We start from the raw sequence: 60,863 nt of genomic DNA, 5'->3' as shown, positions 1-60,863 counted from the left end.
GAAAGGATAGATACGCCCGTATTCTACGCACCAGAAGTATTGGAGTACCAACTGATCGATTTTAATTGTTTTGTTAGTTGGCTTTCATGTGCCAAAATTACTCGGGCTATGAGAGACACCGTAGTGGAGGACTCCGGAATTTCGACCACCTGGAGTTCTTTAACTTGTACTAACATTGCACAGCACACGAGCGCCTTGCTTTCCGCCTCCAGTGAAAAGTGGTCGCTGCAGCCGGGATGCGATCCCTCATCCTTGGGCACAACAGTCGAACGCCCTAACCACTGCACCACCATGGCTTAAAATTGAATTCTGTCAGCCGTAATCAGGTTCGACTAGAGTTTAATGAGCTAAACCATTACCTGCAACATCACTGAAAGGCCGACGCGTTGCACGCACGGCGGGCATACGTATGTTCAAGTACCGTGGCTGAAGGCGAGCGGCGCGTACCATGCATCGCACTACGGCCAACAGCGCCACCTACACCGGCTTGAAATGGAGGAGCGGCTTCCGTCCGCCGTTGGCGTCACCTCCCCCTTCTAGCCACCATAACTCCATGTAAACTCCCATAGACGGCAGCACAGCTTTCCCTCTAGGTAAGAGTAAGAAACTCTATGCCCCAACCGGCCCAGCTTGGCGACAGAAGCGCCATCGTATCGCGCTTACGTCACAGATCGGTGTTGGTCTATACGTCACATACACAAACCCACGTACCCTGTGTATTTTTTTTTTCCCCTTGAGAGAGGCGCAATGCAATGCAAAGGAATGTAGAGAGAGGGCAGATTCTGTGCGTTTGCAGTCTTTTGTTTGCTTTCTTCTATTTCTTCCGGTGGTTTGGCTGGGTGGCTGGTATTCGAAGCGACGCAGCGATATGGTGACCATAGCAGTGACTCGGAGTCGTGAATCTGCCTCCTCGCAGCAAGGAATGAAAACATACAAGAGTACCGACTGTATGCGGGGCCGCAAATATATTGAGTACCTGCGGCTGAGTTGTTTGCATACACGCGCGCCCACACACGAGTTGTGTAGTGGAGGAAAAGAAAACTGTTTAGACTGAGAGCAACTTCTAAGGGCGCGTTTACGTTTGGAATTAGGCTGTGAAATTATGCAAGATGTTGCATAGCTTATGGACAGACAATTTTCAGTCGCTATAGTTTTTTCACATATCGAGGAAAACGTAAGGTATAAAATCGACCTATTGAGCCTTGCGCTACTCTGTGGCCATGCGATTCGCCAAGAATATCTGGACGTATGCAGGTTGCAAAGAACTGCAGCGTGTTAGACGCTGTCAAACGCCCTCATTAATATCCACTGCAAGAGCTCATACTGCCACAGCAGTGGCATAGCAGTATGAGCATCTGCCTTACATGCGGGAGGTGCAGGGTTCAATGTAAAGTGCCACTGGATGTCCACCACATGATACAGTAGGTACAAGTGTTCCCCTGACCCCGTTTACAGTGTGTCTTCAGTAATTCTTATGTGAATACATGTGCCTCACCGCAACCTCAAGGAGTTTATTACTGTGTAGTATAACCACTCCTGTTGAGTATTAGGAACTGATGCTATATGAATTCTTTGAGGCGATAAGAACAAGAAGTATGCTGAGCAGGCAGCTGCACTTGTGGCGCTCTATGCCCTTGGGCTGATTGACAGTGCTAAAATCAAGGGCAACACTGCAGGTATGCCAGTTGAATAAAGACTGAAACAAAGTTTTTTTGCAGAGTATGTATATTCTGTGGAAATAATTTGAAATACACAACAAGCTAGTTCAGACAGCTGCCAGTCTGGCAGTGACCAAAAAGAAAAACCTAAAACTCTCGTTTGCACATCCCTGCAACATTATGAAAGTTGGATCGGCAGTGGCAGGGATAAAACAAGGTACTATAATACGACATTGTGTATACAACAGATCTACAAAAATGAAAGCTCAAAAATGCAAGTTGTCAAGGCCTGACAAAAGCACAAAATCCACTATTCTTTCTTAGAATGAGTGTTCGCATTTGTCAGGACTTGATTTGCCCCAAAATGGCCCAAGAGGTTTGACTGGTACAACAGGCAAGTGAACACTGTCTAGTACAAAGACTCTTCATGCCACAAATAATGCCCTTAGTTGTCACTGGTAAAGAAACATCAGCAAATTGAAACTAAATGTGTCACACTGGTTTTGGCACAGTTCTTTCTTTAAGGGCAACAACTATTAGCGCTAACCGATAATCAAAATACACGGCTGCTATTGTGAAACTGGCAAGAACAAATTTTAGTACTGCACCTGCCATTCCAATACTTCACAGGTATAGTGACAATTTGTGGGGGCTCTGCAAGACTATACAATTTGCCTTCCATTACAAATGTACTATAATGCACTGCCACGGTTGGTTGCACCTTAAAAAAAAAAAAACTACCAGTAGGAGGGTAGGCTACACCAGCAGTGACGCATTCAGTGAGGAAATTAAGTACTACCTCCACTTCACAGCTCATCTATGCACTTATCAGAAGACAACTGTAAACATTGGTAGCTTAGTTTCTAAATAAAGGCTATGTATGGCTTACATGCAATAGAAATTTATATTCCTGAGCAATTTTCAAAATAGCCCTGCTTTCTACAGCGTGACATCTTGCATGCAAACGCCACCTTCTGCGTGCGATAGGATGCTTGCATTTAGAACTTTTCTATGCCATGCTTAAATACTGTTCTGTGAGAGCAAGGGTCTAGGCAGTCCAATGCACATTACTATTCTAGTTGTTTTCCTCGTCTTCTTTGTAGCAGGCTTCTGGAAGAACTTCATAAATATAAAGAATTAAAAAAAAAAAATTGCTGTCAAAAAGTATACATTGCACATCAATGACTTTATGCATAAATATCCATGAACACCATTCCTGCATGTGCACGAGTTTACAAGTACCTCCAACTACAGTTACATCTTCCGTGAAAGCTATACACAAAAGAGATTATTACTTGCTGGCATGGCCAAATGCAAGCACCACAGAAATTATCAGAAATTACTACTGCTAATTTCTTTCAGGAACCGGGGTTGATGAAGCAGTTCTGCTGGGCATGAAGGCAAATTATAGTTAAAACATAGTGCTGACAAAAAGTGCAGATGAAAAAATAAAGAGCACTTAACTAGAGCTAGCCTCATAGTAATGAACTATGCGTGCATAGTTCGTACTTTCATTATGTACTATTGCAGAAGTTTTGGAAATGGTCACATTACAGAGGTGCTATGCACAGTATTTTTTTAATGTATTGGATGTACACTTAGCAGCTTTTTCGAATAGAGTAGTTTTTTTTTAAAACGGTGCAATTAAAGAGAACATGTACTGAGCCAATGCCATGACTTGTTTGCTAATGTTTCAATGCTTGGGTAGCCAATTTTGCATCATTGTCCACTGCAACTGCTACACGATGCATTCCTGCTGGTGAAGAGTTCTGGTGCCAGCAGCATCAATCACATGCAGAATTATGCACAGTTTTGTGTACCTAACCTGCTATTCCTTATGGTGCTTTACATTAATTTACTGCTCAGAGAGCAACATGGCACAGTTCACAGTTGGTATTAAATGCCTTCTATAATCTCATCTACAAATTATTTATGGAGTTCGTAATGACCGCTATTACACATACGCTGAATGCTTTAAAATACTGTGCACAGCATCTGCTACTGCCAGTCTGAATTTTTTCTGTGGTGGTCACACATGCTCACTGCATGACATATGTTGGAGGCACTGTATAGCAACATAAAAATCAAGTTTACAAACACCATCTTGCCCCATTCAAGACAGCCATCGTCAAAAAGCAGAAGAGAAGTAACAACAATGCATGCATGTTTGTTCTGATCGAATCAGCACTAACTCTTTCTTATCCCCATCTTGGCTAGTACAAAACCACTATAGAGCTCGTTGTAATGATTCCAGGTATCGCTGTTTGCCACATGTAGAATTAAAAAAAAAAAAATGCACAACAAAATTTAACCGGTGGTAAAAGGAGATGGGTGCTGAATTTTGTTCCATTATATCGCTCTGCTTTTACACAGTAAGCCAGGTTTGTACCTGTTCTTTTTCTTTTGCCTGAAAAAATGCTGAGTTTATCTGAAATCGTGCTCTTTGGCTGTTCTAGATTTTTTCCAGAACTGCCAACTTTTAGCTACAAAACACAAATATCATGCTGCAGACTTTCCTGGATTCAGTACTTTTTGAGGCCATAGAAACAAGAAAAAATGCTCAACTGCTCATTTCAAGCAAGAAACCCTTGCCCTCACCAAGCTTAAAAAAATAAAATATTTAAACACTGCTGCTTTTAAAAGTACCTTGTTTGTATATGACTGCGTCAGTCATAATTGTAAAAGGAACAAAATGACAAATCAATGTAAAACTAAACAAGGATAATCCAAGCATAGGGCAGCCATTCAGACTTGTAGACTGGCAGTCCAGAGGCTGCTACGAGACACGCTGGTGCTGCAGCACAACACACTGAATGATGATCACACTGAATGTAGCCAGGAACGCGTCAGAACAGTTTTCAAGGGCTTTGTGGGCAATGATTCAAGGCCATTGAGTGTGTTGCTGTTTCCAGGATCTGACTCCATGTCTTCAAATGCCAGGTTAATCCCCATCAACAACTGCAAGGAAACAAAACAAAAGCAAGGCTGCAGCGATGGCAGAGGTTCTTTGTTTGCCGGTGTGGAGGAAAAAAAAAAAAGCCATTTTCGCAAGGGCAGATGGTAACACTGCCTGCCCTGCAGCAGAAATGCCAGGATATTAAATCCTAATTGAGGCTTTTTTGTACGTATCTGCACATATATACTGAAGGGATCGACAAATACTTGTATTAAGGCTCCCCATTTTTTTTAGTACACTTGTGTACAGGAGCACATACACATCGACAAATACTTGTATTAAGGCTCCCCATTTTTTTTAGTACACTTGTGTACAGGAACACATACACAAACGCCGCTATGCTACAGGAGTTGTTCTACTATTGTACTTTTCAAAGTGAAGACATGCTAATAACACACTTGGAAAAAAGAAATATTGATGCACGTAGAAACCTAGCTTTTGACGCAGGTGGTCGTGTGGTGAGATGTGCCAATAATACTGCAGTTCATTGTCAAATTTTGCTTCGTTGGTTTTATGCAACTTTTAGTGACAAATTAAAATTTCATTCTTCACTTAATATCAGTCCTGGTTCTATATATATATATATATGATTCCATCGTTCATAATCAGTACAAGGCAGCACCTTTCAACTCCAAACTACATAATGGCAAACACACTTCTTAATTTCATGCTTAGGAGAATAATCTATGGTAAATGAAGATGGTATGGTATTTATCAGTTCCTTCAGTCCTACATAATGCAGGGCTCAGTAACACTACATGTTTGAGACAGTAGATGGAGAGCAGGGGCGATGGCATTTTTGATATACAAAGGAACACTGCAAAATGCAGTACAGTAAAAGCTTGTTAATTCGAATTCAACAGAGCTGGGTAAAAGTTAAAATTATCCGATGTTTGAACTACCGAGCGGCTTCTAAAAAAAATGATGACCATTTGCACTGCGCTAGATTTGCTCTATTTACTCACGCAACGAACCCACTTGCACCCCACTTATAATCACTTTCCCCGCTGAGAATATGGGGAAAAAAAAAAAAGTTATAGTGCTTCATTCCATTTTACGCCATCGCAATTCACAGCGCATTTCTTGGCAGCGCGTCATATGCTGTGCAGCAATAACATCAGGTGTGTTTATCTTTTGTCATTGGGCTTAGCGATGGAGGCTGGGAAGGGTGGGAGCTTTGGCAGCGTACCAGCGGCTTTGAGGCTTGTTCGGTAATGCAATCCTGGTTTTCATCGCTTTATTATGCCGCGATTGGGGCGGGCGCCGTCCACCACTCGAAATCATTGGAACACGTGATAGCAGCAAATGCCGTTTGAAGTGAATGATATGCTATAAAAGCCTGTGCCGTGATCATGGCTGACCGCATGCTTTCATTGACAATTAATGGGTAGAACAATGGCGTCACGAAGGTGAGTGGTACCCAGTGTAGTTGGGATGCGCAACACCCCCCACTGCCAACCATCACTTCCTTTGTCCTCATCTTCATCGAGAGGGGGGTCAACAGTGTCGGGCGCATCAAAGCAGAGGCTTGAAAATGGCATGCACCTGCCGGCATGCTTTACGGTACGACATGGCAACGGCAGTGCCCCTTAAGGGGGGACCCGGGTCTTTGCAGCCGAAAATCGGTCAGAAAATCGGATTTTCAATCTTCTCGTTTTCGCGATTCTGAGATCTTTCCGCATATATCTCCGAAGTTTCGTTGAAAAATATCGCCTAATTTGCGTGTTACAGCGTTCCAAAGACGAGAATCTGCGCGTGTGGCCCTTTAAACTGAGGTTAAATCGCGCCGAATTTCGATCTCCCGCAGTTCGAGAAATACGCGATCCGCGGGCATAATCTTGGTGTCGTTCGAAAGATCGCGATTCGGGCCATTCCTATATCCCGGTTGGTGACCATGAGCGAGCCCACCGAAGCGGAAAACAAAGGAATAAAATTGTGTGAAACACGCCCTGCTATTGGACTCCCACCGCACGTGAGCAAAAGGCGAGCTTTGGTTGGCTGGCGGCGTCGACTGCTCGCGGTCCGGCGCCATTTTGAAAAGGTCTCTCCTTTAGGCCTAGTCGGCCTAGCGCCGTTCCCTCATCGTAAAGTAGCGAAAGGAGATAAGCGCGCCGGGGACGCTGCATCGCCGCATCTGGCTATCTGCAATCAATGACGAAGCGCCGACGCTCCGAGTCGAGTCCGCGATGGCCTGATAACGGCGTAGCATAGCCTGTCGTGCTCAGTGCGATAGCGAGGAGCGGCACGATCTGCCGCTTACGGAACCGTAAGGGCGTGAGGGTGCAGATAAGCAAGTGCAGCTTTCAACGCCGGGATAGATCGCCCTGTGACTGTGAGGCAGTGCCGCGACCAGCCGCAGCGGCAGTCGCGAAGCAGCGTCCCGCGACACGCGGAACATAGAGAAGATTGCGCGGAATCCCAAATCTTGTCGAAATAAACTTTCGTCTGAATGCTACGCGGTGCAAGACGAGCAACGGTCGCTTATCACTAGTTGCAGGCCAACTGCGTTTGCAGCATGAACGTGAGAATGGCGATCGCGCGCCAGAACTTGGCACCAACTTTTGCGGAGGTCACGATGCAAACGCACTCGTCTTGGTGGCGGCCTTCCGACCGTGCGTTCCGTTCGCCAGAAATTTCATTCTTTGCGGGTGAATTATATCGATGGGAAATGATGCATTGGCATCAGGAGCTAGTCAGAACCAACTTTAATGAGTTACTGTTAGCTTTGGTGCTTCAAAAATTTATCAACACGTTTTTCCTCAATTTCGCAAAATCAAAATATTGAGGACGGTACATGTTTGGAGGTGCGATATCTCTGGTTCTACTCATGATATTGCTATAATTCTTTTCGCACCAGAAAGGTAAACTCATGTACAGTGCAAAAATATAAATGAATTTGTGGTATTTAATGAGGAAAGTTTTTAAAAATTTCATGTTTTCTGGGGTGTCAAGGTGGCTTTTTGGTCTCTGAACTTTGACAAGGTGTAACTTTGGTTAAAATGGAACTAGGACATTCAATCTTGATTTTTGCATTCTGTGTGTTCTAAATTTATTTGATACGTCAGTTTTTATTATAGCTCCCGTAGTTTTACTGACAGCTCACCTCCAAACAAAGAACATAAAGTGCTCAATATCTTCAGAACTAAATGGCTTACATAAAATTAATGTGCATATTTGAAATCAGCACAAAAAGCTGCATAAATGGTGCAACTTTCATCAAGGTCTACCAGTAAATAAAAAATATTGTCTTAAGAGCAGGGTCCCCCCTCACAAGCAACGCAGGCTGCTTAGCAGCCTGCGTTGCTTGTGAGGCTTCACCGCACAAAGCGCTGAATGGCACTTGACAAGCGCACTTGTGCCCCCAAATTAAAACAGAGCACGGGCCTGTGGAAGAAGTGCTCTCCTTCATCTGGGCTGCTGATGATGTGAACACCAAAAGCGTCAAACTGAACATCTGGGTGACCTACACGCACCCAAGCTATACATATGCCCATCTGCTTGCAGGGCGTGCTGCAAAAAGAAATTTTGTTTGGTTGCGAGCTCACTTTTGCTCTGGAGGCAGGCACTAGTAAATTTTGGGAGCAGCGGTAGAACCACAATGGAAGTGCATAAGGAAACCTTTACAGCCATTCGAAATATTGTGCAACTGCGACAGGCTGGCTAGCTACAGAGCGGTCAGTGACTGCCCTTTTGCCCTGGACTAGTGCAGAGGGTAGCAGACACACGGGAGAGGAGGGAGCTGCCATAAATAATTGATACAACTCCATCTTCCATATTAACCCTCTAATGGACACCTTTTTTCTAAAGTAGCACAAAAATGGTTATTTTTTTATTCAGGGAATGGTATCTTGCTTGGCGTAAAATAAAAGCACCATAAGAAATGTTTTTCGTCCATGTAGCGATATTTATAAGCCTGTCTGTGTTCTGTAGAAATATGCCTATTTCAAGGTACCTAAGACAGCAAACAGAAAGAGCTTCCAAAACAATAACTATAAACATTATGAAACATTTGTCAAGCTGACAGTGCCCCTCGAATCTTTCTATTCAAGGCTTTTGCAAGAGTGCCAGTTGCTCAAAGCACGGAACTGCATGCAATGCTTCCTTGCACCAGGTGCACATTTCCTTGTACAAGCAGCATTTTACAGTGCCATATTGATTCTTGCTTTTTATCTTTCACCTTTTGTTTTGCTGCTAACAAATGGGGTCCTTTGCTATGGTCGTCCTTGCTTGAGCAACAAAACAAATTATACTCTTCAGTGTCGCTTGAGTCGGTCGCATCACCATTCTCACGCTCTGCCATTTTCTGTTGTGTAGCAACAAGCTCCTCTGTTCAGTTGGTGGTGGAAACCAGCAAAAAGAGGACGCGTTAACAAGGAAGAGTGCACAAGGACACAAGGGTGAACACGTTTTTACCTTCAAGTATGCATCAACTGGCCCAAAAAGCTACGCTTCTTGAATTCCTCTGTTCAGGCCCAGAAAAAACATTCAGCCCTTCCATGATGCTGTCTCGCTACAATCAGAAAAAATGCTTTAGATGAGGCCTACTCATCTTAACCTTAACCGAAGAGCTAGACTCATCATGAGCCAAAAACGACAGTCTGCTTATGACAAGCCTGGCTTGTCCTAGCCCTCTAGGGGGTTGATCCCGCATACTATCGGGTGACTTTGTGAAAGGTGACATCACAGTCTCTGCCAAGGTTTACCGCACTCACATATGGAGCAAAGCAATAAAAACAGGGATGTGGGAATATTGAAATTTTCGAATACGAATCTAATACAAATATTGAAAAAAATGCCTTCAAACAAAAAAATCTCAGATCAGTAAAAAAAAAAAAGAGGAATTTTAAAAAATTGCAAACATTCATCTTGTTTATTTCAGAATTCATGTGGCATTTGTTAATATAAAAAAAATTTCACAGAAGTGTATACCCTACCAAAAAACTCCAGTATATGTTTTATACAGGACTCCGCACACCATTTTTTTTTGTACAGGAAGGACCTGCATTAAACTGAGTGGAGCTGTCATATCACTGCTGAATTCAGTAAATTCTCATTAATACAGCCTTTACGAGACCACAAAAAATTTCTGAATTAGCCGAAACCTCAAATGGACCTGAGAAACAGCCGAAAACTGTTTACATCAAAGCATATTTATCTGATGAACGCCTGCAGGATGGTTGTCTGCATCTGAGATGAAACCATAGTGAGAACAGGGTTTCTTTCCCTGGTTTTGTGAAGTGCTTTGCTCAGCGTATACAGTTGGGAAGGCCCTCTACAAGCGGGAAAATCCCTCTTCCCAAAATGATCCCGTTTAGTTTTGAGGATGCTTCACTGTGCAGTTAAAGTGGCCAAGCACTGTGGTAAAACTGCAGAGAAATCGACGATTTTCGGTGTATTCGGCAATTCTCGAAGTATGTATCTAAAAAAATTCCGAATATCAGTTGTTAGGATATGAACCGAATATAACAAACATTTTCGACTTGTACTTGAAATTTCCCACATTTTACACCCCTCTAATCAAAACATGAATGGCCGTGCATCTGCAAACCCTTGACACAAGTGCAGCAGCAACTGCTGAAGTGGCTTTCACAAATGGCGCACCTAACTAAGTATTACTGTAATCTCTTTGAAACCAACAAACAAAAAAAGCCTTCGCCTATACTGGTGGGTCATTTCACAAGAAACGTCCCAGGCCCCAAAAGCGACAATCACCGATTCTGTCCAAAACAATTGGGGCAATTGTTGATTGTGTGAATACTGTTTTGTCAAATTATTTTTGTAAAAAAAAAAAAAAATTGTTTCCTCATGTAAGCAACTTTCAAAGTTTTCGCGAAGATGCAAAAGATGCTTGCATTCAAATATACTCAAGTGCAAAAGCAGACAAAACACCCAGTTCTATTTTATATTATCGCAGATGGATTTCATTCATTTAACTTCATTAGTGCCCCCATATAAACCTTTTCTTGGTTCAATAAAGAAGCCGAAATTTGTGCATTTTCAGTATTTTTGATCATAAACGTCTTTAATAAATTTTTTGACCATTCATCTGTTGGTAAAGTTTATGCTAAAAATAATTTAAGCTTTCTTTAAAAGGTGCTCTTTAGGAAAATCAGTGCAAAAGTTTGCAAAAAGTGATGCTTTTCATAGATTGATACCTAAATTAAACATAAAGGCCCTCGCGATAAAAATATGTGAGGTAGCTTATTAAACACATACACTTCTCAGCCTGCAATCCACAGTTTTTTGCTTGAGTAAATTTTGTCTTATGCGAGAAATATATTTTTGAAGCTCACAACCAGTGTCCCTGGTCGGCACTTCAGAGCTGTGTTTTTCTGCATAACACATGTGTGGCGCCGACCTTTTCTTGGGACACATGTTTACTTTTGCTCTTTCCCAAGCCAACACTGTCTCACCCAGTTGATACCAACAAAAATCAATCTTTAACAACACACTTTCCAGAGTCTGACACTCAGTCTAGGCCTCGGCGTGGTCAGCAATGTGAAGAAAGCATCAATGTGACGCCTATTGTGTGACAATTAGTCAAAGAAACATGTGGTAATTTCTTTTCTCCCGTCTTACAGCACAGTGAAATGATGGCTTGAATGGGCCTATGGAACTGCAAACAGGAAATTTCTCTACATTTGTCTTCCGTCTTTTCTGCCTTTTGTAGCGAAAGCTACACTGCGCTAGGTTTTCAAGCCGTTGGCGTGGCACTGTGTGCCGTATGCCGTCTGTAGAAGAAGAGAAAGAAGGAGAAGAAGACAGATAACTCCACTATAAGCTGAGCCTTAGAGTAGCCAGGGGGCCGTAGCTTTCGCTACACCATTAGGCTTAACCCTACTTAAACCATAGCTAATTTTTTTCTTTTCTCATCTCCTCATCTGTTAAATATTCAAGTTTTTTATTTCGTGATGAGTTGCAAAAACTGCTTCAAGCTGGCAAGCATGCTTAGAGTGAGGATATGCGCGATAGACTAATGCTGACGCTGCTCATTGATGGAGCACGGCGTGTGCACAATTCGCTTTGAAAAGAATGTGCTATGGTTGGTGCATATTGGTGAGGATCAGGCTCTTGCCTGGCTCGTAACAAGCTAAGCTGTTTTGTGCATGAAACAATGAATAAGCGCCATGCAGAATATATCTGGCGTCTGATGATTCTCCCGTCTAGACGAAGACGTCAAATTATTCATGGTTTGCTTTCTTCCCACAAATTATATTATTAAAATGCTATTGCGGTGTAAAAACGTAATAGCGTAGATTGTGATTTGCTGCTATTTCTGCTCAGAAAATGTCATTCACCCACACATATTGGACCGACAGTTTATAGGAACTCCGAAACTGAGCTGCGGTGTGTAGGTTTCATGCAGTGAAACAAAGTTCAGCAGTGCCGAGCAGTGACACGGATTGTGAACTTCAGAAATTTCTTTCTCGAATCAGACAAAATTTACCAGAGCAAAAACTTCTGGATTGTAAGCTGAGAAGCTTGACTGTTTAATGAGCTATGTCACATATTTTTATATCGAGGGCCTTTATGCTTAATTTAACTCTCAATTTAACAAAAGTATCACTTTTTACCAACTTTGGGACTGATTTTCCCGAAAAGTACTTCTTAAAGAAATTTCAATTATTTTTGGCATCAACTCTACCAACCGGTCAACGATGTAAAATTTATTGTGACTGAAATGTGAATTTTAATTAAAATAAATACTGAAAACACACAATTTTTTGCTTCTTTACTGAACCAAGAAAACGCAGAAAAGCATTACATGGAGGCAGTTATGAAGTTACATTGAAGAACAACACATATGCGATAATATAAAATAGAATTTGTTATTGTATCTGCTTTTGCACTTGATTTAAAGATATTTAACTTCAAGCAGGTTTTGAGTGTTCGCGATAACTTCAAAAGTCTCTTACGTGAAAACAAATTTTTTTCCGCCAAATTACAGTAAAATTTCGGTGATAAGAACCCAGTTGATACGAATTTGCAAAATCCGCCTTTTTCACAAAATGTGCCGCCCTCTGGGAGTGGTTGAAAATTTGTCTGCTACTGGTCGAAAACGCCCTTGGGAGATGCAGCCGGCTGCGAAATGGCAATGTGTGTTCTTGACAGCTACCGCCATCTGTTGCAAACGCCTGTCACCAATATTAACTGCACATGACCTCCGAGAAAAGCTACGGCTGGGCCGATCGCGGAGGCCTAGAACTGCGCATGTGTAGCGGGGGTGGGTGGTTCATTTCCAACCAGGGGAGAGGCGCGCATGCCCAGAGCGGCCTTGTGAAAAAGGCGGATTCCACAGCCGAAGTACATTGTGTACAATATGGAACATTTTGGATGTTCTCAACACTGCCCCGTGCTACTACGGATGCAACGAACGCGCAAACTGTGACTGCAACCTTGAGCATTACACACTGCCTGCACATTGTTGATTCCGCGATCGCCAGCAGCGCTGTATGTTCGCATCATGAGCAGTTTGTGGTGACGCATGGCCCGCACCTCGCCGATATCGTGATTGTCTCTCGGGCTCACTCCACGATAAGTTTTCAGCAGTGCGTGGCCCACAAACCACTCACATCGCAACCGCAGCAGTTGGCGGCGGCGTATGCAGCAGGCGCGCACGGACCACATATCGCTGCCTCCGCGATTGCGATCTGACTGCGAGCAGTTTGTGGTGCCACGCGGCCCGCATGTCGCGATCTCCTGTCATGTTGTACCCACCACGAGAACTGTGCGGAGGCGGCTGGGCGGGCCCTACATCGCCGGCATCGCTATCGTTTTTCACGCCGTGGAAAGTTTGCAGCAGCACGCATTCTTTAGTAGTAGGCGGCAGGCGCGTACAGGCTGCACATCATAGACTTCGTGAATGCCAGTCGCGTTGTACGCATCGTGAGCAGTCTGCAGCACCGTGGGGCCGGGTCATCGCTACTGACCTCTTGTCGTGCTGTACGCGCCGTGAGAGGTCCCCGGAGGCAGGCAACCCTCACGTCGCCTGCCGAGCTGTGTGCGCCGTGAGTGGCGAGCTGTGACAGCGAGACCATACCAACCTTCCCGGACGTAAACAGATCTGCGCGACTGCCTTTCCCATGCTTCTGAGAACTTAATGTTTTTCGTTTTATGATACGAATTTTTCGCGACCCCGTGAAATTCGTATCACCGAAGTTCTACTGTACTTTACCAAAACAGTGTTTACATGATCGATAATTACCTCAATTTTTTAGAGAGAGAATTGGTGATGGCCGCTTTTGGGGCTTGGGACGTTTTGCATGAAATGACCCTGGTGCAAAAGTTTAGAGAAAACAAAATAACTCCAAATATCCTTTTGTTTTATACAGGTTCAATTAACAGAGGACAACCATAGTCGACTGCATAAAGAAAAAAAAAAAAAAGGAATAAAGTGCATGCCGACACCTTCACACACAGCAGAGATTAGCTATGAAATGGACTGTGCTGAACTCACCATTCCAGCTCTGCCCAGCATGCACAGAAAAAAACAGATGTAAAGCACTTTTACACTGTAAGGCTATGTGCATGGTTTCCACATGTGTGCAGGCAACCCTTAGAAATAAGTGCAATTCAGTAGCCTCTTTTGTGAAACACTGGTTTTCGTTCTACAAAAGCATGGTTGCAGCCATGTGAACACACCGAACATTAAAATGACTAAGCTGTGCCAACAGTTCGAATCATAGTTTTGTAAACGCCAGATGGTGCCGGGACAGATTGCAGGGCCCTTGCACAATACTTAAACAGAAGAACTCCTCGAAGAGCTTACACTCTAGTGAAGTACCATAAAAAGTTGCGTACAATACGAGGTTTTCCCCCAATTTTATCGCGTCAGACTTCCACCTTGCATTCTTCGCATGAAAACAGCCCAATGCTCAGCAAGTTAACTAGTAGTACTACAACACCTGGCAAAAAAAAGTGATAAGGCAGTTTTAAAATTTTGATTGGAATGCCATTTTCTGCCAGAACAGGCCTTCACAGCAAGATTAGACAAAGAAGCACGCTCTACCGTGTGTCACCTTCAATACACATCCAGAACTTCAGAAAATTACCATATTTGATGAATTTTTGAGACCATCCTTCGCCTGCACTGTTCATAGGAGGAGTAAATAATTCCTCTGTTCTTTTTAGCTTTGTCAGTGTCCTTCTGACCCTAAATCTGAATTCTCAATGCAATCTAAAATTTTTCTTGCAGCAACAGAAACACCTTCTTATTGTGTCACTCTGAGAGGATGGCAAAATATGCAAGTGAAAACTAATAGTGCCACAGTACTATTACAATCAAAGTTCAAAGTATGAAGCTCCAGAGCAGTTTTGTGACAGGGAGCACTAACAGACAGTGCAGGAAGCATTATGATGGCATTTTAAAACTTTGCACAGTAATTTTCCAACAAACCACGCCACGCACTGAAGAAAATAATAATAAAAAAGAACTCACCACATTATCTGAGAAGGAAGTCTCATACTGGTTATCAATCATACGTGCCGCTAAAGCTGGATTGGCCTCTTCAGAAGAGAGGGAGACTGCAGTGGACTGCCAAGCACGCCTCCTTTTCACCCAAGCAACCACCAGCATCAGCAGGAATGCAGACAGTAGTACTGCCACTGGAATCACTATTATCTTCACATCAGCTGTGAATGAGAAACGGACGATTTATCAGAAGATCAGGTGCAAAGAAACCCACTCAAAGATGGTTTTTTGGCCCCAACATTTAACACTCCCAACAACTTTTGCACATGCTAGACCACATACCTTAAGCAAAATTTACCAATTTGTGTGTTACAAAATTAAAAAAATTAAAATCCACATGAATTTTCTTTTAAGACTAAAACTAAGAGAGAACAAATATGCAATAAAATCCATTCTGTTTTAAGGGGTGCACAAACTAAATGCCTGAAAATTTAATTTCTTTATTACAATCAGACAAACCAACGAAGTTGCATTTACGGCCACAGCAGTTGGATTCGAGACATCAAGAAAGACTTTATAAATTCATGCATACTGAATAGAACAGAGACTGGGGAAACTAGTACAGTATCATGCTCGGGGTGCTATGAGGTGCAATCAGTCAACCTGCTCTTCACAAAACTCGTGTAACAAGTGCAGAAAAGTATGGCAATTGTGCCTTGCCGCAGTAGCTCAGTGGTTACTTCATACTGCAGATCCTTGTACAGATCCAAGCAGAACAAATACACAAGTAAAAATGAACAAAAACAAAATGAAACATGCAGCATGACTATGCGCTGTCAATCATTGTGCCGGAAAATTCCACTCTGCTGTGGTATGTTGGAAAAAGGAAAATTTAAATGTGTCAATTCGAGCAAAGTATGGAGTAAGGGCACTGGGATGATGGCGACGTGTAGGGCGTGTAGTTAAAAAGGGTACGTAGGGTGCAGGATCAAGTGCCAACTTGTTATTTATAAGCAGGGAAAGGAATTCTCGACAGATATTTTTTCTTCGTGCCTCAAGGAGTTGGATATTGTTAATATTCATTAGTGCAGATGGAGAATCAAATGGTGAAAACTTGGAATAAATTAATCTTACGGCTTTTTTTTTTAATTCTTTCAAGTTTTTTAACATCGGTTTTAGTATAAGGATCCCACACCACGCATGGCTTAGGCCTGATTACATGAAGGAAAGAAGCCAACAGTCGGCGAGGCCAAGGAAAGCGTTGGGGATGGTACTTCATGTCTTTTTTTTTTTTTTTAATGTTTACTTCGATAATCACCGAAATTAGTAATGTGATCTGCTTAGGGGAAAGATAAATAAACTAAATAAACACAAAGTAGAAGAAAAAACAATGTGCCGATGGCGGGAACCGAACCCACGACCTCCGAATATCGCGTCTGGTGCTCTTCCAACTGAGCTACATCGGCCGCTGTCCCCCTGCTACTTGCTTGGGTATTTATGTTGTCTGTATACTAACCTTGAGAGTGTTCACCAGCGCCACCCTCGGCCATAGCGGCGGACGTGGAACGTCCTTTGTTACCGCAAGCGTCACTTACTTTGTGATCAAGAGCGAGGGCGAAAGCTGTGCTAGAACCCTTTTACGCTACCTATGGCTTCAAGACTGCCAGAACCGAGACCCCCGTAAGCTACTAGCAGATCAATTAAGGGGAAATGAGGGTGCTCGTTATAATACATGAAGGAAAGAAGCCAACAGTCGGTGAGGCCAAGGAAAGCGTTGGGGATGGTACTTTAGGTCTTTTTTTTTTTTTTTTTTATGTTTACTTCGATAATCACCGAAATTAGTAATGTGATCTGTTTAGGGGAAAGATAAATAAACACAAAGTAGAAGAAAAAACAACGTGCCGATGGTGGGAACCGAACCCACGACCTCCGAATATCGCGTCCGGTGCTTTTCCAACTGAGCTACATCGGCCGCTGTCCCCCCTGCTACTTGCTTGGGTATTTATGTTGTCTGTATACTAACCTTGAGAGTGTTCACCAATGCCACCCTAGACGGGTAATTGAACTTCAGTGGGAGCTTTCAAAAGTTTGTTTCGCAGAAAACATAGCTTGCAAAATGCGGATGAGTAGATATTCGAAACGTGTGAATTCCAGGTCAGGTTGTTAGTTAATGTTACACCTAGGTATTTAAAACTAGATACTTCATGTAATAGTGATCTCCAGAGGTGATACCCGTGATCTGTGTGGTTAAGGCGCTCGGCCGCCAATTCCTAGGGTGCGGGTTTGATTCTAACCACAGCGACAATGTTTAGATAGAGACGAAACACAAGGCACCCACATACTGTGCATTTCAGGGCACAGTAAAGAATCCCAGGTGGCTGGGATTACCAGAGCCCTCCACTATGACGTCCTTCATAACTAATGTCGCTTTGGGATGCAAAACCCCATATACCACACCATCAGAGCTGTATGTAATCGATTACTTGTAATTAGTGATATTTTGCGTAACTGCGTAACCAACTGATAATTGTTTTTCAAGCAGTAACATTCGAGGTACTTAAATCATGCTGCGACGACGTCAGGCGCTCTCCAGCTTTTGGCCAAAGAACTGAACCAGCCTTGCCATGTTTTCACACCAAGAGTCGCGTTTGATATTCCCAAAGAACGCCTACAGACGATTTTTCAGGTTTTTAGAGCCCTTACCTGCAACACTCTTTTACAGAGCCTGCAATGAAGCACACCTAAAAAATATGAACCCACTAATTACCCTTTTAATTACCTCAGTTGGGCAGTTAGTCCAAATAACTTGTTCAAAACAGTGAACAAGACGATGCCATACCAATTTTAGAAACAAAGAAGAACTTACTTTCTAAAGCCCTGCAGGACAAGGAATACGATGCCTTTTTCTGCACAAAACCGAAACTGAATGCACGAAAAAGAACAGGAAGCTTGGTACAGAAGCGATGACCGGTGTTGATGTGAGCAGTGAGCAACGCTGTCAAATTCAAACTGCAGGCTTTACTGTGACTTCATTTTTCTTAGGCACTCTTAAACAGGATGTGCACGGCGTGGCGCAATACCGTTTGCAGTTCTAACTAAGTGACGTAGCCACTGCTCACGTGATCACCAGACGTAGCTTCTGTACCAAGCTTCCTGTAGATCTTTAGCGCTCAGTTTCAGTTTCGTACGAAAAAAAGAAAAACTTCCAGATTTCTTTGCGCTGCAAAGTTCTAGAAAACAAGCTTTTCTTCGTTTCAAAAATTGATATGACATCATACTGTTCATGGCTTCAAACTCCCAATTGAGATTAACCACAAAACTGCAATATTTAAAGAACTGATTAGTGGGTTTTAGTTGCTTAGCCAGATAGTTAACAGAATTCTGAAAGCATATTGTGTCCCCCACAGCAACAAGTTTGTTCCGCAAATATTTGTTTTATTTTGAACCTACTATTTTCAGGAATTTTTGAAAGTGTTCCCTGGAACAACCAGTATACAATATGTTTATAGACAAGTTTACCTGTAGCTTAGAAGTGAGAACAAGGTGGCACCTACACTAGCTGCATGCCATCTGCAAGTGTACAGCCTTTGTCAAAAGTTTAGGAGCCCAGAGGGTTTGCTTTTAAGCAGTGTATTATGACTTCTTTAACAATCGTGGAAGTCCTAGCCACTGGACAGGGTAGGACGAAAAATCTTCTTGCCTTCAGCAAGTTTTTGGAAACCTGGGAATGCATTACGAGCCACATAGTATGCTCAGAAGTAGACCCCCTGGGCTCTAAACTTTTAACAAAGGGTGTACTTGCAGTGCATCACTCGTGGTGTGCCTTTTCCACCAAGCCTAAAAATATTAAAGTGTATATGTTGCAATAAAAAATTTTCATACCTGGTTCTTCATCAGAGAATGGTGGATTGTAGATGTATGCTGCATAGAACTGGCATCGTGGACCAGTAAAATTGCTAGTGCACCTGGGAAGAAATCAGAAACAATCAGTGTTTGCCTGCCTATGCTATTTTGAACTGTAGAAAAGAAATGACTACAGAAGCGACACGCAAACCACACAAAAGCCTATACAGTCGAGCCCGCTTATAACAAACCCGAGTGTCACCAAGCATCTATTTGTTATATTCCGAAGTTACTAGCCAAAGCACAAATTTTTTTCTTTAAAAAGAAATTCACGATGCCCGTCTGTTTTTCTGATCCGCCTGGTCCGATGAGGGCGGTCTCCAGTTTAAAGCAGAAGCATGCTCTTTGCTGAGGTCCTTGGCATAGATAAGTTGTCCGAGGCCTTCTATGCAGCCCATTGTGTACGTTAAAGAGATGTGCTCCAGAAAAAAATTTTTTTATTCATATTAGAGCCAGGTGGCCGAAAACTTGACTTTCGGTCAATTCTTAGGATCTGTTTTCAAATTTGGTTAATTGTTAAGATGCCAACAGGACAGGCTCATTCCAGGCGAACACTGGCACGAGCGCGAGACACGACCCAGCCGCAGCGAGCATGCAACAAAGCTAACCGGCCTAGCCACCTCATGTGGCTACTGCCTACAACATTAATTAATGCCTCTATCTCATTTGGTTGAATTTTTGCAAGTCATGCATTTGAACTATAGGGGCGTTTTTGTGCACCTATTTGACATCAACATAAATATCACAAAGCAGTAACCAATATGTCAATTCACCATCATCATTATTTATTTACCCTTAAAGGTCCTTAGTTCAGGGCCTCTGATTGCACTATAACACACTGTGCACAAGAAAGTGTTCTTTATAAAAATTCTTTGAAGATTAAAAAACTATTACTCCTTAAAGTTGCTTTTTATGGGTGGAACTAAAATGCTTTTGCAAATTTATATCTGATTCACAACAAATTGCGATCAAAACTAGCTTAGCAGTACTTTGCGAATACGGAAGAATGTCCATACAAAATTTCACAGTGATACAATGCTGACAGGTGAAGTAATGGCCTGCACAAGTAGTAACGTTGCTTGAAAATAAGGAACAAAGAAAAGAGGGTTTTAAAACTTATACAAACGATTAATGAGCGACTATGATACTTTTTTTAAATCAACTGGAAAATGCAGGCTAAGGAGCTACAAAGGAGCATGTTCTCTTAGAATTCTCCTGCAGCGTATCCAGGTAGTTTTTATTACCTTGAGACAGTTCCATCAAAATTTACCGCTTCATAACTGCCATGTCCAGTGCTTTTCATTTTGCGACGACTGCAGGCGAGGCATTCCCGCCAGTCATTCCAAACACAACTCGAGCCTGACTAGAATGAACGCTCGCACCACACACACTGGGAGGGAGAACAAAGGGCTGCAACTGATGGAGCAGATGTGCGCGTGCAACAAGCAAGCAAGGAAGCGTGGACACCAACAGCTAGTGTGTCTGCACCTTAATGTGCCGAGGCCTGCCTCCCAGCAACGACCAGAAAACGAAACTTCTAGACTTCAAGCTGGCATGGAGTGACTCTAGCGGCTGGCGTCGTGGTGTGCCCGGTGTAAAGTTTATGCTGACTGTTCACTGAATCCAACCAGGAGGGCTCAAAGATGTCCCTTATAGTATGTGCGATCTTGTGTCACTGAAATAATGTATATTTCGAGGGTCGTGTAGGTATCATTCGTTATAAACAAAAGTTCGTCTTAAGTGGGACTGTTATATGCGGGCTCGACTGTATTACATGCTAATAATGACTGCAGCAACAACAAACCAACTGAATATACCTCAGCTAATGCAGCAATAAGGACACTCCCCTGCAATTAAGAGCAAAACACACTGAAACTGAAGCCTGAAAGAAGTAATATGATATGTGCAACATGTGCTGCGTTCTCTAGACAATATCCACGCTGCCATGCATGCACATTTGAACTAGATTCACACTAGAAGGGACAAACATGCCGCACTAAGTATGCCCATTCCATACACCATCTGGGTAAACAAGTGTTTGGAATTACTGGCAAGTGGGTCCACCAGGGCTGTCGTCAATGGCTAAACAGGTTCCACCATTGAAGCAGAAACCACGGCACGACATTATTGGGTTGAAGTTGGAGCCGTATGCATCACTTGATTCATTGAGATCTGAAGAGAAAAAAACGGAAATTTTTATAAATTTGTTAAACGCTGGCAGTACACAATAGGCAAAGCTAAACAGTAGACATTTTAAATGCCGCATGCACACACACGCACACACACCAGATGCTTACATGAGAGCATGTGCCTGTTGTAAAGTTGCAGGTGAGACATGTTTGGACCAAGGAATCGACTCCATGTTGAGATCTGTGGGTGCCTATTTCTGACCAGCATTACTAAAGAACCCCCTGAGTAGGTGCTGGAAAAAACAAGACAGATTTGAATAAAACATATGTGGCATTCCCATACATGCTTAGTGTCTTTATAATTTTTCGTAAAAAGTGCGAATTTGGACCGGTCTAATGATTTTATAAAGTTGGCCCCAGATTTTATGGAAAATAAATTTTATTTGTGAAAAAGATTGAAAGCTTATTAGACATTAGGAACTGCTGATGCTGTTGGAGTGTGTTTTGAGCAACCTACACAGAGAAGATGCTGAAACAAGCACAGTTGGCAACAGCAAAATCACTTCAAAATTTATTTTGTGACCACATGGTGTTTCATTCATTATTTCTAACCAGAGTGTCGAATCTCACTTATGGCTGCGAAATTTTCACCAAGGTTGTCGCAAAAATAAATCGCTTAAAGCTCTAGATAACATGCGTGCTGGCTGCATACCCCTTGCAGTCATGAGGGTTTCACAAATTTTAAAGTCACCTGGTTGGTAGGCATGCATTCAGTGTGTATTTATGCTGTTTTTTCGTTAGCTGGGGGGACGGGGGTAAATTTTGGGGTTTCTTTGGATGAAATTTGGGGGTGGGGGGGGGAAGGGAGATATGTCGAAAACGATCATAGTGGCACTGGCACACAATAACTGAACCGGCAACTGCTCTGTCAAATGGGCAAGTGCAAGCATCATATCGCAGTAGTTAGTTCCACACTCAGTTTTGCCCCCGTACAGCAGAACTAAAATGTACTAGAAGGGGGCAGTGAGCTTACTCCCCAGCCGAGCCCACGCCAGCAGTGGGGCCACAAATGTCAACGAATTTTGTTTCTTCGAGTGGCCGCATCGTAGCGCTAATGTCATGTTCACTGTAGCGCTTGGCCATGCCGACTGTGTTGAAACCTGTGCACGCGTGCTGTTATCGCATTTTCCTAAACGCCCTGCTTCTCGCATTTTGTCTAAGAAATTTAGTTTTTCAGCAAAATGAAGAAAAGGCGCGTGTAGCGAATGTGACGAAGACTTCACGTAAATTGGTTTAGCACGCAGTGACGACAAAACCATTGCTACACATCAGGGAAGAGGACGGGCTATGTTCACGTCGAGGGTGCCCCAAATATATTATTTGCGGTCCCGAGAAACGGAGAGTTACGGAAAGAATGTGCGAAGAATATGCACCGCTGTCCTAGTTGCTAGAAATCAGGTCAGATAATAATATACAAACTGACGTTACTTTGACCCTCCCAGCCTTCATGCAACCAGATCGGCAGCAAAGGCATCTTTGCCAGCACAAGCATTTATGTCTGACCATAGCATGTCACTAGCAGTTAATATTACTTAATAGTATTTCATATTGCAGGGTAAGTTGGGCGTCGATGTGTGATGAAAATAAGATGCAAAAGTTAAATGGCACTCCTCACAATGCCATCACCAGGTGATGACTTTAATTACAACATCGCTTGGTTAACACATTTTCTTGAGAAGGGAGGGGGGACTGCTGTACCCGTCGAGTCTACACTCTGCATTGCCAGCAAGCTTTAAAACTTGTTCACTAAATGCTTGAGTTGCCATTAACTGCTGACTGCCAACGTCCAGTATGTGCTGACAGTTGTGAAAAAAAAAAAACTGGTGCAAAAGGTTGGCTGTTTCGCTCGCTCGTGCGCATATCTATTTTTATGCCAGGATCATCAGCTTTTATGTAATCACTCTGCTATGCTTTTATGTTAAAGGGTCAAACTAGAAGAAGATGGGTAAGGGATAAAAAGCAAATAATCTTAAGCTGACCAGTTGCTCATGATGTGAATGAATAAGTGATAATTTTTTCAAGGTCTAGCAATGAATTACTTTTGCTAAGCCCCTCTTTTCACACTGCATATATTAATCAGCTAAGCCAATATTCTAGGAGGTCGTGAAAGAAGGTAAAATAGAAGCATGCACTTTCAGGTTTCACAGCACACTCGATCAGTTGACGCGTATTTAAATTTTGTTATCCAAGAGAACATTCAAGGAAGGCTGCATGTGCTAAAAATTTTCGTTGACTACAAAGACCAACATAGATTTCATCATCCAGTTAGAGCTAAAACCTCTAATGAAAGGGTTGTAAATGGTTCAAAGTACCATCACTGCCGCGCTTTGTATTTCTTGCTGACGTGTAAGAAGTTAAAAATAAAAGGCTGGATGAGCTCTCACTAACTATGTGACCGGAGTTGTAACGCTTAAACCAAGAAGCTCGGCAGCACGCGAAAGTTGACGCAAAAACATGAACAAGGTGACATTTTGGTACCAGATGCTTCCACCAGGTCATACATATCTCTGATTGCGTGTCACGCCACATCTCGCCCTGCATGTGACATCAAGTAACCCTACATAAAGAATATCACTGCAAATAGGTCATGTGTAAATAGTCCATCAGCCGTTAGCTCTATCAAAATAGGGGCAAGAATTTAAGCGACACGCACATAACTGCGTGCCGCTGCGCAGCACCGTAGGCTGGACCAGCAAGAAGCTACGGTGAAGTCACTTGTGGAGCCACCTCTTGTACTTGACATGAACGGTGTCAGGGAACGGGCGCCAGTGAGCCCACTGCCCTCTTCTGGTACACTTTAGCAGAACCTAGGGAGCGTCAGACAATAGTTCCTACAAGCCAGATGTTCTTGCGAGACAATCACAGAGGTTTAAAAGCCATCGCTCTACTTTCACTCTACCGTAACAAAGACGTAGAATGGAATACGACCAATGGGTGCAAAGCAGAATACTACATGAACACGCCGCTGCTGTCACTGATGGGGCGTAGGTTTCAAGATGCAAGATACAAATATTAAACATCCATATTAATGTATTAGGATCAATACTGCCACCATTGCCGTATCCCATTCTAGCGACCAATGTTCAATTTCTGCTCCACCTCGATGACAATGCCAGTTCGTGAACGATAGGAGATAATGCCAAAGGTATTGCTTTACACGAGTTAAATAATAAATCACCATGGCACCACCCGCGAGCCTCTCATTTATCAAATGCACATAAAAAATAACAATTACAGCCCATGTCCGTACAGTCAGTCACAAACCACGTTACGAGTAATGTTCAGCTCACCTATCAATCCAGAAAAGCACCGACTGGAAGACTGCCACAGAGACGGGGGAATAGTGCCGATTGAGCCCTTTGTTGAGCCCAATGCTAGTGCGACGAGTGCCATCCAAGCGCGCTCGCTCGATGCGGGCTGTGCCCAGGTCACACCAGTAGACTAAGTCCCTCTCCAAGTCTAGAGTCAGGTCAGACACTTGAATCAGCTCGTCATGCACAATGGTCTGCCGCTCTTTCGTCTCCAAATCAAAGCGCTCAATACGTGGCCATTCACCAGCATCACTCCAGAAGAGAAGCCTGCCAAGGAAGACAAGCAACTAAAAAAATTTAATGCACAAGGTTCTAAAACTATAAGTTTATTATTGTTAAAGGGACCCTGCAAAGCTTGTCCGCTATGCTTTAGATGAATTCTTTGTCACGCAGATACCAAATATCAAAAAGAATTACAGGAATTTGTGTGCTGCACTAGAGAGTTATTAAGGAATGGATTTTCAACATACAAGCAAACCAAAAGTTGCCCCCAACAATTTTCCCAGTCTTTCACTTTTCCATTTCACTCCCCTAGTGACAACATGTGATGGGACCAATCGAAACAGCCTACATGAGCAAGTCACTAAAATGGCGCGGAAGATGGCTTCTCATGGTTTCCTGGTCGCTGTACCACATTTTTGCTAAGTTGACGACTTTTCTTCCATGGCTAAGGCTGCATAGGAGTCTTGCAGAAATAGAATGAAGAACAATAAGACTGGGGAAGAGATTTTCCTTTGTCACACCATGCACCCCCAACTATTGTGCTGTTCTTGAAAGCCCACTTTTTAATCGCCCCTTTCTCTCCATCTGCAGGCATCCTACAATAGTGAGGAGCAACTGGCGAGTTCATTCCATTCTTTCCTGTGAACTTTGGCTGCATAAAACATCTTGCAAGCAAAACATACACTGACTTGATATAAAATACAACAACGCAACATTACATATTTTTCCTAATGGACACAATTTGCAGTGCATTTGCCATTTATCCAATCGTGAAATGTTCACCAGTCGAAGTCATATCCAGTGCAAAGAACTACCACTGTGCGCTGACACTGTCAGTGCCATGATTTTGGTTCTCAAGCAAATTAAGATACTGTCAAATCCACTTATAACGATACCAGTTTTAGCAATATATTGGATATAACGATGGGAAGCCGCAGCACCGTCAGGTTTGCCATGTGTTCAATGGTAAAATAAACAGCTTATTACAATAGCGCCATATTATATTATTGATTATTACAATCAACTTAAAGTCAACAAAAATGCGGAAACGCGACAACCACAAAAGCGCGTGCATACGCGGAGACGCCAACAACACCGATGCAGCGACAAAGAGGGACAGAGCACATCAAGCCAATGTGGTGGTCGGGTGCGCTGGGGAAGCTTGCATGCTGCGGAGATGCGGGGGAGGACGGAGCACTTCCTCACATGACCGTTCTGAGGGAGAGCTTTGAGTGCTTCCCTTCACGTCCTCTCTGCCTCTGCACGATGGGGTAGTCCATTCTGAGGGTGTGCTGACCGTGGTGTGCTGTACTATCCTCCCATATTTGCTTTGTCCAGGCTCCTGCTTCGCGGTTGCACATTTTGTGGCAGGCATGCAGCAGCGTTCGTACACATGTCTTTCTAGCATGGTTCTCCTCGTGTGCCATCATCGTTGCCACAATATTGCTGGCCCTGGGTTTTCCGTAAGAGCAATGGAGGATCCTCCTTCAGAAAGCGCAACACAACCAGCGCAGAAGAGGAAGCGAACGGCAATACCGCTAAAAGTTAAGCGGAACATTGTATGCGAGCCCAAAGATGACGTAAAAGTGTGCAACTTGGTGCGCAAGTATGGCCCGACGCAACGGACAGTATCGACAATAATCCGCAACGTGCTCAAGATTGAGAACGAAAGCGATGCCAGTGCTACCATGCAATGGACAGCCGGAAAAGAGCTCGACACGGGGCCTACAAAGACGTAGAACAGGTGCTCTACCAGTGGTTCTTGAACGTCCGTGCAGCGAACCTGCCAATTAGTGGCCAGATTCTGGCGAAGAAGGTGAGCACTTCGCATACCTCCTGCGTAACACCGATTTCCAGCTTGGTGGTGGTTGGATTCAACAGTTTAAGGAAAGACATGGAATCATCTACAAGGCAGCCGTGGGCAAAGCAGGTGATGCGGAAGGTCGCGAAGCTCCTGCCGACATAGTGATGACCGAACTTTGGTCCACAGTGAGCAGTAGTGACAGAGACGTGTTGGAACTTGTGGAATTTTTACATGCCGACGATACAGTCACAACAGATAAAGAGCTGACAAACGAGGCTATCGTTGCAGCAGTCACTGGCACGAACGACGGTGACAGTAGCGCGACGACGAACCGGAACCTGTGTAGGTTGCGTCTCACCAGGAGGTTTTGAGAATGGTAGACTCCTTGCGGGACTTTGTTTTTGCTAAGAAGCTTCCACTGCACTATGTTCAGCAGTTGGATGCCCTGCAGAAAGTTGTCGGCCAGATTGCCGTGAAACAGACAAGGCTTACAGATTATGGGTTTCTTCCCGCTACAAAATAAAAAGTGTAAGTTACCTTGCCCTCAGTAAATGTGTAGTTTATAAGGTTTTCTTTGTCTTTTTGGCCTAACCCGGTTATAACAATGATATTTCCATGGCACTTCAATATTGTTATAAGTGGGTTTGACTGCATTAGGTACTGAAAGAAGAGTGTTACGACCAGTGGCAATAGCATCGCCATAACTCAACAGTTGCAACAAACAATTAAAACAATGCACTCAAATTACTATGTTGCAGGACCCCTTTAATGAACATGCCTCATATACCACTGTTTGCTGTATGAATCTAGCAAAAGCATTTCTAATGCAGAGGCATAATGAACATGCCTCATATACTACTGTTTGCTGTGTGAATCTAGCAAAAGCATTTCTAATGCAGAGGCAGAGTGAGTGAGCACAACTGTAGACGAATTCACCAGCATCACTCCAGAAGCAAAGCCTGCCAAGGAAGACAACAGCATAATGTGCAAGGTTCAAAAACTATGTGCTCATTATTGTTAATGAACACGTCCTCGTATACCACTGTTTGATGTGGGCAGCTGGAAAAAGTGTTTCTAATGCACAGACAGAGTGAGTGCACATAAATGTAAATGAATTCTGCACCGTAGCCTGCCTGTGAAAGAATTTAATGATGACCACATAGCCAATGAAGGTCAAAAGCCTATGGGCACTATCACATGAGGATTAGTACGTTTCTGAAAAGCGATGAAAAAAAAAAAAAAGATAAATTTTTGTTTTTAGTAGAATGTAGATATTCTAAAATCAATATTAAAATGAAGAAAATGATTTGTGCCAGCTGTGGTATCTGCTATCTGATACTGAATCCCCCGTGCTACGACCAGCGGAAGTAAAGGAGAGAGGCAGGGACATAATAAATAACACTAATAACAACAATAATAATGAACTGTAGATGAGCACAATGACCACCCATGACTGTCTTAGTGCTACACACCACTGCAGGTGTTCACTGATGGCGTAGTGCCTGTGCAAATTGCATGAGAGATCAAGTGCGCGGATGCTTGGTTCTTAATGTGCTTTCCCTTTTCTGTAGCTGAATTTCCTGTCAAATGGCACTCAATGAGCAAGCCAACTGCAATCTTGTATTTGTGTAATGACAAGGAATATGAGTCCCTGCTGACTGGCTGCTGAGCCTCTTAACTACCTCATGTCAAACAATCTTGACTTGGTGCAGATTCATTTGCCTTGTGATTGAAGTTGATCTGGAAACCAAGTGCTAGTCAACAGGACATGGAGCCTCGAGGTGAGACAGCCCCCGGCAGGAAGATGTGGAAGTTGGAAATCTGAACCCCGTGTGTGATGGCATATTGGCCTTGACCGCGCACACCCAACACACCCAAGGGGCTCACACAGCAACACAGGTGACTTTCACAAATATCGGGCTGTCATGGTTGAAGCAAACCACAGCCTCTGGTAGCAGTCACTTACTAGAACATCAATATACTCATGGCATATACTTTGATGGAGAATAGTTCCCAAAACTACCACTACACGCAGACCAATAGACCCGTAAATGTAAAAAAAAAGAGAGAGTGAGAGAGGGAGGGAGGGGGTTAAAGATTAATAAATTGCTGACTTGTCTCCAAGGGGTTATACATTGGGCGATTGTCCAAAAGTATTTGTTGCATACACTGAACATATAGCAACCTCTAAACCAATTTTCTGGGCCCTTTAACGGGCACTCACATCGCACAGTACATGGGTGCCTTGCCTCCTTCAAAACACTGCTGCCACAGCCAGGTTCAGACACTGGTCTACCAACACAGTAGTCAAGCACTCTAGCCACTGTACAGTGGCAGGGCTTGTTATAGTTGCTTCCTCTTAGCACTGATGCCATATACTACACATTTCTTCTGGAGCAATGGAACGACTTTTGTCACAACATTCGGTTTGAGTGAGTTGTGATTCCTATATTAATTATCGATGCTTTCTACAATGACTAAAAACTAATGAGAGCCAGTATGCTGCCCTTTAATTTACTTCCTGCGGTATCACAGTTTTGCGCTTCCATACACTCCTGTTTTCACTCATGAAATTGCTGCCGAACTGTAACGATGATGTCCTAACATTAGGGAACAAACAGCATTAAACCGAAGTCACACAAATCCAGGGAGTAAAGGGCACTCACCTTCTGAAGGGATGTACTACTAAAGCATTGACCCTGTGAAGGTTAGTGTCCACAAGCACACTAACATCAGATCCGTTCAGACAAAAAGATTCTATACGAGCACCCTGACTGCTATAGACAGCTCTGTACAAAAGACCTGAAAAGAGAAATTTTGAACCAGAGTTGTACTATCTTAGAAAACTGATTTTGATTAATCTTAATATGAATAGTACAATTTTTTTTAATATGAATATGAATAGTACAATGAATAGTAAAAAATTGTGAGTATGCCTATGACCTTCCAACCAATAAAAACAGGCAAAAAATTTTTTTTTTCTTTGCTCTTTCATAGCCAAAAGCAATGCAGTGAGGGCGTGGCAGGAGTTTGTTATGTGATCCAACTCAGAAACGGAACTGATAGCTTACTCTGCCAACTCTTACTATAGCAGATGCACCTGCTGTTTTTACTTTTTTTTTTTGTTGAAGTTTTCCCTCTAGCTAAGCAAATGCCATGCTGGAGTATAAGCATTTTTCTTTCTCTCTTATCTCATTTTTTGCATAGCACAGCCATTATCGATTCTATGAGCAGGTGCACTCAGCCATGGTCAATGCATACGTGAAGCTAGGATTTGACCATGTGAAAGTTCCAAGCTACGTGCACAACATCTGCCTTGCTTGCTCCAGGTAGATGCAAAGGCACTCTGCAATCAGACACCCTGTGATCCAAAATCTGGCTTCCATCTACATTCAAATCATTCTCAAATCCACATCAAGGCAGACCTCATGCTTGCACATCTCCACCAAGCCCATTCAGCGCTGTCAGCCAACTAAAGATTACTTCGTGAGATGGTTTTGAAGGTTTCATGTTCAATGAAGTTTTCATTCTTCTCTCAAGGCACCATTTTTTGAAACGTGCTCTGAAGATTAGGTAACGCCAAAGTCGAAAACGAGAGATGGCCCACTCCAACATTGTAAACCTCACGACTTCGTTTTGTCTGTAGTTATCTACAACTCAAGCATCAGTGAGTTTGAACATGCTGCCTTTACCATCAGAATTCAGTTATGACAACGATGACAATGCAAACCACCCTCACACATCAGTGTCCGCATGACGGTTAGTAGTTCTTTTTTTTTTTTATCACTGGGCTTGTTTTGCATGCCAATATTATTTTGCTTTAAGAATACTGTTCAACTGGGAGCTTTATTTTTTTTTTTTTACAGATAGTGGCCAATAAAATGCCAAACATTTTGTATATTACTAAAAAATTTTATATATTTTTTTCATTACAGGTACATGTTTATTTTTACAAGTTTTATTTGTTTTTTTTTTTGCAAAACCCTGTTTTCAATAATTAATGTTCTATATTGCAATCCATATTTCATTGCTCAAACTTGTATGCCTAGAAAGCACATTTACTTACTTCCATTTCCTGTGTTACATAAAATTTTACGTCAAATATCTTTCGCGTGCGCGCGCGCACACACACACACACACACACACACACACACACACACACACACACACACACACACAAACACACACACACACACACACACACGTGCACCCACACTAAGTTACAGGACTGCGCTTAAGTCTGCTTAAGAGTGGAAATGGCAAACACCATTTTACAGGACTGTTTTCACTAGCTGCATCGTCATTGTCATCCCTACTATCATCATCATCACCACCTTATCATTATCAACTAAATGCACCATCACTGCCTTTGTTACTATTACCTTCACGCTAGACAATGAGAATTATGTTCGGTTTCTCACGAGCCGAGCATGGACTCCCAGAGCTTTTCCTGGCTTTGCCATCAAAGCTACCGGGATGGAGCTTTCGTCATGGTGTTACTACACCATGTAGTTCTGGCATACCCGACCTCAATTATGGTTTCAGTTTCAGTTCTGTCTTTACTTGAAATAACAGTTTTCGAGTCACCAACACACAGAAATGTTTTTCTTTAGACTACTTAACACCTAAGTGAACTTAAATTCCCAGTTAAAGAATATCATACGCGCTACACACGTTGCCCAAATAAGTGCATTGCAAAAGTGTACAGAAACAGGCGGGTAGACGCAGCAGAAACCGTCAACGTACGCTTCGGGAGATTACAGACAGATGGAGCAGCCATCCCGTTTGCACGACGTTGTGTACAGATTTGAAAATGCACTACAATAATGTTGTACTGGCTTGTGTTTAGGTACAATTGTGATGTAATAATAACGTGAACATATTGGTAATGGTATAATATTCCAGATCATGTTCTGTTTCGTTTATGCGGTGCAACTCCCCAAAGCCATATTCCAGAGCATGATTCGCTAAATTTACAAAGGGACTATATTCTGCTGCACAGTGAGCTGATGCGTTCCTTCTTTGTAGCTTTGGTTGCATAGCCAGAAAAAGCTCTCCAGGAGTATGGTGGTTTGCACGCTCAGCTGGGCACCGGAGGGATAGTGATCGATTTCCGGTTGAGACAGATTCATGTGAATATTTCCTGTGGGCATTTTGCAGCCCATGAGCCTTTCTTAGAAAAGTTTCGGCAAAAGACTACTGAAACCTATAAATAACAATCATTTTCCCCACGGTAGGAAAAAAGTTAAAAGAGGCAACATGAAGCACATGAAGTAGTACAGGTGAGAGCAATATCTGGCCATGTTAGACTGCTGTGCCAAGTATGTGTTGCATGCAGAACAGACCACCGGTAGACGTGGGCACCACACGAGGACTGCTACGCGGAGTCAACGTATTTGCAGTGGCTCCAAAACTTCTTTAAAAAATAAGCAAAGCTGCTCACGTTATTTTCTTTTTACATTTACAAAGCAAAACGAATGTTCTCGTACAGTTACGGCTGAGAATTTGTTTTCAAACAAGTTTTTCTTAATGGGAGAGTACTGTGAGAATAATGCACAGCAGTGCATGCCAAAGCATTGGCATGAATGAGTTGTACGGAAAGTAAAACCACACTAACACTTTCAGTATAAAAAAATGCAAAAAGAAAGTATTATCTAGGCAAATATATAATCCAAAACATTAAATTTTGGAAAAAGTAACTGCCTCTATGCATCCCCTTGTCAACCTGCTTGCATAACATATTGATTGTATGGAACCATATTGTACTGATAAAGCAGGAGACAAGGGTGCCAGCACCGTCAATAGCTCTCACCAAGAGAGAGCTTGCTTACCCAGCAAAAAGCATGTGCATCAATGTGTTATTTCTTTTTCCTTATTGCAAGTTTCTTGGACAAGTAAAAACAACTATTAAAGGGAGAGTTTCTTGAGCATGTTCTAATGCAAACTGCTAATCTTTCCCTTCGTGTGCAAGACAGCCAGCTGATGTCAGCGCTGGTCTCATCGGTTCTTGCTGCCCGTTGAATTTTTCTGTACTAGTAGACACCATGTCTAAACAATTTACTTAGCATCAACTAGCCTAAAATCCAAAATTGTACCCACTGTATACACAATGCCCTTTGGCCAGGGTAGTTTTTAAATTCAGGAGTCATGACTGTATCACTGAGACAACTGCAGATCATCAGTGCGTGCTCTCGTCATCACATTAAAGCGCTGAATCACATTCCTCCTTCTGAGCACGCCAGCAACTAGTCAGGTCTGGACCACGCGCTAGACTATCAGAAGCACATCAATTACAAAACCAATTAATAAAACTGGGAAAATGCCCACCTGAAGAGGCATCAGCAGCTAGCGCAGTGATTCTGGTGTTGTTCAAAACAGCCATAGGTGTAACATTGTAGCCATCGATGCGGGCTCGATACAATCGCTCCCTGCTTGAAAATATCACTGCCTCTTCAGTGGGAAGAACATGAATCGAATCCAGGGGCATCTCACTGAACTGCGCTTGCAAGAGAAGGGGTGGGACTGTAGGATCAGATCCGACTGGGTAAACCACTGTCCTGTGATTCTGCAGGAACACCAATAGTGTGTTGGAACCACCAAGAGGCAAGCATGTGTGGCCACCTTCCTGAGGGAGGCATATTCCACTGCAGGGCGTGGACAACTGCTGGCAAGGATGTCTTGAAGCTGAAAAGTGATGAGCTGCATGTTATTACTCCCTTGTATTATACTATGTACTTGTGATGCACACAAACATGGTACGTACACTGCACAAAACATCTTACCAACTGTGCATTTTTTAGTGGAAGCTGCTACAGCTGCTTGACACTGCCTATCTACACTATGTAATTCCCTGCAAAATTTGCCTCTGTTCACTTAATCCAACCGTGTGCAATAACTATACTCTTAATGAACTCTATGTTAAGTAAATAATGAAACAAACACTGTTCTGTGAAAAAGCGACAGCAGACTACAATTATTTGATATAAATTAATCATGCACTCTCCCTACCAAAACTTGCTTTAAGACTTTTCTAAAGAACAATCATTTCTCCATCCTTGCTACAACAAGTTTAAAAACAAACTGTACTCACATGCAGTCCACACACAGTAAAACCTTGATAATTATATACCTTCATTCCAAAATCCCAGATAATTTGCAGAATTCCTGTTGGCGCCTGTAACACTGATTTTACCTCATAATTCGAGCTAGCAGCTAGCTCAGACTGCTAACTTGAAGACCTTGAGTGCTACGCTGAAAAACCCGAGTTCACTGCAAATTCCTGAACATCTGAGTTTGACATGTGATGCAGTGCCCTGTTCATATTAAGCATGCGTTAAGCAGTGTGATGCTTAAATATACTCTTCAATGCTCGATGCACAATTACTCAGACAGCAGCGGCACTCAGACTTGGTGCACAGTGGTGACTTCATGGTGGCCAAAGCATCTTCTGCATTTCACTAGCACCAGACCACCACGTGGGAGGGTAACATGCCTGGACTGCACTGGTGCTGACACAAAGTAATAGTTTTTATATTGCGCACACTGCGCTACACTTGTCGATACAAAATACACCACGCCACGTCTAGATTGGCCAAGTAGACTGAACGTGCCCTTCTCATTGCTCCGCTTCTACAGCTTCCCTTCTGCACGTTTTTCAAAACAGCACTGCACCACTAACCAGACATTTCTCATTTTGGCCTCTGTCCTTACCTGTACAGAGAACGTCAAGGTATAAAAGTGCTTGTGAGAGCCAAAAAGGTTGCCAGTAACCAAGTTACATTAAGAGAGATACAAGACCATGTTCTCCAACAATCGAAACTAATGCGCATGAATTTCAAGCAACCAGCAGCGAAGCAACAACCATGAGCCCAAATAAGCTCCCACTGGAGAAGTAGTTGATCATTAAACGCTGATCGAAGCTTTGCTGTATGCTATAGCCAGTGATTCTATGGTGCTGCAAGGAGTTGAATGTTTGATGCATACCTTTGTTCCAATTTTATTTCGGATAACTAGAAAACTCAATTCAAACAATTTTTGCAGTCCAATAGGCTCTGAATTAATGAGGTGGTTTTGCTCCATTAGATAAAATTGCAACCATTTATCTATGCAGCCAAACTGTGTAAAACTCCGTTCTTGAGCTCCCTTTGATTCCGCCCATAACAGCCATTACACTAATCAAACAATACTTGCCAAGATGTTCAGGAAAGTCATCAGTACTGGCCAACTTCAAAAAGCTCAGTGGCTGGGTGCTATTCCAAACAAGGTGCGGCATTTCCTGAGAGCTGTAGGTCATGGAGTATATGCTGCCATTTCCAAGGCTGTACAACAGCATCTTCCCACTTGCTGCAAACACCACATGGCTTTGGCTGCCCCCACCAGAAAGGAGAAATTCAGAGAGGTTGCCTGTGGTGTCGTAGCTTGCACACATCACAGCACCCTTATTAGCATCACTCCAGCACACTTTTTCTTGCAAAGGGTTGACATCAAGGCCTGCACAGAGGAAGAAAGACAAAACAGCCTCAAACCCTTTATGCAAATGTCTGATACATGTCTAGAACAAGCCATACTTACAAGCTGCAAGCCACCTGTGAAAATACAAGACAATCATCGTGAAACTGCCCACTAGGTAGCATAATGTGGCAAACACATGCACGGCAAGCATATTTACAAGTACTGTGCCTAGACAGCCATGCCATTCTGCAAACCACATAACATGGCTAAAAGCACTTGGTATCTACTAATTCCACGCCGTTACATACTTGCTGCAGGTGAGTGCAATGGCTACAGATACAAATTTTAAATGAGCAAAGCTGAAGCCGCAATGCCACAGCACAGCTCTAAGACATCACATTAGAATTAGAAAAGCAGCTGGACAAACAGCAATTTGATCTGTAAGTAGAGCACGCATCAAACAGCAATTTGATCTGTAAGTAGAGCACGCATCAATGATGTAATTCAATGATCTAAAGCCATAAGCTTCACATAAGAATCAAATTACTAGAGCAAGAAAAGGCCATCATTTATCAAACTTAGACTATGCCTACACCAGCAGAAGGCCCATTTAAATGCTATTCTACACTTGCACCCCTGAACAGGACTGTTATCAGGTGGAAAACTGAAGCAGAACATTGACATCATTTACTAATAAAAAGTGTACATGCAAAATGCGCACCTATTCAGATGCATGCAACACCAGCACACAAGTACAGTAGAATCTCAGTAATACGAGCAGAGTTGACATGAATTCTGCAATAAGTGTTCGTAAAATTTCTCAGCCTGAGTGCATTGTGTACAATGTGCAAAAATTCGGTATAGTGAACGAGAAGAGGGCTAGTGTGCCACGTCCCCATAAGAAGAGGTGAAGCTGCAATTGTCGACATTTTTCAGTTTTTCACTTGTCCACTAGGTGTTGACACAGTTCTGAACATTGTAGTCACTCTGCGACCAAAGCAATCGTAGGCTACACGGGCTGCATGCTTGGCAGTTGCTTTTTTGTTTTGTTGCATGTTAAGCTTTCTCTTAAAGATTCAGTGTTGTATGTACAACATTATTTTGTGTCTTATGATCCTGTGGGGTAGAAATGTGGCGTACATTAAAGATTGCAAGGGTGTTGACCACGGAAAGGAAAAAAAGTAAGTCGTAGTGCTTCAACTACGTAAATAGAGCAGGCAAGCACAATGATGTGTTTGGCCTCGCCGGCCCATGATTTTATTTATTTGTGTTTAGAAGCTGATGAAGATGACAAACAATGCACAGCGTGACATAGTGGCGATAAAACATGAGGGGTTCTGATTTAACAAAGCTGCATTTTTGCTAAAGGAGACGGATGTGGTTTCTCATTACAAATATAAATCAAGTCTAGGTGTCCATCGAAAAGTGAGACAGGTACTGTGCCTTCCTTTTCACAAAAACCAACAAAAACAAAAAATATTTAAATATCATGGAATCAAAAGGCGGCATTAAAGGTGCTAATTGCGTTTGCTCTCAAGGCAAAGCTTTACAGTGTATCCCCAATTCAAATACAGTCGTGCCTCGTTAATATGGACACTTTGGTTTCCGACCAAAACTGTCCATAAAGTGAGTCATGAATAAAAACAAAAAGGATTTTATTGAGAAAAGAGAATTGTAATTAATGACTGCTTTTGTACATAAAGGTGTGCACTAGACTCAAAATTTCACAGAACACCGGCAATTTTGAGTGCATTATCCTTGTCATTGTTGTCTTCAAAAACTTGTGGTGCAGTCTGAAGCGACTCGCTTATCATGACACCCGTGATGTTGGGCTTTGTGTTGGTCGAACTTTCGAGCACGAACTCCTCACTGGCCGATGAATCAGCGTCTGATTCTCTACTCACTGCCATTTCCAAAATGGCCTCTTCACTGAGCTAAGTAGCCGCTAAGTAGCTGCTTGAGATTCTCTTGAGGCGAGGAAACAGCTGAGCTGTCGATATTAGTCCCTCACGGCTTGGATTGACTGAGATGGCTTTTGCCGCTTGTATTCACAGATTTCTTCGCGCCTACGTTCAGCTCTGTTCTTTTGCGTTTAACTCCCGCCATGCCAAAAGCCAGACTCAAGTTGAGGGCTACAGGCTCCTGATTCTGTGTACTTTTTTGCCTAGTTAACCTTTCTGCCTTTCCGTTCTTCTGATTCTTTCTTTTTTTTGCCTTGTACTGTTTCTGTAAGAAAGCGAGGGAGTCAAGTTGGCAAGCTGCTATGCAGAGGGCTATCGAACATCCCATCTTCTTGGCGCTGTTTTTATGTGTTACCATAAAACAAACACTGCAAGCTGAATTACAGTTTAGAACGACTGCTAGCAGACTACGAAGAGCTCAGACCTTGTCAAGGCCACATCGCTGACTCAAAGCGAAGCCAACATACGGACCGAACCGCCTAGTGTGCAAAGTTTGGCAGTTCGGCAGCGCAACAGGGACGAAAACCAGGAGCATGAGAGAGAAGCGCGTCCAGGACAGGATGCCCGGTCCCGGTTGCGTGTTTGTACGTCGCCTTTCTTTTGTCGCTCTACTTTGTGAGTGTGCCTTAACTCTCACCGAAAAGCGTTAACGGCTTCATGGAACACACATTGCGCTTTGGGAAAGAAAACTTCAGTTCCCACCGCCACTGTAGGCATTTGTCTTTCTTCCTGTCATTTCTTATGCTTTTACCGGCCTCTCTGTTCACGTTCAGCAGAATTTATTGCAACCACATGTTGCTGTTTTCCCCGACTGCGGCGGCACTTCCGCTGCACCCAGAAATCTGCTGGTTACCCCCTTTCGGGGTCTTTCTTACGCTGACCCTCGGTTTGCCGAGTACATTCTTCTCCCCCCGCCCCTCCCTCTTCCCTTAGAACGGCAACACACCCGCTTTGGTTCTTTCCAACCCCACAGGACTCGTTCAGGCATCCCGCCGCATCGGCTGTCGCGTAGGTTCGCGGGCGGCGCGCCCTTCTTTAACTTGCGTTCGGACTCCTCTGATTTTTTTTTCAAGCACTGTCCATATTAACGAGACAAAAATACATGGGCCCAAGTGGGGCGCGTGCATTTTTCCCCTGTCCATTGTCCGGACAGTGAGTTTCCATATTAACGAGGCATAAATACACTGAAAAGGTTTCGTCCCCAGAAAAACTGTCCATAATTCGGGTCGTCCATATTAACGGGGGTCATATTAATGGGGCACGACTGTAGTCAAACCGTGCACAACCTTGCTAAACCATGCTTAGAAGAGCTTGCACTCATACAGCTAATTTCGAGCCATACTTAATCCCCCCCCCTATTCGTTTTTTAGTCCTTTTAAAGGTGTGACAATAACCGCACGCCTCACACACAAGGCAAAAATTATGGTTATGTTCTTGAATCAATACTAACGTACAGAGCTGCTGCCACAGTCAGCAGGAACCGGTGCAAGCAGCCGTACATGGTTACAGGCATTGGAAGAACCAAACTGAAGGGAGGTTCCACCCCCAAATATTACCTCTCACTGGAGCATTCGTGGGGCTATTCCATGTATGTAGTGTCCATGAAACAGAGCCATTAAGGTGTGCTGCTTTCACTGTCATCAAGTCCTGGTCAGCAGAAGCCCGCTCCCGTTCCATCCAGAAGACAAGCCTAGAGACATACATACTACTATTTTATTTCTCTTTATATTACACTGCAAAAGTATATCCCATGCACATACTACCCAATGTAACTTAAATCCCTTGCGAATTGCCTCCAGGAAAATTGAAGCAAAACAGAGTGAAGCGGTAGAGATGGTAATGCATGTTCAGGCACCAGGGCAAAGAGTAGACGAAAGGAATAAATTATGCATTATTGTGGGCTTAGATGTCCTGTTACAATGCATGGGCAATGAGGGATGCCATAGCAGAGTGCTCTGGATTAGTTTAGATCACCTGCAACTCCATAACGTGCACTGAGATCACATAGCTCTCAGGCGGTGGCCATGTTTTCGATGAAGGCATAGCATAAATATGCCTCTATCGAAAACATGGCCACTGTAGCCAAGATCATCATGCAACCTAGAGATCAGCATCCAAATGCCACTAAACCATGTGGTGGGTCAAACAGAAGTCTACAGAACAAGCACTGTCCTATGTGCCCTCTCTTTTACTACATATTTTGTGATGGTGCTTGAACCTTCACAACACTGTTCTGAAGGACACAGCTCAATTTTGCGGTACTAATAACATCAAAAGCACCCAGAGTTTGATACGTTTCAAATTTGTCTTCCAAGTTTTTGACTTCACTGCGATAACTTTGCTAGACATTTTGTACAGTTTATAGCACTGCAAGATGAATAAAACACAAGCTGTGGACTTCCTTTAAATAACCTCTTACTAACGAATGTTAATCAGGTTTGTAGAGTGTCTCAAGAAGAAGGCATGAAGGGTGTCTGCGGAAAACAGCCACTTCCTTCACATCCCTTTATTTCTGGTTTTCTAAAGCCAGACACACTTCCTTTGTGTCTATTCATAAAAAAAAACTTTTAGAGTGGATATTTTTATATGAGGGCCCATTGTCTTGATTATTCTTCATGCCAAAATGAAGTTCATTTTTAATTAACTAATGATGATAATGCAGAGTTGTCAAACAATGTAGCCCACATATTTTTACACCTTGTAATTTACTAGGCTATTTATTAAAATTAGAACATGTGCAAGAACAGTCAGTGTTTCATGACTCCTCTCTGCAATGCAGAAAATTTTAGGCAAGCTTTACCACCATGTAACAATACGTATCTGTGATAAAACATGGTGCTCTTCTTCCCCCTTCCCCAAAATCAGAGCATGCACAAAAAAAAAAAAAAAAAAAAAAGGGGGGGGGGGGGGGGGGAGAGAGAAAACAGGTTGCACTGGTGCCCCACTGTGCCTCATCCTGCCCATTTCACTTGGTAGCACTTAATGAGAGAGCACACTTTAGTCTACACCCAGATGACATCAATGGGAAGGGGAGGCTACGAATGCACTATGAGGTGCCACCCTAGTTGGCTGCGAGTAGTCACAAGGAGCATGTTATAAAAATTATTTTCAAACTATAAGGCCCACGTCTTAAATTTGACTTGCAACACACACAAGGACTAGTTCTATGGGTCTGCTACATAACAATATTACCACAAATACCATAAGGTGATACCACGATTGCTGGTTAACTATAACTACACCTTTGCTAATTCATCAAATTACGAGACTCTGTATAACTTCTCCAAATATTTTCAACATGTAGTGGTTAGAGCCCCCCTCCTCGAGAGGCAAGTTCGGAGGTGCAGGCAAGGGCATCTGCCGGTTTCATTGAAAAACGTAAGCAAAGAACCCGTGCTCCACACAGCACTGACAGTTCTCACACCCGCCATTTCTGTCCAGCCCAACATCCATAGCAGTCGCATCAGAAAGGTAGGTATGCTAGGTTTAAAATCCTAATGCTGCACCTCGGTTCAGAGAGATGTTGTAGTGGAAGGCTCCAAGTCAATTTTACTACCTGGCATTCTTTATTTAGCATGCACCGACACTGCACTGCACATGACAGTTTCTGCAGTTCCATCAAAATGCAACCGTCACATTCAGTCTCATGACGCTGGGCTTGGTAGCAAAATGCTGCCAGCACTGGGCCACTGTGTTGGGTACATTGAACGTGTGTTAGAAGAGCATCATAGTGACTTCTGAAATGGTGGCGAGGACTAGGACTAGGTCAGCAGTGCATTAGTGGATGCACACACACCTTAACAATTTTTTACCAGTGATACCTAGCTGTTTGAATGCAATGAAGCTAGAGGATGTCTATGTCAGACTGTAACAAGGCAACTATTTCACCGTTTAGCATGAATACTCAGTTCAACAGTAGCTCGTATTTTCCTACTAAACACACCCAAATATCTCGTTTCATCCAACTCATTTTAAAGAATTGTGTAACTGGAAGTCGAAACAAGCAAAAGACTGCAGTCGCAAAGCACAATTCAGAACATACTGCCTGCACATTTAGGAATTTTTAAGCCTCATGCAACCAGCGAGTAAAGAGAGCAAACATGGATCAAAAGCTTCCCACTCGCAGCTAAGGGTATGTCTTGTTCAGGCCAGGTGCAAGCAACATCAGCACATGATGTGATGTATAGATCCTATGCATGTGAAGAACACTGCTGCTGAGAAAAACGCGATAAAATTAAAACTGCACTTATTATTTTGGAGCTGGAGGGTGCATCAACCCAACATCCATGACTGCAGGAACATGAGTCAAAAAGCCAACTTTTTGTCTTCTCCATTCACAATAATCTCTCCCACTGCTTTAATTCATGAGGCCACAAGCACGTACGAAACTGTTTGCAGGATATCCTTTACAACTGTGCAGAAAGAAAAGGCAATTCACCAGGACCATATGGCTCATTTTGTGCTAAATGTTTCATTTGAGGCCATAGCTGTATCGAAACAATCAAACTGGGTTCCTTTGGATGCCTTTTGGGTTCCCTAGGAAACAATTCACGCATGTCTCAAACCTCAGTCTTCCTCTTATCCACAGTACTTTGAGCAACGGCGTGCAAATATTCCACATTTTCTAATAGAAAATTCAATGGTCTTCGACTTGACTAGTTTAGAAAATACACTTCTCAGCAAAACTTCCTGCTAAGGCAAGCTTACAATGAAGGGGAAATACAGTATAATACGGCAAAATCTGCACCACTGCAGAAACCTGTGGTAAAAAAATATAATACTAGGAGAAGGCCGATACAGAGCATGGCTTCTCAGCGCAAAAGGTTTTGAAAAGTATTATAGAATCGTTGCAGGCCAGAATTGGCAATACAACGCAAAAGCAGTTCTTTTATCAACAAAAGCTGCAAACCTGTTCACAGCATCCACGGAAAGACCACTGACGTGCCGCACAGAATCCCAGATGAGGTTGCTGCAGTACCGGCCGCCTGTTGCACACACTGAGATCTGGCTGCGAATTTCGCTGTTAAGCTGCACGGAGTTCCCGACGTACAGATTGCCAGACAAGCAGTCAAACGACAGTGCAGTCAACTTCACCAGGGATCCTGTTAAAAAAGAAAGCGTACATATTAAGACACTATGACGTTACATGGTCCTTGCTGCTCGAGCTTGGATTTACAGCACCTTTGAAGATGCAAGCATCTGCAGTGCCATCTGCTCAGTTTCAAGTTGCCATATTTACCCCCATATAGACCCACTTGATCAAACAACACTAATACACAAACAACCACCGTCAAGGTGAGGTGCAAATCTGGTTATAAACTCAGAAATTAATGAAACGCAGAATTATGTTCCTGCAAAAAGACCTGCGTTCATTAGCTTCAAGCATTCAAAGACTATGGTAATTGCTGCCGCCGCTGCTGTGCAAAGGTATCATGCATCTCTTCTTCAAGGGAGCCTTGAAACCATTCTCATCAGTACTTAAGTGAGCCGTCAACTTACATGAGGAGGTGCAAAAACATTCCGCAACAGCGCGCAACTTCAATGTTGTAGAAAAGTGCATCAGTAGTTCCGTTCCAGGTGTAAACACCTTCACATTGCAGCTGTCCGTACATGTTTTGTTAACAAGTACACAGCCCAAGGGGCTTGCTTCTAGGTCGTACTATGTGGCTCACGATACAATGTCAGTGTTCAAAATCTCTAGACATGAAAAGAAACTCCTCTACACCCCTACAAAAGACAGACATTGATAGATATTACAGAAGCCACACTTGCAAAAGTTAAAATAAAGCCCCTTGAAGTCATTATTTTTGACAAATATAATGTAGCTTTTATCGATATGTAACATCACTGAAGCCAGTTTAAAAACAGAAGTAGCTACAATCATAGTGTAAACATTAAAACCTTTCAGTAACTACCAACCAGCATTTAATCTGTGCTAATATGAATGTATAGTTCACTTTTCACGTTTAAAGGCCATTTAAAATGCTGACAAAATTTGAGAAAAATGGCTCACCGAATTCTGCAAAAACCTCTGTAGTGTAGGTCTTGAGCACATGCTTTTTTATTGCTCTTCCTTCAATCCAATACAAAACTTCATTTCTGCTGTCATAGGTTAAGGCAAATGCAGCTGCCTGCAATGGTAATTATAAGTTTGTCAAGTAACTGTGAATACTCCCTGATATGTTGGAGATACATTCAGAAAACACACGAACAGGCGCACGCAACAGAACAGCATGCAATTCAACTATAAATAAAAATTATCCGCTTACCAAATAAAGTCTACATATTTATACCCATGCCAAAGCATAATTAAATAGCACAGCCGTACTTACGTGCAGCTTCAGAGGAGGGTAAATCCATTGAGATGGATCACTTGCAAGCGCAAAATAAGCAACATTTGTGTCTTTTGTGGCATAAATAATCAATGGTCCATGAGCTGGTAAAAAAGATGAGATAGAAAAAGAAGGAAACAATTGTTACTGCCAGTTCTGCCAAATCGCCAACATAAACGTCTTTGCCGGCAGTGGCTCGGTGGCTTTTGGGCTATTCGTATTTTGGGCTAGGCGTACGTTTGTGCATTGTATTCCCAAACGCAGCGGAAATGTTACGATGAACAAAAAAAGGAAAAAAAAAAAAAAGAACAAATAAAATTGCACATTAACATATCAAAAGTTTAAAGAACACAAGGTGGTTTAAGCTAATCCAGAGCCCTCCACTATGGCATGCCTCATACCCTATGCATAGCTATGGCACTTGAAATTTTGTTAAATTTGCCAAAGATTTTCTGCTTATGCCATTTTGTCACACAAACAGCAGTATATTTGTAATGGAGTCTCAGAAGCACACAATTTTACCTTCACAAGTTTTCTTGTCAGGGCCAAGTTGTAGACCATATGGACACATACACAAGGGCTGTCCATTTCCCAGAACACATAGGTGACTGCAGAAGCCATTCTTGTAGGCACAGTAGTTTGTTGCATTGTCTAAAACAAATGATTAGTCTCTGGTTACACAAAAAAGATAAATTATACTAGTTATACCACTTTATCTTTAACAATAAAAATAACAGATACACATGAGCTCAAGGTTTTATTTCACTAGATTATGTATTACAAAGCTCAAAGGTGGCTGTAATATCTACTTACATGTTGGATGTCTAGATGGATGAACAATAGAAGCCTGATAAAGACTGTTATTAGAGCGGAGTACCACTTCCTGAGACGCATTAAGTGAAAACCGATGGGCCTGAAAACGAAGAAGGAAATGAGCAATGCATTCAGCCAATCACCTGTGCCTTATTTGTGCACAAACCTTAGCAAAAATAAACAAAGAAACACTTGCCTTAAATATACTCGAGTAGCTAATGTCTGTCCAGTAAAAATAGTCACCTAACACATCCATAGAGAAGGGCTTTTCAAATTTTGACAAATGGAGGATTTTTTGGTGACCAGATCCATCATACTTTACAGTGTGAATTGAGCCAGATCTGAAATAAATTAGAATAAATTAGATATCTCAAAGTCTGTGCACTCAAAAAACCATCCATCAGCACAATGTGCTTGAAAAAAAATAAATAAAGAAAAATGAAAATTCTGCCCTTAACCATGCTCTGTAAGCAAGCAATTTTATTAGCATCTAAATGAGCTAGCCTTATGTTTTATTGAGAAATGGACCAGCCTTTGAGAAATGGGATAATTGAAAATAGAGCATTTACTGCACTTTGTATGAATTGAGCTGAAGACACAGCATGAAACAAGCCCACATTATCCTACTCGAAAATGACATGGTTTTTCTTCTCAGTGCCTCATAGCAGCAGCCAGTACTTCTGTGAGTGAATTTGTAGTGAGGTAGTGCCACACAGCATCGAGAAGTGATAGTGATAAGTGAAGCAGACGCAAAAGTGGGGTGCACACCAAGGAATGGCGCACGAAAGAGATTCCTAGAGTCATTCCCTGTTCTGTCCTTGGCGTGCACACTCGTCCCTTGTCCAGAAAATAGGTCAAAAAAGAAAATGTGTTCCCAGATTGCCTGGCTGGGCCTTTTTTTTTTTTCTTGTTCCATTGAAGCGACTCTTTAAACTTTTTTTTCTTCGAAGGACCTCCTTAGTTTTCTTCTGACTTGGCTTTTCATCCTGCTCCAAGCACTTAGACTCAGCAGGGTAGTTGTGAGTATTCCTCTGATCTTCCTCGTGCCACAGTATAACTGTTACCCACTCCACTAGCAGTCATACTACCGGTATGTGCTTTTCCGTATCTTGCAGGCAATGCTTGCAGCGCCGACATATGGATATCTGTCGCGATAACCAATTTTGCAATGCCACGCAAGTTTAAAATGCCACCCCTGAGGTTTTATTTAAGCCCAAAGTCAACGAGTGGGTGCACATTCTGCATGAGCGCCTTTAGTATGTGGAAGACAACGCGATGACATGTGATGTGCATGCAATGGCAAAATTTTAACATCTAAGGTCTCTGTGCCAGAGCAGAGGTGATGGTGCCCTATCTTTTTTGCACCAGCAAGAAAGTGTGCACCCCCAAGACTGTTTTCCTGCAGTTTAGCATGAAGGTGCATGGAAGTCATCTTAAAGGTAGAGGGGGGGGGGGGGGGGGTGCAGTGCACATTCTTGAGTAGAATGCATATATATCTTTTTCTCTCCTTGACAGCACCACAGTGAAGCCCCATGAGTGCAGTTACGCTGGTTCACCATGGTTTATAGTCACTGCAAAAGATCATCTTAACCGAAAAACACAAGGATTAGTTCACCTTAATTTGGATGTTTTTACATCGAGTCCTATAGAAAATCAACCAAATAGACTTCCACTGTTCATTCATCTGAGAATTCATCTTAACCAAGTTTGTCTTCATGGACATTTACTGTATTTGTTACGGCCCACAAACTTCAATTCAGATTTCTATCATAAAGCAATGATATGTTAAAACTTACCCAGCATCAATCCAGTATACTCTATGCACAGCATAATCCAGGGTGATTCCATTGGGTAAAGATTTTGGCAGGTTGCTGTACTCTTCCACATTAACTATGACCTTTCTGGAGCTCCCATCTAGATAGCTTCGCTCGATTCGTGGGTTTTCATCATCCCAGTCAGTCCAGAAGAGGAAGCTGCATACAAAACAAAGGCAATTGCTCACACTGATTACCTCTTTAGTTGTAGGGCTGCAACAAAAAACCTTCTGCTCTAAACATATAAGAAGCTTTAAGACAAATATGAAAAAAAAAAAAAAAAAATACGGACTGACAAAGTAAATGAACATTTACAGAAGAAAATGTGTTATGCCAAGGAAAAAATGCACAGCACAGTGCAGAAGGAAACATGAAGCTGCCAGGCAGGCGTCATGCACTTTGCAAGATCAGCAACTGAAACTCTCAATAAAAACGGTAAGTGAAAAGTGACCGAGATAGATTCACAGCTTGGCTTTGCAAGCACCTGAGACAAGAACAGCATACTGGCAATGTGCTGTATACTATTATAGTAAAATCTCGGCGATACGGATCTGGTTGATACGAATTCATGAAATTCCCTGGCCAGAGTGCATTGTGTACAATGGGCAAAATTTAGGATGGCCCGAACACTCTGCCGCGCCACTACGGATGATACGAACGCACAAACTGCGACTGCAACCTTGAGCAATACGCACTGCCCACACATCGTTGATTCCGCGATTGCCAGCCGCGCTGTATGTATGCATCACGAGCAGATTGCAGTGACGTGTGGTCCGCACCTCGCCGACGTCGCGATTTTCTGTCGGGCTCACGCCGCGAAAGGCCTTCAGCAGCGCGTGGCCCACAAACCACATCCGTCGCAACCGCCGTAGCTAACGGCGGCGTACGCAACCGGTGCGCATGGACTGGAGATCGCTGACTCCGCGATAGCGACCGCGAACAGTTTTCGGCGCCGCGCGGCCGCGCTACCCGCATGTCACCATCCCCATTCATGCTGTACGTGCCGCGAGAAGTAGGGCGGACCACACATCGCTGGCACCGCGATCGTTTTCCACGCTGCGAAAGGTTTGCAGCGCCGCGCGGCCGTGATTAGTAGTCAGCGGTGCATGCGGTGGGCGCGCACAGGCCGAACATTGTAGACTTCGTGACCGCTAGTCGCGCTGAACACATCGCGAGCAGTCTGCGGCGCCACGCGACTGTCGTGTCGCTGTCTCTTGTCGTGCTTTACGCGCCGCAAGAAGTCCGCGGAGGCACGCGACCCGCGCTGTCCGACGTCGCGAGTGGCGAGCTATGACAGCGCGACTGCCTTTCTTATGCTTCTGCATACTTATTTTTGTTTTGATGATATGAATATTTTTGTGACCATTCGTATCACCGAGGTTCTACTGTATTATACTGTGCATTTCAGCTTACAGCGCATAAGGAAGACAATATCCACACATTTCTAAGGCCATCACAGTTTAATGTGAGCTGCCAACAAGAAGTTTTAATTCAACTGTAACTACTGCCATTAAAAACATCTCGTCTAATTACCATTACGTGCACAAGGTTGCAAACTCGTGACATGCCAAATATTAAGCAATGCTAAAATGGCCTCCTTGTCAGCTTGTGGACATTGCTACTGGAAGAATACGACCAGATCTCTAGCATAAAAAAAAAAAAAAAAAAAAAAAAAAAGAAAGAAAATTGCTCACTCTTAAAAGAGCCCTTGAAGACTGCTTGTGCCATTACCTAACACTCAAAGTGAATGTTTCTGAATGTCCAATTGTGATGATAGAAATCTGTGTCAGTCAAAATTGCACGAGAGCTGAGAGAGGTGGTAATTTGAGCTAGCTAAGCTAATAGATACGTCGCGCCAACCATCGACACCCTCAAACAAAGCTTTTGGACTCGCTCGCATGTAAAAGGTTAAAAGCTATCATAGATATGTAGGCTTTAATTTCTTCACCCATCACAAAACTTAGGCCAGGTGTAAGGCAGGCCTCAATATGGTGAAGTTAACATACGGCAGTGGTCCTGTACACTGCAAACTACAACGGAGCTCCCGTAGTCATGAGAGCCAGTGTTTTGATAAAGTCCGCTCCTTTTCTATTTCCACGCAGTTCACGGGAGTATCCACTGACTCATATGCGTTCCCATATCGGGCAGAAATGATCAACGACGAGACATGAAAGACACTCGCGCCACGTGGACCAACTCTTTAACCCTTAAGCCATCACGAATGTTGCCCCCCCACAGTGTCACCGACGTACCGGTACATTCTCTATCATGCATTCAAAACTTCGCGCCTGAGCGCGAAACTGGCACGCTTGGACAGGCTGCGCCATCTGTCAAATATTTTTACAAATTCGTATTTTCGCTCTGCAGTGTGTTGGTACGTATATACTAAAGAGTATGAAGCGACCGCGTCCACCCCCGCCACCTTTGGTGGGGGGCGCAGTCGCTCCGCGCGCGTTACTCTATCGCACTAAGCGATCATGCGGTGCGCGCATTTCATGGCGCATGCATGCGGTTACGGGTCCAAGGGTTGTTTTGCCATCTGTCGCAGGTTTGCAGGTTTTATTTTTATTCTGTTGGTGTGTCTGCTACACGCGTCACGTTCAGGGGCTCGCGCCATTGCCTCTCCAATAGGCCGACACGACTCAATTGCTGCTTTCACTCTCTCTTGCCACGCCCTTGCTTACGGCTAGCAGCAGCAAAGGAGGTTGTTTTAGCCTCTTTCCATCTCCCTCTGTCATCTTGATTTAACAATGTGCCATTTATCTCCGTTGTGCGGGCCACCGAAAGTGCGCCCTCTGTGCGCACGGTTACCATGCGGGACCTTCGACTGCGGACTGGAGCAATGGCTCTTTTGATTATAAATACGAGTCGAGCTCGGATTCGGTCTGTCAAGAAGTATCGAGCAGTTTTTTTTTATATTATCCTCATTTATCCAATTTATAATCAGGCTGATAATGATGATGATGTTAATTAACAACACCTGCAGAACACTGAAATGTGCATATTCCATTGACTATGTTATTTGTATAGCAATCATAATAAAAAATAAATCGCTATGCTCGTTCCCTGAAACCAAGCCGACACTGGGAGTGCATCATGGCCAGAAACGCCCGACAGCGAAAGGGTTAAGGAATTGTATGCCATGGTTTGTTGCAACACCCAAGCACACAACCAAAGACATGGAGAATTCTGTGCTAGCTGCTAGCACCCTCTGCAGATGATGTCAAGCCTTTACACTAATTTCCAGGACCATATTCTTCGCTGACAGCCCTTTTTATCTAAAACTAATGGTCCTCGTTACGTGTTAGCCCAGTGTTAATTGCCTTTACCTTTTTTAGCACTCCCAGACATAAGCTTCATTAGTGTACCTCAATTGGAACATTCAAGGAGCATAACTTTAAATGTGTAAAATTCAGGTTATATATAAAAGAAACCATAATATGAGAAGGGACACGGACCCACAATGTGCCCCCTTCTCATGTTATATTCTCAAAGTGCTGTATCTGTTGCATATCAGGCTTCATGTCGCAAGAAATTGGAATTCAACCTTTCTAGCAATCCCAATGATCGCAAGAGTAATACGATGGTGAAAAAATAAAACATAGTCAAAGCTCGACACACCACAGTTGGTAAGAATGACACCATGCAAGCAAATGTAGGCAAATTCATAATGAAACAGGCAGCTTCAGTTCTATGTTTGCTGCCATGATCCCAACTATGAAATGGACAGCTAGGAGATAGACAAAACAATGATGACCTTTTCTCATTTCTGCACCTGAATCATTAAAAGTGCTACAGCTGCTAGGAGTTGAAGTAGTTGGCACATAAAAATGTGCACTGTGCTCGCTTTCAGGTAATGCATATGACTTACCCAACTCGCGGATCCAGCGCTAAGCCTCTAGGGTGGCGGACATCTCCCACAATTGATGCCCGCATGGAACCGTCGCACCTTGAAACTTCTATTTCTTGGTGCCTGCTCTCCACCCAGTAGAGATTGCACGTGATCCAGTCCACGGCCAAGCCTTCCACTGACTCCAGACCCCCCGTCACGATGGAGCGCACATTTTCAAGCCCTGAGCAATAATAAACAGTTCCCAACCATGTAGTACACTGGGCAAGAATAAGAAAGCAACAGAAAACATATGTAGATCTGAAATAACCTGCACTGAAAGTAAAACATTTAGAGAAATTTTCAAATAATTCTTCAGAAAAAGAGTGAGATGAAGGGAGAGGGTGGCGAAGGGCTCAGAATAAAAGTAGCTGGCACAGGCAATTATTAATGATCATTTCTGCAGTGAGTTAAGGTGGCGGTCTCACTCCAGCGGTGAAGAGACGACATTTTTGGTTATATTCATACGTCTACTGCACCTCACTCGTTTAGTTTATAAATGTGGTTTTAATATCTTTGTAACGCTTATTTTCTCTGCTTTCGAATGGTGCATTTGGTTTATAAATAGCTATAAATATGTTTAAGCTGTAAAGAAAAACGCGAAGGTAAGGAACGGCTTTTCAGCTCTACTTCTCAGAAAATGCAAAATTGTGCAAAACATTTCGCACTTAGAAAAAACCGTTAGAGATGTTTAGAGATTAGATGTTAATGAACAAAGTTAAGCATTTTTATTAGGGTGTATTGCTTAGTTTATTAGCCACGCGCCTTTGAAAAGTGTATAAAACAGGTAATTGTATATATATACAATAACTTTCAAGATGTGCATTCTGCTGCGGAGATTTTTTGCACAGTTGGAGGACTTGAAGGGTTTGGTTTTTTCTGAAAATATCAGCTGTCTGCTTCATTTAGTTTAAAAGTTATTTGTGATCAAAGTTAGCTTTTTTTGTAAAATGGTTAAAAAAAAATGCTTAACTGTTCAAGTAATAAGCTTTTAGCGGTGCTGAGGTTTCGTGTGGAAAAACTTTACACTTCACTGTCAGAGGATAAGCATCGGTTTTTCTCTACGACTCTCGAAGAATGTGCACAGTCAGGGTGATTTCAGCTAATGTTTTCATGGTTAGCTTGAAGCGCGCAAGCTCTTCATGAAATTTTTTAAGCACGATTGAAATGCTCCATGGCATGATTTTTTCTGTTATAGTTTCGGGCTTTCCTTCCTTTATTCAACTGGTAACAATTATCAACTACAAAGTGTACAAAAAACAAATAATAGTGGGATAGTAGAGCCACCTGCGACAAATGTAGTGCCATCTATGAAATGTATGTGCAATAATAATGTCGCAGTTCAGGAATATTACGAGGGTGGCAGTACAAACACCCAGAATCGGGGGGTATTTACGAGAGGGTATGTTTCTGCAACGTTTTCACTCTGCCCTTTCCTTTCCATCCAGTGAGGGATGTAAACACTGGCGGGCCAGGTCGAGTGGTCGAACCAAACTCCGGTGCAGGGGTGGTTTGACTCGGCCCGACCCCACTACAGAAAGCATGTAAACGCGGTCGACTTGAGTGGGAGCATAGTGGAATGTCCTGAACAATGGCTGGGGTATTGTTGGGGTCACCCCCTCCGTGATGAATCGACCACGTAATATGTGGTCCACGGACCAATGGTCTGTCGTGTGAATCGGCCTTTAATGCAGCGTAGGCTCTGCCCGTTGCCCTTCAGTGCTATAAAAAATATATATATATATATATATATATATATATATATATATATATTGACAAAGGGCTTCCTCAACTTTAGATTTGCTGTAGTAAAATTTTCAGTAATATGACTGGCTAAAGTCACATCAGAGCAGGTTTTGGAGAAGCCAAAAATGTTTTTGTGTAGAAAAAAAATTTCCGCAGATATATACCATATTTTCTTGTCTATAAGCCGTGGTTTTCATCTCGATTTTTTTACCAGTGCAACTTACTGATGGTGAAAAAGTACCCATCACTGTGCACCATTTTTTGTTATTCCAAGCAACTAACTTTAACAAGTAAATCAACATGTCAAAGACAAAAAGAACCGAGTTACTTGAGAATTTTTGTGCAGCACCATATGATATGAGCAAAGAAAATAAGGGGGTGATTAATAAGGGTTTACTGTAGCAAGCCGCCTCGGCAACTTCACCGAGCTCTGGGGTTAGGACTTTTTCCGTTTTCAAATAGTGCAAATCTTAAACGAGTTATTCCATTCCCATTAATTACACCAAAGTTAGCACTAGACTCTTTTTCTCATAAAATATGTGGCTCTTTACTGAGCCATCAAAACCAATTTCCCCCACTATCTTTTGGGAAAACTATTTTCCTGTAATGACTTTTTTAGAAGAGTTCAAAAGCATGTGTCATCAAAAATTTTACAAAAAATAGAATATTTACTTTTATGCTACAAACTTTGTAAACAATGCATGTGCATTAAGTTTTTGTATCACACAGCAAAGAATTTGCAATTTTTTTTTGTGCTGGTTTAGTTCACAAACTTCGAATGAAGAAGCATAATTTTAATTATTATTTAAGAGCCCCAACACAGTATTCATGAGCAGTATAAAATTGCTAGTCGGCTCTCTAAAACATGCACTATCTCATTAAAAATTTAGGCGAGAATACAAAACAATACACTTCAGAAATAAAATGCCACAGTTACAAAAACATACCCTGTCATTTCTGAGCCATATATTTCATAGAGGTGTGCTCCTAGCAACAAATCTGGCCTGACTGATAGCTAGTTTCATTGCAATTTTGCTTCGCAATTTTTAGTGGACATTTTTTGCATTGAGCACTGCACTGCTAGTGATGGTTGTCTTGCATGGCACGCTTCCAACAGTAGACAAGGGCTTTACAAAGGTTTTAATTGACAAACAGCTGCCATACAAAATTTGCGAGCTTATACGAATTGTCTTCTGAATGCTCCCCTGAGTCTCCTGATACTGCTCCCGCACATTCCTGCTCATACACCGATGCCATTACTAAGCTTATGGTGAAGGAACACAGATGTCTGAACACATGGGTACATGGAATATGACATTTTAAGCAATGACTTGCGAGTATTCTGCAATGAAATGGCACTACAGGGCAACGATGGCGAATAGTGTGACGGTCAATGTAAAAAAAAAAATCCCACTTAAAATGAAAAATACTCCCGACAAAAATCGCTGAGCAAAATTACAGTAAGTCTAGCTATCAATGCTGCCACCTTTTATATTGTCACTAAAAAACACCTTTGTGTAAAATTTGTGGTCAGGAACACAGCAACACACTTCTTTAACTTGGACATTTTTAAAAATGTACTTTGTTGTATTTTAGTTTGAAATTTTTAATGAAAAAGAGGTGTTACAAAGAGCCACTAAACAATTTTATATTGCACATGAATTCTGCACAGTGGTGTTTGAAGATAGTAAAAATGGTGCTTTCTGGACTAAGATTATGTGGGAAATCTCTCAAGGTAGAGTAGATTCGTGAAGGGAGTAATTATCCATTAGCATCCAACCAAGAACTCCTACACAACTTGCAAAAGAAAGCTACACAGCTTTCTGAGAAACTTCATCGTCAAAGAAATATTTGTCCTGGTTCTAAGCTACTTCTACTCTGCAGTCATTTGGCTGCTCTTGGATGGATGTTCAAAGAGCAATTACTGCCATTATGAACTAAAAGAGCACAAAGAATTTTTATTGCAAATTTATAGCTGTGTAATACAAAAAAGATAGTTATAGGAAGACAGTGAGAGACCAGAAAGCGTGGAGTGATATGGTCCATAGGGTCACGAAGAGTCGGACACGACTGAACGACTGAACTGAACTGAATACAAAAATGCAGCATTATTATGCATTATTTATAAAATGCTTGAAGCACAAAAGTAAAGTATCTGATTTTTCGTAAAATTTTATTGCGATATATTTTGGCACTTATCTGAAAAATTCTGATTGCCACATGAAAATTTTTTTGCTCAAAGATATTAAGGAAAATCGCTTCTGGCAGTTCAATTAAAAGCCACAAATTTTGTAGAAGGAATTGTAAGGGGCCAAGAGGTCCCTCAGGTGCATTTGGCACAAAAATTAAAAAAATCACCAAAAAGGTGTCCATGAAGCATTACGAGAAGTATATGGTCTACGACAGAGGCAGGACATGGTGGAGAGTTATAGATTATTTCATTCACCCTGCAGTTGTTTAGCAAACATCTGTTACACTTTTGTATTTATAAACCCCTCCACGAACTCTGCGAACTCTGCACTCGGCAACCAAAACCATAGCTTCTGACAACAGGGGAGGAAGCCAGAAAGGATGGGAGAACTACCGTAGACATAACACTGAACAGAAACACCACAGCTGCTGACAACTGGGATAAGCCGAAAGGAGTGCAGGAACTACAGTAGACATAATACTGAAGAGTCAGGTAGCCTAGCAGAAGTATACCAAAGCAGAGCACAATTAGTTTTCAAACAATGGCTAGAAACATTTCCCCACTCCACAGCACCAAACAGAGAAGAGACAGAGAGAAAAAAACTGGCTTTTTCCCTCTGTTGCATTCACTACACTTGTCATAGCAAGTGCATGAAAAAAATATTCTGGAAGGCCATGCCCAGAAACGAAACATTTTTAGAGAAAATGTAGAATTAAACAAAATCATTATCACAAATTGCGAACAAAAAGCTAATTATACACAAGAGAAGTACTGAAGATACTCACTTCCTGCTACAACTTCTCCAGCGTTGATTTGATCAGTGTTTATGTCGCTCCAAAATACAGTAGTCGTTGAGCCACTTAACAGAAAGTCCACTGCTACCGCAAGGGTGTTGCTATTGTATAAAAATTGGCTCTTGCCTTTTGATTCCACAAAGGACTGTTGGATGCCAGCATTAGTAGTTATCAAGAGGTATGATGATAATGGATCTGAAAAAATGGAGCAAGTGGTTTCTCTACACAAGGCAGAATACAGGCACATGCACTATTTCATGCCCGTTTCAAACTGTATACTGTTGGGAAAGACAGCATTCTGAAGCAGGCCTTCATATCTTGCACAAGGAAACCTGATGCTGTCATATGTGGCGAAAACATATTTACACACCTGACTGTAATGGTAACACCTGAAACAGAGAAGCCCCCCAACAACTCACAACCCACGTGCAAAATGGAGCATAGACAGGTGCACAGACAGTAGGCAGATGCAGTCGGGCAAATGAGAAAGAGGTTTTGGCTGAATATGCAAGAAGATTTACAGTCCTGTTTCTCCTTTTTAGAGCCTCTAACTGACACTTGCAGCAGATCAATTCCCAGCCTAAGCTGATATTAGTGACTTGCTCCTAAAAATAATCTATACAGTTTAAAATCACAATGAAACTCTGGATATGAGGGGTGCCATAATGGGGGCTATGGAATTATCGACCGCCTGGGATTCTTTATGTGACCAGACATCATTACATGGGCCCCTTGCTTTCTGCCTCTTCTGAAGAGCAGTCACTGTTGGCCAGGCACTCTCAAATTAGCCAAGGTTTTACAACTTTAAAAATCCAGCTGAATAAACCTTTATGCAATCCTGGACATGCATTATTTCGGCTCCCTTATTCTTGCAAGTGATGGCATCCATTTGCATCCTGAAGTTACTTTGCACGGCATGATTTTTTATATGCATTAATCAATGGCTGGAACAAAAAATTAGCATGAGACATTAAATAGAGAGGAGGATATCAGGCCCAGGACAAGGCCACTGAAGAGGAGTCCCAAATGTATGGAGTCATGAGGTGGCCCTTTCACAGCATGTTCAAGTATGCATGAAATGACACACTGGTTTGTGCTCAACAAAGTGAGACGGCACATTCCATTCCCTAACACCATTTATCGAAAAACTTGAAGACAGCACGATATAAATGTGTGAGGGAAGGAAATAACTCAAAATACAGGAATAAGTACAGACTGTAGCTTTCATTTTTATTTCTTGAAATTTTGTGGACTTTTTTCAGTGTTGGCAAATATTTTCAACAAATGAACTACTGACTAATCAGTGATTTAAAATGGAATTCCTGCGAGCACTGAGGGTTGTTTTTGGGCAATTTTAACAAAAATCGAGAATGGTGTTTCTTTTTAATTCAAATCAAAGTTGTCATTTTTTTTTTATCAATGTTGGTCGATTTTGAAGCAGTATGGAGAAAGAATCTAATTTAGAGCTACAAATTTTACCTGCAATAATGAACAGAACCTGCAAAATACAGGGAAAGATCTTAAGTGGCAATATCTCAGTGCATCGTGCCAGAATATGGGGCTGAAGTTGACTTTTTTTAAATGTATGAGCTCATATTTATATGTATTTTTATAAACAACATAATGCAACTTATTTTTAGAGGCTAATATATTCAAAGAGTACTGAAGATTGTTGGGAGAAATTTTAATAAAAATCAAAGATGATGTTTTTCTTTAAATTGGAATCAAAGTTGTCCATTTTTTTATGTTTATGAATTTCGGCTGCTTTTTAAATGGGCTGTAGAAAACACTGCTCTAGAGCTAAACTGTGCCTGAAATGAAGAACATGACCTGCACAATACAGGGAAAATGGCCCAGCGGTAACACCTCAATGCATCAAGATGGAATGTAGGGATGAAAATTGATTTTTTTGCAGTGCATCGCCCCTGGAGCAATGTTTACGATTTTTTGCTAAAGAACTAGGGCAACAAAAATCATTTTCTGTAGCTTTTCTAAAAACAAAAGTTGCATAGATTTAGTGAGTAAAAATTGCGTACCACAAAATTTCAGTGAGCAAGTAGAAGGGCTCCAAACAAGTAACTTCTTAAAATAGCAAAAACTGCATTTTTCACCTTTTGTGATACATGATTTCTTTCCAAGGAAACTACAGCACGTCTTCAAGAACCAAGGACCATTTGTTTGCATTGAAACATTTGCCCATCACAGATAAAGATTTCACTCAAAAATGGTACCTTGATTACTGTTGTTATCTGAACACACCCATTAATTATTTGAAATTCTACAGGGGTAGGGAGTAAGTCACCTCTTCCCCATTTTGGAGTGCCTATGTCTACCACCAAAGAACTTGTTATTACCTAAACATAATGAACTATACAAGAAAACCAGCAGCGTGCACACAGTAATTTATACAGATTACTGGATACGCCTCTCACTCATCACAAAAGCTTCAGACAAGGCTCCAGCTGCATGCGTTACAAACTTGCCCACATCTACCACTGTCATGTCTTTATACCTATATATTCCTGTAATTAAAGACATGGTCACTGTTCCCTTAAACACACCACTCGAAACACACCAATAGTGAAAACTTTAGTAGCCCATATGCTTACAGAAAACTAATAGAAAATCAGTCTTATAAGGAATGCATGAAATAGAAAATCTGATAACATACTTATATTAATGCTCAGTAAATTCTTAATGACAACCAGCTATTAGTGTTTGAATATGATAGTCAATTGATTTCTTGATGCTGGGAGGCAACATCTGTAGGCCCATCACCACTAATGGTAGTCTCCATTTAAAGTACACCTGCTCTACTATCCTTCTGGAACACTGCAACATCCCAAGGGAACATACTACAATTATCATATAGAGAAAGGCAGCCTTAATCAGCATTTAAAGCCCCTCTGCTGAATAGCTATATAAGTAAGTATAATATGACTAGATGTTTATTTACTTCTCCATCATCTGAACTTACTATTTTGTTATGCTGAAGCTGCCAAAGGTGACTCATCATACAAACTGTTGCACGTGATGGCAGAATCTGTTAGTTTCAGTGAAACTTTTGTTGTCGGATATCAACGCCTTCATTGAGAGAGAGAAAAAAAAAATGAGACCTGGCCTGATGAGAATGACCACTCTTTTCTTTACCCATTTGCAGCTTGATTAATTAAGCTTCTCTGAGCTCACATTTCAGGTAAAAATGGGAGCTTATATTGTGCACTGTTCCATACATCTGGCATTGAGGTACAGAGCAGTAACAGGCCATGCAACAGCTTAAACAAAATGCGGCAACCCCAGCAAAGATGCAAGGTCAAATTGTGCGATGCTGGCACTCGCTATAACAAGAAAAACTGTACAGAAAATCGTGAAATTTAGATACTAAAAAAAGTTCACACGAGTGCCTGAGGAGTTACGTGATCCTATTTGCTTCCCTATGTCGACGCTAGCATCATTCAGTCCAGTAGTGGAGCTCATGCCCAATTTGTGGCAACATGCCCAATTTTCAGACCCAGTAGGCTTGTGCAAAGGATGGGCCATACTTCCCCTTTAGGGAATATAAATTCTCTAACAGGGATCCAAAACGAACAGAAAATAAGAGGCACTGCAACCATCATCCTCATGAGCCTCCATGGGTGCTTGTAGCCAAGAGTCATGCCCACCAATAGATGGACGCTTGAAAGCTATTCATTGGATGCCAATGAGTTATCACTCCAGTATCACAAATTCTACTCTACCTTCCCCAAACTTTGATTCCCCTAAACTTTGTTGAGTTATTGATAAATTACCACCTGCTAACACCTTCCTGGTTGGCTAAGCTGGCAAAGCGACTGCCGTGGAAAGGCAGTGGTCCCAGTTTTGAACCCCTGACCACGACGAATTCTTCTTAAACTATGAAGTTTCTGAAATTCCTGTAAAGCCATATGGCTGCACTTCGGTGGATGCCAATGAGTAATCTGCCTTACTGAAAACTGTTCAAGAGAGGCAGAATTTCCAAGGCACTTTTTCAGTGGTTCTTTTTTTTTTTTCAGGGCCTCAGAGAAAAACATTCCATTTAGTAGCAATGCACTTGGATATAATGATGCTAAAAGTGGCTTACCTAGCGGAAGACAAGAAACTCTGTTAGAGTCGAGGCGAAAGCCCTCAACACAACCACATACAATTTGTGACCTATTCTTCCAATCTTGAATGCATGTCTGGGCACAGCGGCCCCATTCATTGCATGGAGATTCGCCTAGAAGCAAATGACAAAAGAAAGCTTTAAATTATGAATCATGGCTCTAAACATTCGCCATCATCTGACACTGCTAAATTCTAAATATGAGTAGGTAGTTGCACAACACCTGCCTGTCAGCACTCTTTCATATGAGAAAGAACCAAGAGCTGCAAAGTAGTGCGTAATGTCACACTTGAAAACGAAATCCGATGCTCTTCAGCTGGAACATCAAGGTCACCAGTTTTGATAACCAGGTGGGGAATTTTATTCAATGTGTCGATATACAATAACATATATCACTTGGGCAGTGAGATGCATCATAAAGCAAGCGAGCCAATGTTTCATGTCACATTTATGGCTGAAGCTCCAGTTCCAGACCACCTGGGAGTCCTAAATGCGTCGACACCTAATAACGCAGGTGTTAACATCGTCTGCATTCAAATTGGGCCGCCACGGCAGGCCAGCGAGCGGCGCATTCTGACCCGCATAAGCAGCGAGAGGCTAAACTAACGTTTCACATCGAAAAGCAGGCAAAAAAGAATTTTTTATTTTCGTCAATAATGACCCCATAGGTAAAGCGACCTTAAATGGTCACCGAACTTTGCAATATATATATATATTTTAGGCTGAAAATGATTCTGATCAAGATATCAAGGTTAAAGACTTTCCTCCTAGCTGTTTTCAGCCAAGCTGCACGCGCGCAAACAAAATTCAGGAAAACTTGGAAGAACAAAAACAATGCATACTTTGCCAGCCAACAAAAGACAAAGATGAACAAAGTTCACATGCGCACGGCAGGTCACGTAGGCAACCTTCTGCAACGCTGCGCTTGTTGCTCCTTTCCCGTAAAATAAACGCGAACTGCTTTTAGTAGTGGACAAGGTTTTCATGACTAGAAACCAAATGTTGCCGGAATTATAAGTTTTAGCCGCTAGTAAACTAGAGTCCCGAGTAGGATTCCGTGCAACGGAAATACCTGACCCTGTGTCGCCCTTCCAGCCAGGCTAGGCTACGACTAGAGTTACGACGAGCGCAAGGCGCACGCCGGCAACGCATTCACACTGCACTAGTGCGTTGAACTAAATCGGGCTCCACTTTGAGGTGTAAGGCACACTTACCGATACCAGCTTGAAGAGATTCCGCAATGCCTAGGGTAAAAGAAAATAGAGACGGGAGTAGATGAACTAAGAGGCATGCAGGTAGCATGTCAGAGGTTAGGAAATTATTGAACAGAAAGCGGGGAGGTGAACTTTAAACAGCCCAGGCAAGCGATGAGGTGCACCAATCGTCATAGTATTGCTATTAAGGTGGTGTGCCGCATTAGAAAGCGGTAAAATCGTAAATAAAGCGCAATGTAAAGCGCTGCGCAGACGAGGCGAAGAGGCAGACGAAGCCGCGAACCGGCGAAGGGCCCTCTCCCAGCACCTAGACAGGACACCACGCGGAACATTATGGAGTAAACTAGTGATGGCGCTAGCTACTGAAAATTTTAGTCGTGACACAAAGAAAGAAAGAGCATTTTACTAGAAATCTGGCATTATCGTAAGACAGTGATGAAGAGCAATATCTAAATATTTTGAAATCGCCAACTGTCGCAACTTTTATGGAACTGTGGCGCGCCCACGTGCTCGCGCCCTAAACCACCTAAACCGTAAACCTGCGCGAAATAAAAACGAGGAAAATCACTTCCGTAATCGACAGTGAATCTACTACTAAAGAATCAAAGCCTTGGCTATGTCCTTGACAATATCAGACCGATTTCGTTAACTTCTATTCTGGTGAAAACAATAGAGCGAATAATCTATTCGCGTTTGTCTCAGTTCATTTCAAGAAATAAAATTCTTTCTCGCAGACAGACTGGCTTCCGTCCAGAATACTCAATATGGTCTGCTCACATTGATCTGGAGATCTCGTGAAATATTTGCTCTAGTGACTTTGGATATTTCAAAAGCTTACGACAGTGTTGATCACAGACTACTAATTTCTCATTTGATAAATTAGCAAGTTCCGAACTATACAGTCGCCTGGATTCAAGGATTTTTATCAGGAAGATATTTTTACTGTTATCAGGGTGGTCTTTCATCTCGCACATTTTCTCAATTGAAAGGCGTTCCTCAAGGTTCGGCCCTGTCCCCTCTTCTATTCAATATTTTTCTTTCTTCAATACCTTTGCAAGACAATGTTCACCTGTACGTCTACGCA

The 60,863-nt window shown here is 42.5% G+C and overlaps 1 protein-coding gene across 1 annotated transcript; it reads right to left on the bottom strand.

The window, feature by feature from the left end:
* Window positions 1-1,854: 1,854 nt before the first annotated feature.
* Window positions 1,855-60,097, bottom strand: LOC146205979 (low-density lipoprotein receptor-related protein-like). The gene is made up of 21 exons (XM_084590634.1): window positions 59,780-60,097; window positions 58,545-58,679; window positions 54,437-54,640; window positions 49,697-49,898; window positions 45,808-45,984; window positions 44,208-44,352; window positions 44,012-44,111; window positions 43,721-43,849; window positions 43,199-43,302; window positions 42,880-42,997; window positions 41,776-41,968; window positions 38,423-38,556; window positions 34,645-34,944; window positions 32,782-33,138; window positions 29,121-29,256; window positions 24,408-24,695; window positions 21,226-21,350; window positions 20,977-21,100; window positions 18,908-18,990; window positions 15,053-15,246; window positions 1,855-4,616 (listed from the first exon to the last, which is right to left on the bottom strand). The coding sequence occupies exons 1-21, from the start codon at window positions 59,865-59,867 to the stop codon at window positions 4,479-4,481; spliced, it is 3,474 nt and encodes a 1,157-aa protein (XP_084446760.1). The 5' UTR covers window positions 59,868-60,097; the 3' UTR covers window positions 1,855-4,478.
* Between the last annotated feature and the right edge of the window lie 766 nt (window positions 60,098-60,863).

This window comes from Amblyomma maculatum, chromosome 1 (assembly GCF_055883805.1).
Source record: "Amblyomma maculatum isolate TAMU_Amacu chromosome 1, ASM5588380v1, whole genome shotgun sequence".
Taxonomy (NCBI): Eukaryota; Metazoa; Arthropoda; class Arachnida; order Ixodida; family Ixodidae; genus Amblyomma; species Amblyomma maculatum.
The sequence above is the reverse complement of the archived record's forward strand: the minus strand, read 5'-3'. Positions and strand labels throughout refer to the sequence as shown.

Coding starts and splice junctions, on each gene's coding strand:
- LOC146205979 (XM_084590634.1), bottom strand. CDS start 59,867: ATGCTACCTGCATGCCTCTTAGTTCATCTACTCCCGTCTCTATTTTCT. Junction 49,899..54,436: donor TGGAGAAGTTGTAGCAGGAA/GTGAGTATCTTC, acceptor ATTATTGCTCAG/GGCTTGAAAATGTGCGCTCC. Junction 33,139..34,644: donor TGACTTTCCTGAACATCTTG/GCAAGTATTGTT, acceptor ATCACTTTTCAG/CTTCAAGACATCCTTGCCAG.